Here is a 72089-nt window from a genome sequence, read left to right on the forward strand (position 1 = left end):
GAGGTAAAGATAGTGCACGCTTGCTGTAAAGAAAATATTTCACAGATAATACGTTGTACAGATTTGTGTGAATCAGCAAAAAGAATCCGAAGTTGAAAACATGCTTTCTGCTTAGTGTGAAGTTAAAAGAGCAGATTCCATTCAGAGGTGTTTGTATTTAAGTGCTTAAATAGTAAATCCATAGAATTAGTGATTTATACACCATTATTTGTTCACGCATACCAAAGAATGGTTTTGACAGCATAATTGCGTACGCTTCTTCTGTTCCTGTTCTTCTGATTTGCTTTGCTTAAAGCAAATTAAACAGTTGTTGTAAGTGGTCTTATGTAAGTGGTCAATTTATTAGTTGTGACCTCCGGAGGTCCCTTCCAACCTGTACTGTAATATTGGCTTTCTTCTAAAAATAAGTAGATAAAATGCCATCTATCCTTGTAGTTGTAGGAAGAAGGAATGGGTTGAGACTGCAGCACTTTGAATCTGTGATGCTTTCTGAAATGAGTTATGATTAAACTTAGCCTTTTCTGTCTTTCAGGAATCTTCAGTTATGACTGCAATCGGTGATGACCTAATTACTGACGGTAATAAGGGTTCTATCATTGTCACTTGAGTTTAGCCATCCTTGTGCCTTTTAACAATACAAGCCAACCTCTACTGGATGAAGAACATCTTGAAAATTCAGCTGAGGTCAAACCTCTGTGGGGTTGATCTGCAATCAGCTGGGGTTTTAAAGCTGATACAGCATACACTGACCGCATCAAGTAAAACGGGACACTGTCAATGCTTCGCAGCAGGTTTCTTGTACCTGTGCCTTCATTCCCATTTGAAAATGGTCTAAGACAGAATTTTGTTCTTTGTATTGGTTCCGCTAAACAGATTTTATATTAGAAGCTCAGTAATATGCAAAAGCTTTGTTCTCCACCCTGAGGTAAAAGCTTATGTTGCAGATTCCAAAAGGAGGATTCAGCTTGCACTTACAAATACGGTACAAAACATATTTGTGTCCTGGAAGGTTTGCAAAGTTCCTCACGTGGAGGCATTTTGTGTTAGTGTTTAGAAACTATCCTATGTAACGTGTATTGCCGTAGAAGTGAATTAAATGACTCTTGGGAGGGTTTCATGGCTGATTATCCTTAAACGTTATCTTTACTATCTTAAACATTGTCTTTGTCTTTATCTTGAAAGACAATTCTAGTCCCAGCCTTCTAATATACAAATTCCCAAAAGTTGGAGTTGTGAGGCTCAAAATTTTAGAGGACTAAATACCTCACTAAAATTAGTAGATCTAATAGCTTATTACACTTAGCTTAAAATACATTTTATTAGCCATTTCACGTGAAGTTTTTTTGCGTGCATGCCTCAGATTTGATACTTGGACTTACCAGGCTTTTATTTTCAGATCCACAGCTCTACTTGGATGTTGATGAAATGAACAGACAATTCACGGAGACAAGCGAAGAACTCTACGATTCACTCATGAATTGTCACTGGCAACCTCTGGATACGGTCACTTCTGAAATCCCCTCTGCTATTTAAGTGTCTTCTAGAGCATGACCGTTAGGACCAAAGTGCTAAAACTACATTTCTTCTACATTATTCTAGCTCATAAGTTTTAAAGCACAATGATAGGTTGGGTTTTTTTTGCTATGCTTTTGACAGTTTCTGTAATCTTTTTGTTCATCACTCTCTTGGAGCACCATGAAGTCATGTAAATATTCGAGAAATGTAAAGAGGTAAATGGGGTCTAAAGATAGACTTGCCTGTGTAAATAAAAAATTTGTTTCTGCAAACCTGCCAGCAAGGGATTTTACTTGTACCTGTGTGCAGCACGTTCTCTTCCGGCTTATGGAATTTAACAAGGTAGTAAGGGTATTTCATCTGTCTTTATTTTTATATGGGCATTAGGACACAAGCAAAATCTAGCTTCCCCTTGTTTTCCTGGTTCCTTAGGTAAGCGACAAGCCAAGCCTTTCATGTGCTTGCTTAGACTGGAAGTATGTATGGGAGACACTCACAGGCCTTGCTATGGAAACACCTGTGCCCACTTTTTCCTGCAGGCTGCTGGCTCTAACTGTACTACTGATACATGCTAGGTCAGCTAAAATCGGCTTATAAATAGGGTATGTTAAGCATATGGAAGTGTAGACTTCAACTGCCATAGCTACAAACATCCCGTGGAATGAGGATGATGTCTGCTGGCACTCTCTGCATCAGCATTCAGTTTTCCCTTGCCCTTCTTACTGTTAGACTTCTCAGCTGACGCTTTACAGCGAAGAAATTGCTACAACATAATCCGTGTTCTTAAACCTAAAAAAAAAAAATCTTGGAGAAAACAACTTGCTGGTTTTCCCTCCTTGCTGGCAAGGAGAAAAATAGTCCACCAGGAACAACAAAAAAATCCTAGTAACAGCTCCTTAAGTTATACCCTCTGCTACCCTCTCTGATTGCTCTGGTCTTCCTTCATTCATGGTAATGAAGTTTTAAAGCTCTGGTAGAAGGATGACAGCACTCAAGTCAAAGGAGATGAGAGCAATGAGGAAAGCTTTGCTTTAAGCTAGAGCAGTCTTGCGAGTTGCTGCCTTTATGCTGTTCTTTATCTTGAAGGGTACAGAGTCTTTTCCAGTCATAGGGACTCCATAACCCTATGAATATGGAGAAATAGTTGCTAATTAACAGTGTGTATAATAAGTAAGTGAGGCTGGAAACAAAAGAATATTCCTCCAAGAAAAAAAAGGAAGCAGAAATTACTGTACTTAATAGCTGGGGAAGCTGTTAAAGCTAGTTGACACAGTTCTGGTACTGCCGTGTGTGTTTTGGGGGCAACATAAACCATAATTGCTGTGATGGCAGGTAAGAATCCAGTTCTTTTTTATGGCTTAGTGTAGTCAGTGAAAGCAGTGGTCCTAAGCTGCATGCTGTTCTTAAATGTAATGCAAATTCTCTTTTGTGACTCCTCAGTACTTCCAGGTTACTTGTAGCTGATCACCAGCAACTGCTTCTGTTAGCTATTAGCTGTTGGGTTTTTGCTAGGAATACTTTCAGTCCTGAATTGAAATGATGACATCCTGAAACAGAAGAGGCTCTTGGAGTATTGTAGGAAGCACATTCTTCCTGGTTCTAGTGCAGGTGTACACGTAGGAGGAGACAGAAGGCAAAGAACCTCACATAGGTGGAGGGGGTGAGGTGGCATCACAGTTAGAGCTGTTGCAGTTAACTCTTCCCAAAGCATGAAAGCAACGTGGCTGGGAACAGGGATTTGTTGGGTTGCTTCTTTGTGTGAGCCAGGGAGTCTTTTGAGGGGCAGATTAATAAGAATATGACACAAGGTAGAGGTGCAATAGATGAAGCAAAGAATCTGGGTGGGAAAAGGGTTGCTTGTACGTGTCTATGGAATTGTTTCAGGGGACTGAGCTGGGGCAAATTCAAGATAATAGATGCAGCCTCCTTGAATTTGGATGGCAGTGCTGAAGCTTCAAAACCTTACAAGGTTTGATGCCACTGCAATTGTAGTGCATAGCTGTGGTACTTGAGCTCAGAAGTGCAAACTGCACAGGATTTTTTTATCTATTTTCTTCAACGTGAGCAGCAAAACATCTTCCAGGAATGTGCCTGGGTGCTACGCTGCTTTGACACGGCTTGCTTTGCATCACCAAACACAGTAGTTAGGTTGCATCGAGTACTTTGTGGAAACATTCATTGTGTTGTCACCCAGAAATGGGATGCTACAGATATGTGTTGGCCCGGCAGTATCAGTGCTGGTTTTTGGCCTTTGAGAGGTTGGTCCATAACATGTGACCTGTGTAACGAGAGGCCCACATAGATTGGTGACTTCATTAAGTCTGATGCTGTGGTGGTGTGTGACCCAAGGCCCTGAACGTCAGAAAATCAGGCTGTGGCCACCTATTTTATGCAGACTTTGCCTATTAACAAGGTCTCTACACTGTACGTTAGAGACGTGCGCCTCCTTTTCCGGACTAGATAGCGAAAATACCAGTTTTGTAGTTCAGTGAATGAGATTGGTTGGGCTGTTTGTTCTCCAGAGCTGAAAAATGTTGGGAGTGTATTCTCTTGGAGTCCACAGAAATGAAAATGATGAGAGGAAGAGAACGTTGGTTGCAGCCCGCGTGCTGCTGTTATAAAGTAGTTCTCTGATGTCTTTTTCCCTCTGCTGAGACTTATCAGCCTATCGTCCTTTCCTGTTAGGAGCGCATACCTGGCTTGGGATGGTGTGCGCAGGGCAGATTCTTTACCGTAAGAGCACAGTGAATGCCAGACTTCTTCCTGTACTGCCGTGTTAACCGTGAGTCACAAATTCAGGAAGCAGTGATTGCATCGGAACTGCTAGAATGCTTTGCGGAGTCTTTTTACTGGGTAAACTTCACAGCTGCAGTTACAACTTCCAGCCTGTGTTAGCTGAACACATCGTACTGGTGCCCGCCATCAGTTTGACAAAGATGGGATTGCAGTAGGAACTTGCTTTTTTCCTTCTTTTTAATTAAACAAGTCTTTGAAGCAACTTTTCCAACACCGCCATACTTCACTTCTTCCAGTTATTTTCTGTTTTACTTAGCTGAAATGTTTTTTTTTCTTCCAAGCTTGAGGAAGTTTTCTACAAGAATGTCCCGTAATGATTTCATAAACTCTTTTCGTTGTACCTAGCTGCAACAGAGAATGCTTTTATTCAAAAACCTGCTGGTTTTCTTTTCCAAGAAGTAGTGGGGTTTTTCCTATCTCTTCACTGATGGGAAAGGCTGTAGGACAGTAGCTTGAGGGGCTGCTAATGCTGTCATCAGTGAGCCGGGAAGAGGCAGGAGTCCGAAACGGGTAAAAAGTACTTAAAAGGATACCAAAAGAGTAAACGGTACTTAAGCCGTGGATGTTTCTTTTTGCAGGGATGCTCTGGACCAACCGCTTCTTTCTAGCGCTACCTCAAAGTAACTTGCAGATAGAACTCACAGGGAAGGTTGATCAAATGGTGATGATCGCTGTCATTCTGCTGGACACGCAGATACTTGCCTTTCGTTTTGGCTCATTTTTAATACCAATTAACTTCAGTGCCTCGCGTTAATAGACACCGTTTGACTGCATCGGCAAATGTTTCTGAGTCGTGAGTGTCGTTAAAGGCCTGTCACCTGTTGTGGTTTAACCCGGCTGGCAGCTAAACACCACACAGCCGTTCGCTCACCCTCCCCCCTCCCTCTCTGGGATGGGGGAGAGAAACGGGAAAGTGAAGCCGGTGAGTTGAGATAAAGACAGTTTATTAAGACAGGAATATAATAATAACAATAATAGTAATAATAGTGATAATGGTAATAGTATTAATAATAATAATGTGTAAGAAAACAAGTGATGCACAACGCAATTGCTCACCACCCGCTGACCGATGCCCAGCCTATCCCCGAGCAGCCGGCCCCCCACCCCAGCCAGCCACCCCTATGTATTGTTTAGCATGACGCCAGATGGTATGGAATACCCCTTTGGCCAGTTTGGGTCAGCTGTCCTGGGTCTGTCCCCTCCCAGCTCCTGCTGCACCCCCAGCCTGCTCGCTGGCAGGACAGAGCGAGAAGCCGAAAAGTCCTTGGCCTGGTGTAAACACTGCTCTGCAACAATTAAAACATCAGCATGTTATCAGCGCTCTTCTCATCCTAATCCAAAACATAGCACCCTACCAGCTACTATGAGGGAAAATTAACTCTGTCCTAACTGGAACCAGGACAAACTGCTTCAGCACTTTTGATCTTTTACAAACTCAGCTAAATTATTTAAGTTCTACTTTGGGCACCGTGTTCCTTCATCAGCCAGGATTTTGTGGATAGAGTTGAGTCTTCTTATCACGCGAGGCCAATAAAACAACTGAGTAATTTAAACCTTTGTGGCTGCTCCCACCCCCAACACTTTCCCATTCCCATGACGACTTCTCATCCCCCAAATGACTTCTCACCCCCAGGTCTCACTCGGGGACCCACCACCCGCAGCCGCTCCCCATCAGGAGCAGACATCCCCAAACCAATTGGCGACGCGGGCAGCGGCAGAGGGCTGCGTTCAGCCCCCACCCCCCCACCCCCCCCCGCTGACCGATGCAGGAAATAAGTGCAGGCAGAGGCTTTGCAGGGTGGAACAGTTTGTAATTTATTCCCGGGGTAATTAATTGTGGCTGCCACCCCCAGCCCGTCCCCAGGTGAGGCCCGGCCGCCTGCTCAGGCGGGGGGCCCGGCCTGCCGGCCCGTGCGGTCTCCGGCCCCCGGCTCCTCCTGCCTGACCCTATGCAGCCAGGACGTGTCCCCGACGTCGTCGTCCTGCTGGGACCTTGGCAGTCTGCGCCCCACCTGCCCCGCGTGCCAGGAGAAGCTCCTGACGAGCTCTCCTGCCATGGAGGGGCTGCGCTCCCTGCGCCGGGGCGAGACGCTGCGGGAGCGGTAGCTGGAGGGGCTCGTCTGGCGCTGCTGCTGCTGCTGCCGCTGCCCCAGCCGTGCGTTGCGCTGGAACCTCCTGCGTGGTCGTCGGGCCAGGCGCACGATGCCAATGATGTGCCCGCGGCACAGCGGGCAGGTGTCTCTTTCGGCAGCCCAGACGTGGACACACTCCAGGCAGAAGATGTGCCTGCAGGGGTCGATGCGAGCCGCGCTGGACATGCGCTCCAAACAGATGGGGCACGTCTCCTCCTCGGGGGCCTCCTCTGGCTGCCGCCGTGGCCGCCAGCTCATGATGCCTGTGGCCGCCGCAACGTGGAGCTGGTTTTCGTCTGGGGGAGGCTGCCCTGGTGCCAGGCACTTAGCAGCAGCCTGGGGTCTTCAGCACCCCCCGGGTCGCCGGCAGGACCTCGATGCCTTGCGTGTCGCTGTCTGGATCTCGACGCTTGGCGTGACACCAGCAGGACTACTGCAGATAGGAGCAGGAAGAAAACATTGCAGCAGCAAAGAGACATCAGCTTTCTAGGTTCAACCAATTGTCTAGAGTACTGTAGCGGTAACTGTTCTGTGTATGGATTGCAGACATTGCCGTTAGAATGGCAAATCTGCTTGTGGTAGGTTATACATGGCAAGACCGCGCTTAGGACAGATGAGGCAGATAGATGTCTATAGATTTGAGAACATTACCGAAGGACCTCGATGGCTCGGGTGCAACAGCAATGGCTTCGCGTGTGCCTCTCGGCACACCTCCGCCTCTCTCTTTCCTTCCAGCCTTAGGACCTCGAGCTTTCGATACCGCCAGCTGGACTGGCCGCAGGCGCGCCGCTCAGGGCATTTATAGCCAGCCACCTCTTGTGAGGCAATAGGGTGACATCACCAGGGTCTCGGGGTGCCCATCAAGCACTGACTTGATGGGAGTCTCACGTATTTGAACGTATTTGAAGTGACACTTTATTCTTGATACCTTAGGGCCCACTCCTTGGCCCACTCTTGGGTTCGGTCTCTTCCGAGATGGCTTTTCTTAATTAGCCTAATACCGCTCTCCTTGCTTGGCTTCTGTCAGCATGGAGCAGCCATCTCACATCAGCATTTTCTCGCAACAGTCAGGTGATCTCTGTCAGTGCTGCCAACAGGGGCACCCCGAGACCCTGGTGATGTCACCCTATTGCCTCACAAGAGGTGGCTGGCTATAAATGCCCTGAGCGGCGCGCCTGCGGCCAGTCCAGCTGGCGGTATCGAAAGCTCGAGGTCCTAAGGCTGGAAGGAAAGAGAGAGGCGGAGGTGTGCCGAGAGGCACACGCGAAGCCATTGCTGTTGCACCCGAGCCATCGAGGTCCTTCGGTAATGTTCTCAAATCTATAGACATCTATCTGCCTCATCTGTCCTAAGCGCGGTCTTGCCATGTATAACCTACCACAAGCAGATTTGCCATTCTAACGGCAATGTCTGCAATCCATACACAGAACAGTTACCGCTACAGTACTCTAGACAATTGGTTGAACCTAGAAAGCTGATGTCTCTTTGCTGCTGCAATGTTTTCTTCCTGCTCCTATCTGCAGTAGTCCTGCTGGTGTCACGCCAAGCGTCGAGATCCAGACAGCGACACGCAAGGCATCGAGGTCCTGCCGGCGACCCGGGGGGTGCTGAAGACCCCAGGCTGCTGCTAAGTGCCTGGCACCAGGGCAGCCTCCCCCAGACGAAAACCAGCTCCACGTTGCGGCGGCCACAGGCATCATGAGCTGGCGGCCACGGCGGCAGCCAGAGGAGGCCCCCGAGGAGGAGACGTGCCCCATCTGTTTGGAGCGCATGTCCAGCGCGGCTCGCATCGACCCCTGCAGGCACATCTTCTGCCTGGAGTGTGTCCACGTCTGGGCTGCCGAAAGAGACACCTGCCCGCTGTGCCGCGGGCACATCATTGGCATCGTGCGCCTGGCCCGACGACCACGCAGGAGGTTCCAGCGCAACGCACGGCTGGGGCAGCGGCAGCAGCAGCAGCAGCGCCAGACGAGCCCCTCCAGCTACCGCTCCCGCAGCGTCTCGCCCCGGCGCAGGGAGCGCAGCCCCTCCATGGCAGGAGAGCTCGTCAGGAGCTTCTCCTGGCACGCGGGGCAGGTGGGGCGCAGACTGCCAAGGTCCCAGCAGGACGACGACGTCGGGGACACGTCCTGGCTGCATAGGGTCAGGCAGGAGGAGCCGGGGGCCGGAGACCGCACGGGCCGGCAGGCCGGGCCCCCCGCCTGAGCAGGCGGCCGGGCCTCACCTGGGGACGGGCTGGGGGTGGCAGCCACAATTAATTACCCCGGGAATAAATTACAAACTGTTCCACCCTGCAAAGCCTCTGCCTGCACTTATTTCCTGCATCGGTCAGCGGGGGGGGGTGGGGGGGTGGGGGCTGAACGCAGCCCTCTGCCGCTGCCCGCGTCGCCAATTGGTTTGGGGATGTCTGCTCCTGATGGGGAGCGGCTGCGGGTGGTGGGTCCCCGAGTGAGACCTGGGGGTGAGAAGTCATTTGGGGGATGAGAAGTCGTCATGGGAATGGGAAAGTGTTGGGGGTGGGAGCAGCCACAAAGGTTTAAATTACTCAGTTGTTTTATTGGCCTCGCGTGATAAGAAGACTCAACTCTATCCACAAAATCCTGGCTGATGAAGGAACACGGTGCCCAAAGTAGAACTTAAATAATTTAGCTGAGTTTGTAAAAGATCAAAAGTGCTGAAGCAGTTTGTCCTGGTTCCAGTTAGGACAGAGTTAATTTTCCCTCATAGTAGCTGGTAGGGTGCTATGTTTTGGATTAGGATGAGAAGAGCGCTGATAACATGCTGATGTTTTAATTGTTGCAGAGCAGTGTTTACACCAGGCCAAGGACTTTTCGGCTTCTCGCTCTGTCCTGCCAGCGAGCAGGCTGGGGGTGCAGCAGGAGCTGGGAGGGGACAGACCCAGGACAGCTGACCCAAACTGGCCAAAGGGGTATTCCATACCATCTGGCGTCATGCTAAACAATACATAGGGGTGGCTGGCTGGGGTGGGGGGCCGGCTGCTCGGGGATAGGCTGGGCATCGGTCAGCGGGTGGTGAGCAATTGCGTTGTGCATCACTTGTTTTCTTACACATTATTATTATTAATACTATTACCATTATCACTATTATTACTATTATTGTTATTATTATATTCCTGTCTTAATAAACTGTCTTTATCTCAACTCACCGGCTTCACTTTCCCGTTTCTCTCCCCCATCCCAGAGAGGGAGGGGGGAGGGTGAGCGAACGGCTGTGTGGTGTTTAGCTGCCAGCCGGGTTAAACCACAACAGGTGACAGGCCTTTAACGACACTCACGACTCAGAAACATTTGCCGATGCAGTCAAACGGTGTCTATTAACGCGAGGCACTGAAGTTAATTGGTATTAAAAATGAGCCAAAACGAAAGGCAAGTATCTGCGTGTCCAGCAGAATGACAGCGATCATCACCATTTGATCAACCTTCCCTGTGAGTTCTATCTGCAAGTTACTTTGAGGTAGCGCTAGAAAGAAGCGGTTGGTCCAGAGCATCCCTGCAAAAAGAAACATCCACGGCTTAAGTACCGTTTACTCTTTTGGTATCCTTTTAAGTACTTTTTACCCGTTTCGGACTCCTGCCTCTTCCCGGCTCACTGATGACAGCATTAGCAGCCCCTCAAGCTACTGTCCTACAGCCTTTCCCATCAGTGAAGAGATAGGAAAAACCCCACTACTTCTTGGAAAAGAAAACCAGCAGGTTTTTGAATAAAAGCATTCTCTGTTGCAGCTAGGTACAACGAAAAGAGTTTATGAAATCATTACGGGACATTCTTGTAGAAAACTTCCTCAAGCTTGGAAGAAAAAAAAACATTTCAGCTAAGTAAAACAGAAAATAACTGGAAGAAGTGAAGTATGGCGGTGTTGGAAAAGTTGCTTCAAAGACTTGTTTAATTAAAAAGAAGGAAAAAAGCAAGTTCCTACTGCAATCCCATCTTTGTCAAACTGATGGCGGGCACCAGTACGATGTGTTCAGCTAACACAGGCTGGAAGTTGTAACTGCAGCTGTGAAGTTTACCCAGTAAAAAGACTCCGCAAAGCATTCTAGCAGTTCCGATGCAATCACTGCTTCCTGAATTTGTGACTCACGGTTAACACGGCAGTACAGGAAGAAGTCTGGCATTCACTGTGCTCTTACGGTAAAGAATCTGCCCTGCGCACACCATCCCAAGCCAGGTATGCGCTCCTAACAGGAAAGGACGATAGGCTGATAAGTCTCAGCAGAGGGAAAAAGACATCAGAGAACTACTTTATAACAGCAGCACGCGGGCTGCAACCAACGTTCTCTTCCTCTCATCATTTTCATTTCTGTGGACTCCAAGAGAATACACTCCCAACATTTTTCAGCTCTGGAGAACAAACAGCCCAACCAATCTCATTCACTGAACTACAAAACTGGTATTTTCGCTATCTAGTCCGGAAAAGGAGGCGCACGTCTCTAACGTACAGTGTAGAGACCTTGTTAATAGGCAAAGTCTGCATAAAATAGGTGGCCACAGCCTGATTTTCTGACGTTCAGGGCCTTGGGTCACACACCACCACAGCATCAGACTTAATGAAGTCACCAATCTATGTGGGCCTCTCGTTACACAGGTCACATGTTATGGACCAACCTCTCAAAGGCCAAAAACCAGCACTGATACTGCCGGGCCAACACATATCTGTAGCATCCCATTTCTGGGTGACAACACAATGAATGTTTCCACAAAGTACTCGATGCAACCTAACTACTGTGTTTGGTGATGCAAAGCAAGCCGTGTCAAAGCAGCGTAGCACCCAGGCACATTCCTGGAAGATGTTTTGCTGCTCACGTTGAAGAAAATAGATAAAAAAATCCTGTGCAGTTTGCACTTCTGAGCTCAAGTACCACAGCTATGCACTACAATTGCAGTGGCATCAAACCTTGTAAGGTTTTGAAGCTTCAGCACTGCCATCCAAATTCAAGGAGGCTGCATCTATTATCTTGAATTTGCCCCAGCTCAGTCCCCTGAAACAATTCCATAGACACGTACAAGCAACCCTTTTCCCACCCAGATTCTTTGCTTCATCTATTGCACCTCTACCTTGTGTCATATTCTTATTAATCTGCCCCTCAAAAGACTCCCTGGCTCACACAAAGAAGCAACCCAACAAATCCCTGTTCCCAGCCACGTTGCTTTCATGCTTTGGGAAGAGTTAACTGCAACAGCTCTAACTGTGATGCCACCTCACCCCCTCCACCTATGTGAGGTTCTTTGCCTTCTGCCTCCTCCTACGTGTACACCTGCACTAGAACCAGGAAGAATGTGCTTCCTACAATACTCCAAGAGCCTCTTCTGTTTCAGGATGTCATCATTTCAATTCAGGACTGAAAGTATTCCTAGCAAAAACCCAACAGCTAATAGCTAACAGAAGCAGTTGCTGGTGATCAGCTACAAGTAACCTGGAAGTACTGAGGAGTCACAAAAGAGAATTTGCATTACATTTAAGAACAGCATGCAGCTTAGGACCACTGCTTTCACTGACTACACTAAGCCATAAAAAAGAATTGGATTCTTACCTGCCATCACAGCAATTATGGTTTATGTTGCCCCCAAAACACACACGGCAGTACCAGAACTGTGTCAACTAGCTTTAACAGCTTCCCCAGCTATTAAGTACAGTAATTTCTGCTTCCTTTTTTTTCTTGGAGGAATATTCTTTTGTTTCCAGCCTCACTTACTTATTATACACACTGTTAATTAGCAACTATTTCTCCATACTCATAGGGTTATGGAGTCCCTATGACTGGAAAAGACTCTGTACCCTTCAAGATAAGAACAGCATAAAGGCAGCAACTCGCAAGACTGCTCTAGCTTAAAGCAAAGCTTTCCTCATTGCTCTCATCTCCTTTGACTTGAGTGCTGTCATCCTTCTACCAGAGCTTTAAAAACTTCATTACCACGAATGAAGGAAGACCAGAGCAATCAGAGAGGGTAGCAGAGGGTATAACTTAAGGAGCTGTTACTAGGATTTTTTTGTTGTTCCTGGTGGACTATTTTTCTCCTTGCCAGCAAGGAGGGAAAACCAGCAAGTTGTTTTCTCCAAGATTTTTTTTTTTTAGGTTTAAGAACACGGATTATGTTGTAGCAATTTCTTCGCTGTAAAGCGTCAGCTGAGAAGTCTAACAGTAAGAAGGGCAAGGGAAAACTGAATGCTGATGCAGAGAGTGCCAGCAGACATCATCCTCATTCCACGGGATGTTTGTAGCTATGGCAGTTGAAGTCTACACTTCCATATGCTTAACATACCCTATTTATAAGCCAATTTTAGCTGACCTAGCATGTATCAGTAGTACAGTTAGAGCCAGCAGCCTGCAGGAAAAAGTGGGCACAGGTGTTTCCATAGCAAGGCCTGTGAGTGTCTCCCATACATACTTCCAGTCTAAGCAAGCACATGAAAGGCTTGGCTTGTCGCTTACCTAAGGAACCAGGAAAACAAGGGGAAGCTAGATTTTGCTTGTGTCCTAATGCCCATATAAAAATAAAGACAGATGAAATACCCTTACTACCTTGTTAAATTCCATAAGCCGGAAGAGAACGTGCTGCACACAGGTACAAGTAAAATCCCTTGCTGGCAGGTTTGCAGAAACAAATCTTTTATTTACACAGGCAAGTCTTATCTTTAAGATAAGACCCCATTTACCTCTTTACATTTCTCGAATATTTACATGACTTCATGATGCTCCAAGAAGAGAGTGATGAACAAAAAGATTACAGAAACTGTCAAAAGCATAGCAAAAAAACCCCAACCTATCATTGTGCTTTAAAACTTATGAGCTAGAATAATGTAGAAGAAATGTAGTTTTAGCACTTTGGTCCTAACGGTCATGCTCTAGAAGACGCTTAAATAGCAGAGGGGATTTCAGAAGTGACCGTATCCAGAGGTTGCCAGTGACAATTCATGAGTGAATCGTAGAGTTCTTCGCTTGTCTCCGTGAATTGTCTGTTCATTTCATCAACATCCAAGTAGAGCTGTGGATCTGAAAATAAAAGCCTGGTAAGTCCAAGTATCAAATCTGAGGCATGCGCACAAAAAAACTTCATGTGAAATGGCTAACAAAATGTATTTTAAGCTAAGTGTAATAAGCTATTAGATCTACTAATTTTAGTGAGGTATTTAGTCCTCTAAAATTTTGAGCCTCACAGCTCCAACTTTTGGGAATTTGTATATTAGAAGGCTGGGACTAGAATTGTCTTTCAAGATAAAGACAAAGACAATGTTTAAGATAGTAAAGATAACGTTTAAGGATAATCAGCCATGAAACCCTCCCAAGAGTCATTTAATTCACTTCTACGGCAATACACGTTACATAGGATAGTTTCTAAACACTAACACAAAATGCCTCCACGTGAGGAACTTTGCAAACCTTCCAGGACACAAATATGTTTTGTACCGTATTTGTAAGTGCAAGCTGAATCCTCCTTTTGGAATCTGCAACATAAGCTTTTACCTCAGGGTGGAGAACAAAGCTTTTGCATATTACTGAGTTTCTAATACAAAATCTGTTTAGCGGAACCAATACAAAGAACAAAATTCTGTCTTAGACCATTTTCAAATGGGAATGAAGGCACAGGTACAAGAAACCTGCTGCGAAGCATTGACAGTGTCCCGTTTTACTTGATGCGGTCAGTGTATGCTGTATCAGCTTTAAAACCCCAGCTGAATGCAGATCAACCCCACAGAGGTTTGACCTCAGCTGAATTTTCAAGATGTTCTTCATCCAGTAGAGGTTGGCTTGTATTGTTAAAAGGCACAAGTATGGCTAAACTCAAGTGACAATGACAGAACCCTTATTACCGTCAGTAATTAGGTCATCACCGATTGCAGTCATAACTGAAGATTCCTGAAAGACAGAAAAGGCTAAGTTTAATCATAACTCATTTCAGAAAGCATCACAGATTCAAAGTGCTGCAGTCTCAACCCATTCCTTCTTCCTACAACTACAAGGATAGATGGCATTTTATCTATTTATTTTAAGAAGAAAGCCAATATTACAGTACAGGTTGGAAGGGACTTCCGGAGGTCACAACTAATACATTGACCACGATAAGACCACTTACAACAACTGTTTAATTTGCTTTAAGCAAAGCAAATCAGAAGAACAGGAACAGAAGAAGCGTACGCAATTATGCTGTCAAAACCATTCTTTGGTATGCGTGAACAAATAATGGTGTATAAATCACTAATTCTATGGATTTACTATTTAAGCACTTAAATACAAACACCTCTGAATGGAATCTGCTCTTTTAACTTCACACTAAGCAGAAAGCATGTTTTCAACTTCGGATTCTTTTTGCTGATTCACACAAATCTTTGTGTGTACAACATATTATCTGTGAAATATTTTCTTTACAGCAAGCGTGCACTATCTTTACCTCAAAAACAGCTGGAGCCATTAAAGAATCTCCTAAAGAGCAGTCTCCAACAGCTTGCATGCTGTCATAGGGAGCATAGGAGCTGTAGTTGTAGTCAGCATAAGCATCGTAACTCCTCTGCGAATAGTAGTTCTGGTAATCTTGGTAATAATCATTATAGTTGTATGACTGGTACCGCTGCAATTCTGCTTTCAGTCTGAAACATGAGGAGTTGCATACAGTCAGAGAACAAGAAACTGTAAACCCAGTTCTGAACTTAAACAATTTGTTAGCTTACATACTTCAAAACTTAAAAGGAAGCTTTCCTAAACAGTCACCTAAGTGACAGCTTAAGTCACAGCTCAAAACCTCATTTCTATAGAAGCAAGCATCCTCACCTTTGCCAATACCAGAAGGAATTGTTCTCATGGATTAACTCCAGAGCCTTGACATGGTTACCTGTACACATCAAGTATTTTTAGCGTTGGCATAAGCAAGCTGCTGCTAAGTCTCTGTGCTTTGCTAAAGATTGATTTAAGACCAGAGACATTTATCAAGCACAGCTGCTTTAAAGATGCAGTCTTAACCCTTCTATCTTTTATTTGTTTAATTACTAGATCTTATTTCCAGAAAGAAGTGAATGGAGTCAGATTATCCATTTCAAAGAAGCATCTGACACTGCCTGTCAGTTTGCCATGTCTACCTCCACCTGCTCTGTTTTTTTGTTTGTTTAAAGTCCATTAAACATTCAACAGCTGCCAACTATACCACTCAGGTGAAGTCAGTCTTGCTTAACAACACAATCGCGATTCTCCAGCATGACGCCTTATTATTAGTGGGAGAATTACAAAATACGCTGGTTCTTAAGAAGAAAGGGCCAGCTGATTAGCTTTCACTACTTTCCCTTTCAAGATTTTCTCAGGGGCAGCTTCAGACTAATGACAAGAACCAAGACAAGTGCTATCTGTACTAAAACTGAGGTACACTGCATAAAGAACATTCAGATAACCCAGCTGCATATTCAAAAAAATCCGCTGTTTAGACTTGTCTTCACTGATTCTGTACAGGCAGACCTCCTGTGTCTGCAGTGCCCAGTTTCTCTCACTTGAATTGGGGATGCAGAGAAGTGAGTTCTATGCTTTTGGGGAAGAATACAAGCTGAAGGCATTCTGAAATAGCTTCCAAACTCAGCAAACATGAGGGACAAACTAATCCAATGGCTGGGTATTTCAATGCTAAGAGAGCACGGTACTCAGCCATTCAGAAACGTATTACTGATGTGTATTTTAATACCTACATTTGTTTCAATACTGCAAAGCTACACAAGTTCTAATAAAGAGGTAATCCATTGTCTTGTTACTGTAGTAAACAAACAGAAGATACATCATCTTAGGTCTTCTGCTTCCAACTGCACTCTTCCTACATACAGTTGTGTAGGGAAGGAAAATCTGAAAATACTGTTGACGTTCTTCTGGATAGCCGAAGCAAGAAAACATGTTTGTGGCTTATTCTTGTTTTCAAAATAAAACAATATTAATTTAATCAAAAAATTTTGGCAAAGAAGTTTGGACAGTGCTCTCTTGGAGAAGAGCATTTCCATTCTAAAGCAGAAGGAGGCAACATTTGCAGAATTATGCTAGGTAAACAGAAACAGAAGTGTCATTTTTTACTATTTAACAGAACACACAAGCTAACCTCATGAACATACTGAAATTGTTTATATGAAGTCCTGTTTTGTCAGTATCCTGGATCAAAGTTCATCAAATTTGGTGTCAATTCTTTAACCGTTCAAAGACCTGAATTGCCTTAAATAAGTGATAGAACTGAGCCGGTAGAGTAAGAAACCCTCTCAGGAAGTGCTAAGCTTTAAACTCCCCATTGCCCTAAGCTCATGAAAAGCAAAGAATAGCATTCTAAACCTGTTCTAGTAATAACGCCTTTGGCTTTCTCCCTGCGTTCCCATTTTTCCCCCCACTTCTTTCCTGTCAACCCACTGTAAAACTAGTTATGTGCTTCTCTCAAACTAGAGGGAAAGCTCTAAGAACAAGAACTCCCTAGCATATAAAACCACTTGTTGTCCCTTCTACCTTATGCAGGCCCAAACCTGAAAATATTTACCAATGCATTCAGCTTTGCTGCTGTTGAGAAACAAGGCTGGTTACAATGGCAGCTAAGCCCAAGTTGCGCTGTCTGGCTAGACTTAACAGTTGGATTCCCCCAGCCGTCCTGAAGCAGGTTGATGAATCCAGGGAGTCAAAACATAGGACTTCTGCATTTCTGGTTTTGTAGACTGCATCGTGTGTACAGCCACTAGAGCAAGGGCCACAGACTTTCCAAAGGCAGAGCTACAAGAATCTGATTATTTAGAATAATTGTATCAATGCACAACTCCTTGGTTACCTTTTAGAAATTCCTATGCTCAGCCGGATTCCTTTTCCCCCCAGGCCTGGTGCGTTCTGGCAGTCTTGCAGTGCCCTCATCTGATCACCTTGCTCACCAAATCTGACATAGGCATACCCTCTACTATTTTCAAAAGGGAGAAAACCAATTCTAGTATGCATAACAGTTACAAAGCTAATGAATTCAATTTCTGTCTTCTACAAAAAACAGAAGATAGCAGCTACTATAGCTTCTATTACTTAAGCAACCTCTCTGGCATGTGCACGTGCACAGAAAAGGCTTTCACCAAATTAAAAAACTTGGGCCAGAAGCAAAAAGCTTATTCCTTGGTAGCATTAAGATGCAACTCACTGAGAGCCAGCAAAACAATACATTTTAAGTGCTCTCTGCGTAAGTAATCAGATTCCATATTTCTGCATATACAGCAGTTAATCAGTTAGCACTAACCCACTCCTTTTGGAGCCACAAACTTTATTGGTCACAAACACCAAGAGCTGGCTGTAATTATCTGAACCAGTATTAACCGGTACCTCTGAACTCTTCAAACAAAAATATCTTTCAGGTGCTCTTAGAAGAACAACATCAATTGCCTGCAACAATTTGATGGCTTTGCTAAACGGAGCACTGAAAAGCACAGTGGTACAGTTTCTTTTGTAGCCTGTTCAGAAATTATAGCCCCGTGCCTACAGCTTCAAATCAGGCCAAGCTTACCAGCCCAACTCTTACAGCTTAAGTTCACTGCACTCGAATGCCTTCAAGACGTGCTTTTAGGAGCCATGGAGAAGAACCCTCTGGTAAGACCACCATTATAAAGTACTGAGTGTTGTTTTACACTTAAAATAGAACTATCTGTTACAGTCATTCATCAGCTTTCCCTAGGCTGCTGCTCTCTCACTACTGAATGTGATCCTGCTCTCAGTTTCCCACTAACTTTTTCCCCCAGCGGTTATGGCCTCTTTTCATCTATGACACTTTTAAGGGACTACACCGTGTTGAAAAATGCTGGTTAACATTTCCTTTTACACAAGGTGCCTCATCGAATTTTCCTGACTAAACCAAACCCCAGAACCTTAACTAGAAGAGGAAGCACACAAACACACACGCCTCCCTGGCCACCATATCTCCCCAAAACATATCTATTCAGTAACAGACCAACTGTAAGAATACTGCGATTAAAATCAGTATAGCTCTATACACTGCTTTTGTTCGGGATTACTAGCTAATGTCCTTCCCCTTACCCCTTCTGGAATTAATACTGAATTCTGTACTCTAAAATGTGGTTCTTAAGTCATACAAATGACATTTAACAATCAGAATTTTTCCACACAGTGATCCTCAATAAAAACTTCAATCCTCTACTGCAGTCTTTCAACAAATTAAAGGAATACAAAACTGGCTAATAACTGTTCAGTGATTTTTGGACCTTTGTAGCACTAGAGTAACAGCAGTACACTCTGCAGCATAGTTGCAAGTACGTGGGAATAAGATACTCTCTCTCATCTCTTTTTTTCTCTGAAAAGTGTGAGGCCTCTATTTCACCCTACTAAAGATTTTACCACCAACTGTACTGCTAGCATTGAGACACTACAACTTCTGTGCTTGTATGAGATGCAGGACAGGTTCCTTAAGGTGTCGCAATTTTTTGTCTAAACCTAGTGTTGAGATCAAAAAAGGGATTGCTACTAATTGCGTACGTATCAATAACCAGGACAGAAGACATGCTGCATATAGGAATTAAACTTTTTCTAAAGCTCTAGTACATGAACATATCAAATCCCGCAGATTTTTTCTAGTATGGTTTCAGAGGTCTTACTTGATGGACATAAGCGCACAAGTGAAGACAAAAGATACTCTGTTTACCTGAAGTACTGGTTTGCAAGTACTGCTTCTCTTCTGTCCTTCCCAAAATAAACTGTGAGGCAGCTGCAGACTCTGCACCTGAACACTCTGAGTGAACACCGAATGTAAATGATGGCAAGGCAGCATTTTGTGGACGCAGCCGCAGCAGCAAAACCTGCAGAAATAAGTGAATGTCAAGTCCGTAACCCACGGTGTATCTGCAGTACGTGAAGGTTTGAACTACATTCTAGTCCTGATCTTTCCAGTCAAAACTGTTTAACAAACAACCCACCAAACAGTAAAACAAACAAGAAAACCCCATGCTTCCTCTCTACATAAAACTTTTCACAACTGTGTTTTCTGCCCACCACCTGGCTTTAAAAAGTATACGAACTTCTTTGAAAGATCATGTTTTTAGTCTGAACTCCAAATGAACAACGTGTAGGGCATGTAAAGAACAAGCACGTCATTAATGAAAGCTTTTCTCTAAAAAGGATAAACTTATTCTTGGGGAAAAGTGTGGAAACAGATGTTATCTAGGCAATATTCCTACAGGAAAAACGAATAATTTTGCCACACCTCAAAGGAAAAAATAATTGTGCTTAACAGGTAAGAAAATAAAAAAAATCAGAGCAAACCAAAAAATAAATCACAGAATATGCATCCTCGTTTTAATCATTAAGTATTACCTCTGAGCTCTGCTTTGGTGCTTGGCTTTGCACTTTCACAGGCTACACACTTCGTGGCCTCTGCTTTGTTTTGAACCAAGCAGGTCTCCCAATCCCAGCTTCCTTCGGGCTTCTTGAATTTGTCTAAATCCAGAAATTCTCCAGAAGGAGCAGAAAATGCAGATGCACTGCTACTGGTCACAGGTGTTGGACCCTCTGTGAGACAAACAAGACAGTTAACCATCCTGTTTGAACATGAACTATAAAATGAACATTAACTTTTAAATTTGATTTGTCAAATCCCACAGAAATGTTCAAAATTACTCCGCAACTCCCCCCCCCCCCGCCCCTGAAAAAAATAAAAGCCACCAAAAACCCACAAAGAAACAAAGAAACAAACAAAAAAACCAGAGTGGAACTCAAAGCTTCCAAACAACACACAACTCTGTTCAGCACACAAGCTTCTGCTGCTGTTGACCACAGTGTAACCTCCATAAAGAGGCCTGACAGGTGCCTTTTAAAAAAAAGGTGCCTTTTAAGAGAGAAGCAGAAGATAACGCTTCAAATTCAAAACCGGAAAGACAAGAATGGCTCTTCCCTTCCACAGCACACGCAGAAAACTTTTATCCTAGTATTACTTGCATCGCTCTTCCTCTTGACAAGTGCAACGTAACCGTGCAATTCACTGCACCATGGTCACAGTAAACCCCTCATTTCCAAAATTCCTCCTTGCAATGGCAAGAGCCTCAGACAAAGATGCCGACTGACCGCTCAGAGGTTGGAAGTCCAAGAGAATCAACTCTGTCTGAAATCCATTATCTTACCTCATGAAATTTCAGTCTTACCGCACAGGATGATTACAAAAGCCCGGTCTAGTCCATCTTAATTTGTTTCTTCCACGATATATTTGCACAGGTGTTTTTCGATGTAATGGCATGTTAAATGACATTTAGAGTCAAAGTTAGAATTAGAATCGTATTTTAAAAACAATACAACCACGCTCAAAATCAATTACGGTCACACACAATGGGAAACAACCCAGTACTGCCCTGAAGAAGTTACCCAGCGGGTCACTCGCTTTCTTGAAGCCTACCACTGACCTTCATAGGCATCTCTCTGCTTTAGCTTAAGACTAGTTAAGACTACACTGTCTTGAAATCTGGCTTCACATCTCCCCTCAATTACATACAAACGGTGAGTAGAGGCATTTTGGACACATTCTGTAATTTTTTTTACTTATTTTTTGAAAGAGAAAAACGCAGTCATTTTTAACTCTTTCTATGGAGTTCTCATTTTCGCCAGTGAAAAATCACTATGTTGTTTTTAAATTAAGTCACCCACTTCAGCCATCTTCCCTCACCAGCTGCAAAGCCGGGGGTATCTGCATTGATCCAGCTCCGTACTAATACATTTCACAATCAGTTCAATTTATGCGACAGGCTGGAACCTGGGCTGAGACCTCTGAAGTGCCTGTAAACCAATCCTGCAGACAGCCGCTAACCCATCAACCGTACCTGGGAATCGTGTTGCTTAAAATATTCCATATATGCAACGTACTTTTATTCTGTACAAGATTCACAGAGGCTAGGATGGAAACAACAGGAAAAAAAGGACCATACCTGGTTTCTCAGACTGACAGGCTACACATTTGTTATCTTCCGTCTTATTTGGTACAAGGCATATTCCACAGTCCCAAGAGCCTTTCGCCTTCTTAAATTTGTCTTCAAAGCCCAGAGTGGCTGTTGTGTCAGTGCTGCTCGAGGAGGATGTCACTGTCACCGAGCTGTCTGTGACCACTGGTCATGTCAGAGCAGGCATTACTCCCGTTCCAGGTTTTGGTGTCTCACATGCTATACATTTTGTAGCTTCCGGTTTGTTTTGGACAAGACATGTATCACAATCCCACGTTCCAGGTACTGTTTTGAATTTGTCTCCAAAGCCCAGCATCCCTGCTGGGGGCGCTGCTGGCTTTGAGGTGTCGCATTGACTTGAACTTACTGTCTGTTTCATACTCTCAACTGTTGACGCTTTAGTAGCTTGACAAGTTACACATTTGTCCTTTATGTCTTTGTTTTGCAGAAAAGGGTCACATGTATCAGATTGCCAGTACGATGCTTGTTTAGAAGTCTCTTTACCTGCAGAAAAAGTTGTTATTGCAGGCCTAGTATAAACCACTGTGCTTGTTGTAGGTTGTGCAGACGTAGAAGAGCGTGTTTTCAACAATCCAAAGTCTAGGAAGCAAGAAAAAAAAGTCTTCCTGTTAGCGCGGCACCTCACTACATGTAACTAAGTGACTTTACTAGAGGGCAAAAATTTCAGCTCAGGTGCCAATGGTTACAACTAGACATTCAGACCGAGCGCAACAGGAAGTCCCCAGAAATCTTATCTAAACGGATGAAATTTCATCTGCTGCACTGGGTCACAACAGAACATTTCGTTAAAGCTTCATTTAACTCTTTGTTTCCAAGCAAGCTTTAAATCAACATTTTCACTGGTCGATACAAGTACAAACAGACAGTAGCTGACTGAAATCTGACAGTCCAACGTGGAATGGAAATAATACAATTTGATTAAGACGCGATGCCCAATCGAATCAAATTTCTAAAGCTCCTCCTTCCGTAGCAGATGACTCAAATCTACTCCAGTAACTGTACAGAAGTTTGTACTCGGAGCAGCAATCCATGCGGTATTTTCCCACAGATGCTGAATATTAATTAAATAATAAAAACTCAAGACAATTGAACAACTGTCTAATTTTCTATAATCTTTTTCAAAATGCATCGGACACAGGACAACTCCTTATTTAAAAGGTGGCAATTTTAACAGGAAAGACAAGCTACTAATACAGAAAGACTAAAGGAAATGCATCTTAAACAGCAGCTCAAGTTGCTTGTAAATCTACCTTGAACATAGTTGTTTTGTGGTTTGTTTGTTGGGTTTTTTTTAGTCAAAAATGAAGTCTTTGAACAATGTGGATTTAGATTCTGCTTCTTTTAAACCGATAAAGAAAGTGAATGTCACTTCACTCAGAGGTCTTTCCTTAAACAAAATGCACAATGTATTTTCTCTCACTTAGCTCTTTCCAACAGAGAAATGTGCTGCCTTCTTAACAAGTATGTAAGTTAGAAGAAGACTTTTGGGAAAAGATCAAATTCAATAAAGCCCTTTTTCTTAAAAGATATCTTTTCCACAGACACACTTTATGAAACTGTTGAAAACAATTGCAATTGCTTAAAAACAAAATTCAGAAAAGGGTTTTTAACGTAAAACACTCCACTTCTGTTTGCAGTTTAAATTTTAATCCACAGGAGCCATTGTAAGCTAAGGCCCAAAGATTCGCAGCTTTCGCCATGTATTTGGAACTGAAGCTCTTTCCTATTCTTTCTTCACCTGGGCTGAAGGTGGGACAGGAGTGTTGAGCTTTACAAACATTTCCTTTTCAATTCCACAAATTGTATTTACTTAAAATGAAACACCGATTATCTGGCTAATTCTCTTAGTACCTCATTTACAATTACATCCTAACACGTAAAGGAGATGCAACCCATCTGCTTTTCATCTTGCAGTTTTACTTCCAGCAACAAACACCACTTAGAATAGAAGGGGGCAGATGCACCCTAACAAACGCAGCGCTTAATGTAATGCTCTCCTACATTCATATTTATAGCAGATACTCTATTAACCATAAGTCGTGTGTTGGTTTTTTTTTTAATAAAAAATGCTAGCGTATTTTTTGCAGCATCTTTTTAAAAGGAGTTCATTATCTCTCCAGGATTTTTTAGAACGTCTAAGACGCTTCCTTCCTTTAAGACGTGGGCAGTGGTGAAGGGACCACCAGCAAAATCTTTGACCTCCTCTTTCTGTGTGTTGATGTTGGTTGAGGTGGTGGTGTCTTTTGAAACAAAAGAAAACAAAAACAGCTTTCACAATGTGACCTAGTTAGAGCAGATTATACTCACTTTTGTTAGAAACAAGAATTTCCAGCTTTCATGCTTCTCACATAAGAATCTTCACAAATTCTACTTACTTTGCAATGCTTTATGATTACAAGCAAAACAAAAAGCAACAAAACAAAAAAAAATTATAAAAGCAGATCTGTCACTGGAAAAATACTGCAGAAGTCCAACACTGCCTGGAATTGCTAGCATGCGCAGACAGGACAGATTGAAGATTTAATAAAGAAAAAAAGGAAAATCAGCACTTCAGATCTGAAGTGCTAAAGTTTCAGTTACCTAGGGTAAGAAAGGGCATCACTGGAGTACCACTGGGTCCAGAAAGTTCTGCCGATTTTACAACGGGAACACTAAATGTAAACCCAATCTGCTATGAACAAGAGAGGTTTTTCAGATTCTCAAGCCACAGGAACTTCAATCGAATGCACACACAAAACCAAATCTGAAAGCTGCTCTTCACATTTGTAGCACGCATGCTGAATGACAAATTATAAGCCAGAAGCCTACATACTTTTCTCCATCAAGGCAGATTCTGCTTTAGTGTTCTGCAACAGCCTACTAAATGCCTAAGAAAAAAAGTCAAGCTCCTTTATTATTTTACTTACAGAAGACGTAGGTAGCACTTCTGCCTCAGTAGATTTCACAACTGGAGATGAAAACGCGAACTCAGGACTGCTAACAGTACTTGCTGGTTGTATCTGTATTTTCAAAAGAATTAAAGGTTTATATTTAAGAGCAACAACTACCTGAATTCACTACCCAACAGAAGTCCCGCAGTGACGTCGAAAAACCTGATGTTTGAGTTATTTTGCAGATAAAAGTAATAATAAAACACAGGGAAGTTTCCAAGTGGGTATAGGACAATATCTTCAAAACCAAATTCCAGAAACTGAGAGGAAAAGCTGGAGATGCTACTTAGGTCTAAATGCACGGAAAAGCAAGCCAGGAAGCTGAAGAACGGCAAACTCAGCCCAATGATACTCCAAGAACTTCAGCAAACACCTCAACATGTTAAAGCAGCTGTCTACTTCAAACCGTACAAAAAATATTTCAAGTACTCTGGAACAGATTAATGTTTATTTTATTGCAATAATATGCCAATTATTGCACCCTAGGCTCATTCTATGTGAGGCTTATATGACCACGTTACCTCAAATTAAATAACTTAAATAAAGTTGTGGTTTAACCATTGCAGGCAACTAAGCACCACACAGCCACTCGCTCACTCCCTCCAAGTGGAACAGGGAAAAGAACTGGAAATAAAGAAGTAAAGTTGTTAAATTTGAGGTAGCATTAATGACTCATCGCATGTAATGGCTACCTGGAAAGACAAATGCCATAACCCTGTACATACTCCCCACTCCTTCCCCTTCTTTCCCCCAGCATTTATTGCTGAGCACGATGCTAAATGGTGTGGAATATCCCTTCGGTCCTCTGGGCTCCGCTGTCCTGGCTGAGTGCCCTCCCAGCCTCTTGTGCATCCCCGACCTCCTCGCTGGCAGGGCAGCGTGAGACACAGAAAAGGACTTCTCACTGTGTAAGCACTGCTCAGCAACAGCTAAAACACCAGTGCCTTACCAACACTGTTTTGCTCACAAATCTGCAACACAGCATCATCTACTACGAAGAAAATTAACTCTACCCCTGCCCAAACCACTATAAATAACTTGGCATAAAGTCCACACCCCCCTTCCCCCCCCAAACTTCCACAGCATTTGAAGCAGTTATATAATCACGTTAAATGGGAGTTGGCAGGCTCTAAGACTGAGAGAAGCAGAATCAAAACATTTATGCCTTTTTCCCCAAACTGGCATATAACCCCAATTCATTCAGCTGCGTAGAAACTAATATTTGTTAGTTTCATGAGCACCACAGAAAAAGTCAACTCGCAATAAAGCAGTATACTCATTGTAAACATTATTTATAGCATAAAGATTTACCTTGCCCGCCGCCGTCGCTGCTGCATCTGCCATGCCTGCCGCCTCCGTTGAATTTGCCACGCTTGTCGTTGCCACTGTTGACTTTGCCTTGTCCTTTGTCATCAGCAGATATGGCATGCCCGCCGCCATTATTGGACATGTCAAGCCTGAGGGCACTGTTGAACATGTTATGCCCGACGTCGCCGTTGTATATATGATGTCCTCCACCTCCTCCTTTGATAGATCTGTCAAGTCCTCCACCTCCGATGGATCTATCATGCCCTCCACCTCTGATGGATCTGTCATGCCCTCCACCTCTGATGGATTTGCCATGCCCGTCGCAGCTGCTGGAGTTGCCGTGCTCATTGCTGCTGTTGAAACAGCGCTCGGTGACGCTGAGACAGCGCTACTACCAACGAAACTAGAATTGAACTGAGGCAGCGATGCAGCACTGATGGGTAGGGGTATGTTCGGTAGCACTGGTTCCTCCACTTCCTAAAGTTGCAAATTTTAATTTTTCTTATACAAGACATACTACTTTCTCACCCCATCGCACCCAATTTATTAACAAAATTAAATAGAACAAAAATCCATACAAATTAAGAGAAAGCAAGTTTCCAGAAGAAATCCCGATCTCCCCACCTCTGTCTACCACGTCATTTTAATTTATGGCAGGCCTGCTTCCACATTATACTCTATTCAACAACTGTACAGCAAGAACACTGAAAGTTAACTCAAAACCTGTGCAGAACAGAGACGCACAGATCACATTTTTTTTCTTTCTTTTCTATACTTTAGTCATCAAAGCTCTGGAGAAGCATCATCCTTTCTAACTACCCTCGCATGGCTTCAATTAAGAGTACACTCTCAAGACAAGTGAGAAAGTGTTCCTCTTGCAAAATTAGGCGGGATAGCTGCCAAAGTTTCTAAAGTCACTACAGCAGTGAACGTGGAAAAAGGTAATGTTTAAAGAAGCAGGTAGGTTCAACAACCAAACCAAACACAAAAAGCACCAAAGAAAGTCAGACTAGCAGCACTGAAGATTGTGTTCTGGTAAATACAGTCTATACCATGTATCAGGATGCAAATATAAAAATCAGAAAACAGCCTCTTAACAACTTCAATTTTCATCCCTGCCACTTACTTTATTTGATTACTAAGATTGGATGAGTTATGTTTTAAATGGCATAGAAAATCTGACCGAAATTTGTACAGTACTATCATGATCTACTTAGAAATGACTAGGCAGGGATGTAAGTTGGTACTACTGATATTCAGTGCATCCTGTAGCTTACATCTGTTTCACAGTTTTGATTTGAAAAGTTTATGGAACTTTTGATATTTGGACCATTATTTTATTTGCGTTACAGGAATAAACAACAGTGTTTACGATTTCTTTATATTGCATCATCCTGAAGTCCCATTTAATGATTTGAAACTTAAATTAACTTAAATACTTAATATTAACTTAATATTAATTAAATACTTAATGTTAACGTAAATACTTAAATTAACTTACAGGCAGCTTATATAACATCCAATAAAAGAAAAAATAATCTGAATATTCATGGTCATAGTTTTATGGAATAGATTTTTCCTATTAAAATGAGAAAAAAACTCTCTCACAATGAGTTGGGTGAGTATCAAAAACTGAGTCATCGTTAGCAGACATGCAGAATGCTCTCTTCTACTACTCTTTTTCACACTCTTGGCCTGTATCTTTCTGTACGACTTAAATATGAAACCAAAAATTAAGCTTTTTTTTTTCTTTTTATACTTGGCACTCGTTTCAAGTATCATTCCTGTAGAAAAACTATACAAACCTTCACCAAAACATTACTTCTCTTCTTAGGACTCATTCATTCAATTGCTAACGAGAAATGTTATAGTTTGAAGAATCTCCAAGGTAAGAGAATTAAAAATTTCAAAATTACATAAGCAAAGTTCAGGTATTCAAACACAGGAAATCAATTGGAGCCTGCTCTGAAACCCACAAGAAAACAAAAACAATGCAAAAATAAAGCGGTATTGTTATAATTTACTATGATGCAATAAAACTGACACACTTAGCTAGTTACTTCAGTAAGCTCAGTGACAGCAATTAATTTAAGAGTCACTTACCTGTTCTTGTACAGCTCTTGATAAATAGTGTATTCCTCTTTCCCTTCTCATTTTGCCACCTCCGCTACTCACTCCTGAAGACAGACCATTGGACGCAGCAGTACTGAATTTGTAGCTGGTCACATTGCTAGCACACGACAGTACAGAAGTTGGGGGAAACAAGAGAAAAAAAAATTACCAGCCAAATTTTTTTTTCAAGATATTAGAGCTGTTATTAGTCCTAGAATTGAAACCTGCTGATCAGAAAAAAACTAAAGCTGTCTCACAAGTTGCTAAACGCTGGTAAATACTTGATGTTCTAAATAGGAAAAACTTTATTAACAGCAGCAATGAAAAGGACATACATAAGTGCACCGTTCACACGGGAACAATGACTAAGCCAGAAGACCTGAAATAGAAGAGCTGATTTAGATTGTTATTTTCCAGTGCTTCCTTTAAATAGGACTGGTTCTCTGATTCTGCGATGCACGTGTATCTTTTGCAGGGATATAAAAGAACAGCTCACAAAAATACAGAAAGAGTGCACATATGCACACATACACATGGGAAACACTGCCAACAGCTCTGATAGAATAGGGACGCCTTAGACTTGTGTGGCAAGGTAATATGGCCTAAGCTTCAGAAGCAGCTCTGGCTTTCATGTGGCCATCAGCAGGAACAGCAGAGGTGTTTGGGTATGCCAACATTCCAGAAGTCTTTTCAGACATGAATACAGATCCCTTTTGTAAGGCATACAAAGGCGTTTTTCTGGTACTTAAAAAAGCCTAGCTCAAAACCAGAAAGATATCCTAATCCAAGAGCAAATGGGGAAAAAATAACCCAAACCAGAAGTGGAATAGGGAATAACTCTAACAAAAGTACTATGGCAAGAAAATGAAGTATGCCTGGAAAAACTGTGACCTCAAAGCTTATCTTGCAGCCAATCAGTCAGTCAGTACAAAAGTGCATTAGATCGCACTGGAAGACACCAGGTCAAACTCCCACAATACTGAGGAGGAGAACTGGTCTAAACTTGTCAAATACTTGACAACAGCCTGCTTAGCACTGTAACTGCATAGAGGAAGACAGATCCCTAAGGCAGATGCTCAGACTTTTCTCTAATCCAAACTGTCAATCCATTAGAATTCTGAAAAAAGTCTTACATCAAAATAGATCTTCATTCAGACAACTATCGCTTGCCCATAACAGCCCATATTCCTCTTTCTGTTAACACCTGTGAGCTTCAAGGGGGCAAAGACAGTTGTCAGCCTTCAAGCAAGTCTAATCTACAATTGGACTCAGGATATAAAATATATATATATACACACACACGCATAGATATATAGCATTGGTGGGCCAGAGATTTACTGAGTATTCCAACTCAACTGTCCAAAGGGACTCTTGCCAGCAGATCAGTGTGGTGCTCCTGCTCCAGAACATGGCACCCAACAGAGACCAGCATCACAAAAAACACTACCACCACTACCTACTCTACAAACAAAAGGTAGGGCACTGCAATAAACTTTGTGAACGAAATCAAAAGCAGTGTGAGTTTTCTGTATCTCCTTCCTAAATGGAGAAGTAGAAAGGAGTTCTAACAAAGACAATTTAGAACAGTTTGAAAAAAACATAATTAAAACCCAGCACCTGATTGCACCTGTACCAGAACCTTAAAGCCAGTCGCTTCCACCCCTAAAAAGGTGGTTGTTGTGAAGTCCAACTTTTAGATGCCAAAACAAAGTGTTGAGTTCTTTCTGCAAGCCAAAGAATGCCCATGGTCACCTAAGAATTGCTTGGCAGATGAGCATAGAGTCAACAAAATTCCCTGCTACTGTTCTTTGAAAAGAGCGACCCCCTAAAAACAGAGTGCAAAGTCTCTTAACTCAAGCATTATTACCCAAAACACCATTTGCCCAGAAGGAAAAGCCATCAATATTATCTGGAGGATAACTCATTTGACCTAAACCAAGAAAGCAGTGTAACACAAAGCAGTCTCCTCAAGAAGAAATTCAATTAATTCTGCTGGATTTTTTTTATTTTAGAGATGAGTTAGCATTTGGCCTCAAATGATTCTAAAGAACACATGGTCTTCATGTGAACTCAAAGCAGACAATTAACTTCATCATGAAAGGAGTATTAAAAAAAAGAATAATAAATCATAAATCTTCCTCCATGTTTTTGCTTAAAAAATAAAGAAAAAAACACATCAATAAACATCCTCCTGAACTGTAACTCACTTCCCCTACTTCACCTTCTAAAGAATGCTTCAGAAAGAATCATCCCATTAGGACAGAGCTTTCAAACTGCAAGCAATTAAATAGCTAAAACTAATAGCTTTTCCCCTAGGGAACATTAAGAGGGACAAATTATTTTGTTATAAGTAAACTGAGTTATAAACCATGAAATATCTGTCAAAGCAAAATTTGTAACGCTACAGATTTAGTTAAACTACAAAATGAGCCATATTTCCTGTAGAAGGAAAAAATAAGGCCTCCAATAGCAAAGATCCTTTCTGTGGATACAGCATTATAACGTGCCTCGTTTCCCATCTTCGTATCCTTCTCAGAAGATAAACTTGGGATAAAAAGTGGTGTATCAGTACTTTTATTCTTGCTCATCTTCCTTCCTTTCACAAAAACAACAATTTTCTCAAAGTTATATTGATCTTCAAACACAATCCAGACTTTGCAGCTGCCTCAAAATACAAAATTTTCATTGGATTTCCCATTCCTTTTACTGAGAACTGTCACCACCTTTCAGGTGCAGACCGTACTGAAAAAGGAGATTTCTTTCTTTCTTCAAGTAAGTTTTAAATTAATAGATGTCATACCTTTCAGATGGTTCTGCTCGCTGTTCTGCAGGCAAAGTCTTCTCTCTCATCCCCTGCAAGTTAAGTTTAGTTCAAGACTTAGCTGAATATGTACAGAATACACAAAGTACCAACAACCACTTCATGTGTTTTTTTGTGGTTTTTATTTTATTTATTTATTTTTAATTTTATAGCCCTGAATACACCTCACCTACTTAACGTTGTTCCCTAATTCAGCATTGTGGGTACAGTTCAGTTAAATTTTGGGGCTAAAGTAAGCATCACTGCTTCACTCAGCATTGAGGACAAACTGATAGAACACTAAATCAAATTTGTCAAATCCTCTAACAAAGAAAGTAATTATTTTAAACAAAATGACAAAAATTGTGTGTGTGGGGGGGAGAGTTTTCATCAAAACTTGTGTTTGCCAACCCCGTAAAAGGGACATACTTTTCTGTTTTCTGTCATTTATCAACAAACAAGAAAAAAAAAACCTCTACCCCCCTAAAAACTAAGCAGTTGCTGCTACATTCATTTTAGAACTTTACCAAATGGAGATTGTGCTGGCTAAACAATACAGAGATTGAAAGAGTTAAAAGCAATAAGCAACCAGTATTACTGTCCACTTTGATTTCCAGCCTAAGAAGCCCATACACTTAACAAGTGGTCATTTGTACACTCAGACTGATACTGGAAACACAGATGTTTTCGCAGAAAGAGATGCCCATTTAATTTTATGGAAAATTTATCAGACTCCATCTACTCCAAAGCAATCAAAACCGATAACTCAGCACATTGTCAGAACTCTCACTTGGAGCACATAGCTCACCTGGAATAGTTTACACAGAGCACGAGCATGTTTCATCAGTGACAGCTTTGTGTACATGAGAATATAAAAGGAAAACATTTCTGTCTTTTAATATTCTTTCACTGACAACAGGATGACTCAATAGCACATCATGACATCGTGAAAACAACCACAAGACACTGAGTGTTCCAAAAACAGAATTAAATCCATAAAAGCTCAATCTATTTCACAATGGTTCCCACTGCCTTAAAGCTCGCCTCAAACATACTATCAGTACTTTTTGCAAAGATAGGATAACAATTGGTTTGAGAAACATTCCAAGACTGGAAAAAAAAAACAGGCACATAAGGACTCAAAAATGTACTCACTTGGAACTTTGTGTCTCCTCTCTGGCAAATTTTGCTGGACTGAGTAGTTGAAGTCGGTGATGGTTCAGAATACCGCGTATAACGCATCGGCTGACGGTTTACTGTTGGTGTCACAAGTCTCTTAACAGGTGGAGGCTGGAATGCATTCTGGGATTCCAGCTTTGAAAGGGAAACAGCAATCAATTTATCCTTATGTCCACCCAAATTAATTCCAATATTTATTGATGAAAACAAATTACAGAACTATAAACCTCCCCCCATCGGTCTTGGCACTCAGTGAATACAATTTGAAAATTCTGAAGACCGTTCAACTTGTAGAGGGAAATCACCAGAAAACCAGTAACGAAATCCATAAAGCTATATATAAGTAGCCAAAGTCTGACTGAATTCCGTTTCAAAATTTGGCAGTTAGCTTCATAGACAAAATAATTCATGCTACCATAATTAAAATAATCCATGTTCCTAGAATATGCTCCTATCTTTTCCTCTGCCCACACTGTGATTTTTTTTTTTTAGTAGCTTAATTCATTAATTTAACATTCGAAGTGTTAAGCAACTAATTATACAGGCTTCTGGGCTTCACATCCCCTACATTTTCCCCCTTCAAAGTTACACAAACAATAGAACACACTCAAAAAAAAAACAACTTGTCAATCTTACAATAATCTCATTCATTAAAATATGATCCAATGCTTTACATGTGCATTAGATGCACTTCAAGTAGTGGGTTTGACTTCCCTTTTCAAAGCATTTTCACAGACCAGAGTTAATTTTTAACACAGACCACTGCGTGTTCTGCAAAACTGACTTAACTGAACTGTCAGACAGAAAACAAACCCTAAAGGCTACAAGATTTACCGATGGCTCCGCCTGCGGTCTTAAGGATCAGAAAATACAGTCTTAGGAAGCATGCTATTGTTCAAATCAATACCAACAGGAAATCGTTTACACCGCAGCTTTAATTTCACAGTATCTCCCAGCTCTTAGTAATAGGATTCACACTCTCTCTAAAGTATACAAAAATACATCTTTCTAAAAAATATTACATTCAGTTTGAAACCTTGAATAAGACATGTTTTATGTAAGTTCACAAATCTACTTCGAGTGAACGACGGTTCATTGCTGGTTTTAAAGGTAAAAAAGAAAAATATTAATTCCCCCAGTTAGGCATTCAATACACCAAGAGCTATTCTGCCTGGTACAGTTCCTTGAAATAAGAAAAATACCACATCACTGCTACCCACTGCAGAAGTTTAGCCCGAGTGCACAAGTGTTCCGTCAACCGCATGTTCACTTTAGCAGGAAAACACACGATCGTCTCCTCAGCAAATAATTGCTTCTCATCACGGGCTACCCTTCTCCCGCCACCATTATGAATTCTAGTATTATGAATAGACAATCTATCTCCTTTCACCCACTGACAGCTGCGTGCAACATTCATTTAGTGGCTGACAATTTCAGGCTCTCTGTTGCAAATCTGGCAGATCTTTCTTAATGCCTTATCACAGGTGTATTGCTATAATATAACTGAGAATTCACACCAGATTTGGTTTTAGTTATTTGGATAATATTTATGATATACTTCACTTCTCCATGCCCTTGTAATTTGGCAGATGGTGAAAAGATGGTCCAGGAAATCTGAGATGTTTGTAAACTCTGAAGTGATTGTAAACTTAATTATACATCCATCCAGTCAAGGAATTAGCACAGAAACTTCTTGAGACACTGTCCCTTTTCTCATTAGAACAGAAGATGAAAAGTTTGCACATCTTGTTATTTCCTTCAGTCACCTGATCTTCAAGTGGTCATTTAAGGGTTTTGCAATTTAATAAGCCCAAGAATACCCCTAACTAAAGTCATCAAAAAAAGATGACTAGTTTTCATTTTTTAAAGAAAATGAAAGGAAATCATGCTTTACCACAGCATTATCACCAGTTCTGTGCTACCTCCAAATAGGAATTTAGGAGCGTTAAGATTTATAGCGTCAGAAAAGAAAAAGAAAAAAAAAAACCTCTACCCCCCTAAAAACTAAGCAGTTGCTGCTACATTCATTTTAGAACTTTACCAAATGGAGATTGTGCTGGCTAAACAATACAGAGATTGAAAGAGTTAAAAGCAATAAGCAACCAGTATTACTGTCCACTTTGATTTCCAGCCTAAGAAGCCCATACACTTAACAAGTGGTCATTTGTACACTCAGACTGATACTGGAAACACAGATGTTTTCGCAGAAAGAGATGCCCATTTAATTTTATGGAAAATTTATCAGACTCCAACGATGGTTCATCGCTGGTTTTAAAGGTAAAAATGAAAAATATTAATTCCCCCAGTTAGGCATTTAATACACCAAGAGCTATTGTGCCTGGTACAGTTTTGCAATTTAATGATACCCCTAACTAAAGTCATCAAAAAAAGATGACTAGTTTTCATTTTTTAAAGAAAATGAAAGGAAATCATGCTTTACCACAGCATTCTCACCAGTTCTGTGCTACCTCCAAATAGGAATTTAGGAGCGTAAGATTTATAGCGTCGGAAATTAACAATTTTCCTCCTCTTTACTTTGAATGGTGATAAAAAGCAGAAAAATTAGTTTTCTGTGCCCGAATGAACACGGAAGTCTGTACAAAGTCTATATGACCACTCAAGCAGTATTTTTCTATTTGTGATCATTTCTTCAAGAGAAAACTTGCCTCAAGAGGAATTTTAATATGCAGCTTCACCCCAAGTTGGGGGACAAGATAAAACGACTTGGTGTGTTCTAGAGCTGTTGCTCTCAACTTACAAAGATAACATAATTCTTAACCTGAGTAATCTTCACAGCCCATCATCTATTGTGGATACATGCCAATATTAACTTGATTTGATGTCTATGTTGTCACTGAGGTTTGAGAAAATTTTTCTAATAGTGATAAAGCATTGAAAAAGTTATCTACCTCAGCTTAAGACATTATTGGTTCTTACCTTTCTTCGTTTGGACTGGAAGTCAGTAATATCCGGTTTATCTATGTCCGGAGGCTGAGGGAAAAAGCAAAGCATAAATATTAGAGGGCAATTTTTTTCTCCTGAGAGAGAGGGTTCCCTGCAACAAAAATGTGGGGGTTCATGGTCAACTTACACAACACAGCGGCAAAAGAGATGTCATTCTTTTAGCATCCTGTTGAAAAAACAGCGCAATAAATTAAACCGGCCACAACGTAAGGAAGAATAGTTTTATCTTTATCCTTTGATGGCACATTTACTAAGTTTTATAAACACATGAAGCAAAAACAGATTAAAAGAAGTGCTATTTACCAACAAAGGGCTTGACAGCTTCTCCACTGCCTCCAAGATGCACCACGCTGAGGTACTCAAGGTAGCGTGGGACCACACAGTTTCTTCTCTAGCTTTCGCTCTCTTTTGTGCCTGAAAAATTAGCATTTTAAGTGTTACAATGGTCAATTCTCAGCTAAGGAGGCATGTTTTTTACGTCCCAAGGCTACACTGATGATACAATCAATATATTCTGATGACAGAGAAACATGCAGTCACTGGGAGTTCAAGCCATAAAGAAGAGAATACGTTCGGAGTTTAATGAAGTTTACCTTGGGCCTCAGTGCATCTTGCACGTGCTTGTTGCACGAGCAATAAAAGAACTCCGTACTTGTAAAAGGTCAAGACGGATGATGCTAGGACTGCTAAGGCCTCCGAAGCAGTAATCAGGGAAACAGAACTCAAGAAAAGGCTTGTGGTACAGAAAGCATTTTCAGTAACAACACAGACCTCAGAGTTTCACGATGGTCTAAGTGTACCATCTTAAAATCAGTGTATACAATCATAACCAGGAACTAGTTTTACTTCTCTCTTGCTTCCTCCCTTCCCCCAAGATTAAAGTTGGCTGCAAATCTTTGTCTTAAAAGATAAAGATCTGATTTAAACTGTAACAGATCTAAACATTACACTGAAAAAGTAAACTGTTTATTTGCACCACCCAACTTCAAATATCAGTCAAAAACTTCCTTTGGTGTGACTTTTTTTCTTCCCAGGTTAAACCCCTCAAATAACCACACTGTGCTTATCACACGATGTGAAGACAGGAAGCAGACCACGCAGCATGTAAAAACACAAGTGAGACTCACAGAACCACAGAATGGTTAAGGTTGGAAGTGACCTCTAGAGATCGCCTGGTCTACCCCCCCGCTCAAGCAGGGCCACCCCGAGCAGGTTGCCCAGGACCATGTCAAGTCAGCTCTTGAAGACCTCCAAAGAGGGAGACTCCACAGCCTCTCCGGGCAACCTGTGCCAGGGCTCCATCACCCGCACAGTGCAAAAGCATTTCCTGATGCTCAGACAGAGCCTCACGTTTCAGTTTGTGCCTGTTGCCTCTTGACCTGGCACTGGGCACCGCTGAAAACACAATGGCTCTCTATGCTCTTTGCACCATCCATTCAGGTATTTATATACACCAATAAGATCCCCCCAAACCTCCTCTCCTCCATGCTAAACAGGCCCAGCAGTCCCTGCCTCTCCTCAGAGGAGAGGTGCTCCCAGTCCCTTGATCTTCTTGGTGGCCCTTCGCTGGACTCTCTAGTACCTTGCTGTCATTCACAGCAAGCAGCAAGAAGCAAGCTACTCTCTCCTTTAAAAGCCTAGTATTTTGGTTCCTCTTTTTACCATAATGCAGTAATATTGTAAAAAACAAAAATAGCCGACCAAAGAGGGTTCCCAGCTTTGCACCACAAGGTTTCAAGGTTTCCCGTAAGTGAGGTACTTGTACTGCCCTTTTTCCGTTGCACAAATGGACTGTCAGAACAGAGCCAGCAAACCCGCGTTTTCATTTTCTTCAAATTCCTTTTGATTTATCGATAAAAGTCACTTTCATTTAAATACATTCCTACCAAACCTGATTTGACTTTCCTTTTCGATTCAGCTCTAGCTAATCAGAGTTGTCAGCAGTTTTTATTTGCTATTTCCAAGAACTCTTGGGGGCAAATAACTCTCTCCAAGAACTATATGAATCGTTCAAAACAGAAAGCATGTTACTGCTTATCTTGGGACTGCATTTAGTCCTGCATGCCTCTGTGTACCAGAAGAACAAAGGATCAGCAAAGTTGATTTTAGATATTTTCAAAGACTGCAGGTTTATACAACATATCCATAGCATGAATGTAGGCATGCTTGGAAAAGAAGATCCACAGATAAATATTAGCCAGGTTTGACTACTGTAGCTTTTGCTACCATAAACACAAGTTTTCAAAGTTATGCTGTCATTGGTTTTTTTGCATCAAGTTATTTTAACGTAATGTAGTCAGAGGCAGACAATGGCACTTGAATGGAATTTTCTGAAAGACCTAACAACAGAGGAAACCCCAACTACCAACAACTAGCCCAAACTGTCATTCTTGTTCTTTCTGACAAGTGTTACCTGTGGTAAAAACTGTCATTAAAGAATTTAAACAGAAATCAATCTCAGATGTCTATTTTTGTAGACCAAGAGGGCAGAAGAGCAACTGTTACCACATATTCAGCTCCCTGCTCAAAGCTCCTTTGGCAGTGCTGCTTTTTTTATTTCCATCACTATTTCCCACTACACTACTTTTCTCATACCTGATAAGGTTCCGTCTTTGGCTGCCTTGATCTTACAGCTGCACCACCGGCATAGGCCGTCTTTCCGGGGTAAAATGGAGAAAACCCAAGCTGGTTTTGCTTAAAAACAGACGTGCTTCCACGTACCTACGGAAACACAGTATGAGAAGTGGATAGAAAAACAGGTACACATTCAAACTGATTAAAAGAAATACTGTGCAGTACTTACAGGACACAGTCCTCCAAAAACAAATAAACTGAATGCAGGTTTCTTAGAGCTAGCTGCAGAATGCTGCGAGAGGGAATGAGTTCTTTCAGCTTCTGTGGGCCAGAGCAGTGACGATGAAGTATTTTTTAAAACTGCAACATCTGCCAAAATGACGTATGCTAGATGTAAATGCCTCTCGTACGTACAGAACTTTAACAATAAAGATCACACTAATTCAAGTTCTTCAATACAGAAAAATAAGCATGACTTCAGCTTCTTTAAATAGATCAACTTCACGTACAGACTGAAAACCAAGTATCACCTACAAACTTGAAAACTGTTCACAGAGCTGCAAGTAGTTTTCACCAATCTTACCAAGTTAATACTGTGCTTCCAATGCAGATATTTTTTTCCTTCAGGCTAAGATAAAAGAGGACCGCATAAACATCAGTGCATTTGTACGGACAAAGCTTTTTTCTATGTTGGTAAAAGGCTGGAGGCCAGCACAGATCATAATCGCACAGGTTTTAAACCTGGAAGATTCCCCAAAGGCTGCTCTAAGAGTTAACGATCTTCTGCCCATGTATGTTTTACGAAGACACACCAGAAAGTTCTAGTGCACTCAGGTTATATTGCTAAAGCCCAGCAACTCTACTCTACTACTCAGCTGTACAAAAGTTCTCTGCAAAACCTGCTGAGCACACGTCAGTCCCTGTCTATATGGGGGACTAGAAAAAGCTGCAAACCTGCTGTTCGCCCTTTCAGCGAGAAGACCTACGTACCAACCTACATCGACACGATGCTTATTTTTTATTTTAAAATGGTGTGCTTTCCTCAATGAATTTGGCAAAAGACATGAAAGTATTGACAGCTGAAGCCTTCTACCAAGAAAGGTCAAAAAACAGCCTATAGCTTATGACAGAGTAGTTTCTTTATCTTCTCTTGCTGAAACACAGGAAAACATCTCGTGTTCCTATTTGTCACCTGCACTTATTCACATTTAACCAGCTGTCTGTTAGATATTCTGAGTCACTCTTCCTTCTAGACAATCAGCCTAGTTGTCAAGCTACGGCAAGTCAGCCTGATTTCCTACCGTCCCAGTTCAAAATTTACATATAACCTAGCTGAATGTGTATATTTCAGCATTGACTCTTTCTAACATCAGGGTATCATAAACGTATTCCAAAGCACGCTTCTATTAAAAAGGTGATAGGATTATATACTTCTAAAACACTAAAAATTCAATTTAATTCTCGCATCCAAAGTTGACATTCACCTATTTTATTTACTAAGGTGATGTGGAATATTAAAGAACGCAAGGTACTTCACATTAAAAAAAAAGTCAATTAAACAGAGAACACAAAAATCACCTTCATCAGATGCTCTAGAGGAGGAATCACTGGTTGTTGAGATGTTATCATCGTCTTGTTGAGAGGTAGAATCTTCTATTTCTTTTATCAAGGACAGCCTAGGACTGCCAATGCCAAATACAGAAGATGTCGAGGGCTGACAAGGTGGGACAGGAGAATCCAGCGTGGTATAATTCAGACGGCTCCGATGAAGAGAGGGCCTTGTTAACACAACTGGGAAGTTCAGTGCTGATCTACTTGTGGATGGTTCTAGACAAGAACAGGGAGATAATTAGCTTTGCTATAGACAAGCTCACAGAAGCCAAAACCTGTTTCCTATCGACAGCCATGCTATTGCCAAGTTCTAAGCGCAAAAAGAGAGAAGCCAAATTTAACTTCTTCCTCACCCAGATACGGTTGCATCTAACTGTCTGGCTACAACAACAACACTGCTTGCGATACACAGTATTAATGTTGCATCCAGAAGTAGTTAACTATGAGGTTTTACAACACCACATTCTGACCCCGTGCTCAAATGCTCTAACGCTGACTTGGCCGTTCACTAAATCAAACATATATACTCCTTCTCCCATGTACAGCTTGCAATAAGCTTTACAAAATTTGAGATTACACGGTAAATTACAGATAACACTGCAGCTTCCATAATATTGGAACAAAGGTTACATTAATCTGAATACACAACATGAAAATGAACGTTTGCAGTACTTTTTTCCCAAGTTCTTCCATATCAGCTCACGTTAGAGGCAAAACATCATCTCCTACCCATTAACTATTGGGATTTTGACCCAAGGGACAAGGATGTTGACCCAAGTAACCAGATGAGCATTTTTCCCTCTTGAAGCAAAGGGTCTGCAAACAATGCCAGTGGCCTGGAATAGGTGGCCTTGAAGTCTATCTTGCTAAATGAATGGAACTATTCATGGGTATTTTGCCTGATGAAAGCCTACTGTCTCTCCCAGGAATCTGGGCAATTCAAATGACTTTGAGCCACTATCCTCTTGATACTTGAACTGAAGCTTAAACTAGTTAGTTCAATCTTCATAACCACTGCAGTACCACTAATTAGCTCTCCAAACCATGAGCAGATTTTTAGGACAGCACCGTTTGAGATACAGAAAGTTCTTCAGGCGGAAGGCCACCCAATATAGGCTCCAGCACACTGATACCTCAGAACTGAAGAAACACATTGGTTTCAAAATGTAGTAATAATTAAAAAAAAAAATCTTATTCTTAAGCATAGTAAGCAACACCCACGGACAGCAACATAAGCTGCAAAAGGTTCCAGGGTGTCCACCTGCTCCTGATCTCCTGGAGTTAGCAAGCTTGCAGTGCAGCTGTTCTTACTGAAAGCTCCTTTCACGCAGTTACATAGGAAAGCCAACATGTGTTCCTCAGTCACGAAGACCTTCTCTATTCTTTTCTCCAAACTCATTCCCAAGCTACAGCTACACAGAAAGCCATCAATCTCCTTGTTTACAATTAGATGAGATTGGAGGCAAAGATATTTCCTCCTTATTTTTTGATTCTGCCAACAACAGAAGCAACTGACTTTCCACATTATCTATGGTTACCTACGCACGCTCAGACAAAACTTCTTTACTTATTAAAAGCTGACTTCCCCAAAACAGCTAATTTAAGAGAAACTCAAATAAGAATAGATGCAAATTTATACAACAGGACTACAGGAACAGTGAGAGGCACTGGATATAAGACAAATTAATCTTTCATGAGGTAAAGGAGTTGCAAACCTCGTTGCCAACGGTCCAAATACCTTTTCAAAGACACCCCCTCCCCCCGCGTAGACCTTAAAGTTATTGAATATTTTAAGGATAATAATCTCATAAACCACATCCGTGCACAAGTTCCCCAGTTCACCATCAAGTTAACGAGGAACTTTACTAAATTGATCAAAGCCCAAAACAAAAACAAAACAAAACAAAACAAACAAAGTCGGGACACGAGACGGAATTTTCCTCTGCCATTCTAGCATCTAGTCTTTTGTTTCGAAGACTGCAAAACAAATTAATTTTTTTAATTGCCTTAGGCAATTAGACAGATTTTCATTCCATATCTTTTAAAAGATGGAAAATGCAACCCAGCACACTTGCAAATGACTTATTTTCAGCATTTAGCACCTGGCTAATAGAGTACCTAAAGTTAACTGATGCCTTCCAAGAGCATAAGATGTATGCTTCGTAACTGTGTATACAGTTTAAAGCTAAGACGGTTTCACAAACAGTTGTTTTGACTTTTTTTGGTTTTTTTTCATTCTGTCAAAACCCTCATTCCAATTTCCTTTTGAAATTCAGATTCAAAACTAGAAATCAGTGAATAAATACAGATGGCCAGAATTCCAAATGATTTTTCACATACCTCGTCTACTAATTCCTGCTGGTTCAGGCGTGAATCTCTCATCGATTATGGTATCTTCATCTGAATAATCGTGGTGATAGTTTACCGGAGTCTCCTCCTGGTTTGCAGATTCATTTCTGTCTACACACTCCTCCTCACGCTTATTGAAATACTTCTGCAGCCAGGCCGGTACAATATTTTTCACCGTTTCTGTCATTCTGCTAATTATTCCCTGCTTGAAAGAAAAAACACTTGTTTAATTACAGAAACGCAGTCAACAGCATATGCTGCGATACCACCTTCCACGGACCTTGAAGACAGATATTATACAGCAAATATTCAGAAGACGACGACGAGGTTGATCCCTGGCATAGGATCGCTACACTTCTGGTAAACCTAAAATTCACCTAAGATTGATTTACAACTACCTATCACTTTCTGCACTTCCAAGTGACCTTGGCAAGGTTCAAAGTTTTGAAACCTCTGCCAAAATTCACCAGCAGGTCGTCAATCTGCAAGGCTATCAGGAAACTCTACGCCTGAACAGCTCCTGACCTACAGACTTGTTCCAGGACTCTTCCTCTTCGCACCCTCCCGTGAAAACCAACTAAACCAGAAGTTCAGCAATTATCTACTGCGACAGTCAGGACCATACTACCCATTAAAATCAGTGAATCTAAATATTTTCAATTTTAGTAATGCTGAATTGCAGTGACTATACGCACAAAAAACAGTTCTGCTCTCAACAGTCAGGCTAACCCAGAAGATGTCCTGGAAGAAACACAGCTATAGCTATAGCACCAGCACCTCCTCTTGCAAGAGCCTTCTAAAGCTGTTGCTGTATTTTGTAGAAGACTGACTCTGCGGCATACATCGGGTACGATCGGAGAATTCCCACCTGACCAAAAGCCCCAGGAACTACGGTTAAATAAAAGATAAATTAATATAAATGAATATAATTAATAATAAAAATTAATAATAAAAATTAATATCCAGAAAGCTGACAATCATGAGCTAGGCATCCTGCTAATCATCCCTCCTGCAGGCAGGGGGAAAAAAAAAAGTAAATTAGATCCAGGACTAGTTCCCAGGAACTTTGAAGCTGCTAACTATACTGTCTACAGTGCCCAGGCACCTTCAGAGCTTAATGGTAAGAGACAGAGGGTTTGGTGGGCTGTAATTAGGATCACAAGCACACAAAACACATCTATTTAAGTATTTCTAAGAATCGACTTATCGACTAAAGTTGTAGGGGGAAGGATGAGAAAAACAGCGGGGTAGGGATCAGAACCAGAGGTATAACCTCACAAAATCGCATCGGTCGCTTTCGTGCCTCCCCAACTGCATCACTGAGAGACAATTAACATTAAGCCACAGAACCTTCTGCAGAGTGGACATGATATTGAAGATAAACTGAAATTAATTGACAAATGCTCTAAGCAAGCTATCTGCTCAAAGCTCGTCCTTTTACGTTATGAACATTTGCACGATTCGTCTGGTTACAAAGCTAACTGCTATAATAAATGCACACATGTAACACCTATCAGTTTGTCTATTTATCAAATCATTAAAATTCTTCCCCGATAAGTTACTGTTAATTTGATCTGCGCTGGATGTGCAGCAGCCATTCTCTGTGCAGAATCCCCCAGATATCCCCACGCACGTGTTTGCTCTGGCACACTCTTTAAATAAACCTACTGGAAAACACGCAGAGATAACAGACAATGGAAAAGTTAGAAAACCATCTCCACTGATTATTTTTAATCCACGTGTAAGGTTTATCAGTTAGCTACACAGTGTCGGCACACGCAAGCTATGGCACTTTCAACATTAATGCACTGTTCAAGCCAGAGGTTTCAACGGTTGCTCTGTAAGCGTGGGGAATGTTTGCATTGCCCTTCCAGGCCAGCTTTAGATGGACAAGATTGATTGTCAATATGTGGTATAAGGGACTTGGCATTTCTGCAAGTGATAAAAACCTAATTGAGCAGCTATCCATGCGTAGCGCTCCCTTGGTTTTGCATATGATAATCAATCCCCTCAGCTACGTTGCTCATTTAATAGCGGAGAGGTTTTGGCTGAACAAACATGTGCAGAGGGCATCTCCAGAGCATCTCTCTGGGCGTCCTGACATTTCTTAGCAAAGAGCTGCTGGGAGGGATCTCGGCGCGTCCCCCCTCCAGCACGGGGATTTTCACACCCCGAATTGACGGACCGCTTTCACCGTCAACCTGCTGTACCCTACAGCACAAACGAGAAGCAAAGCCTGGCAGGTAACGTTCAGAGAATTGATGATGGGCTGAGGAGGGGTGCAGGGAGCGGGGAAAGCCCTGGGGGTGGCACTGGGGGTCCTGAGGGCAGCGGGCTGGGGGTGAAGGGGAGGGGGAGGAGGGGGGTAATGGGCTGGGTAGAGGGGTAAGGGGGTAAGTAAGGGGCTGAGGGGATAACTGAGGGGGTTAGGAAGGGGCTGAGGGGGTAACTAAGGGGGTAACTAAGCCGTTGAGGGGGTAACTAAGGGGGTAAGGAGGTGGGTAGGGGGTAACTAAGGGGATAAAGGGGCGGGTAAGGTAAGGGGGTAAGTAAGGGGGTAACTGGTGGGCTGAGGGGGAAGGGCCCGCTGTGGGGGGGCCGCTCCTCACCCGCTTGCTCCTGGCACAGGGGGGCTTCGCGGCGCCCAAACGGTGGCGCCGCCTCTTCACCTTGCCGCCGGCCGCTCCTCCTCCTCCTCCTCCTCCTCCTCCTCCTGCTCCTCCTCCTCCTGATCGGGCTCCTGGGCTGCCGCCCGGCGCCCCGCCGCCACCGGCCCTGCCACCGCCGGCCATGCCGCTGCCGGTCGCGCCGCTACCGGTCGCGCCGCCCGAGGCCATACCGCCCCCCCCCCGCGTTCGGTGCCGTCACGGGGCCCCCCCGCCCCCCGCCGCCACGCGCCGCGGGGCCTGCCCTGCCCCTCGTGGGAATAAAAATGTTGTTTTTGCAGAGTTACGTTGTTTAAAGGTAAGGAATGGGGTATCGAGGTGTGCTTGCAGCGATAAGAACGCTTAGCAGGCGACCTTGTAAAATGCAGACAACCAGACTCCGTAGAACAATTCGGGGAAAATCACGGTGTTGAGTCAAGTCAGGTAAGTGAAGAACCATTACCGCTTCAACCAGTAAAAAAGTCGAAAGAAATTCGAAATTTAACAGGCCGGCAACTGAAGGCCATGCATTGTCTGGGAAGCATCAGACAGATTGTGAGCCTGGATCACCCCCTCAGTGGGGAAACAGGGGAGGGTCCCGTCATCAAAAAGTATATAAACTGGGTTTTGGAACCAGCAGGGGCGCTCCTGCTCGTGGGACGCCCGCCACTGCGATCGCGAATAAATTCCTGCTTCGCTGAGCTCCTCGCCTGAGCCCAAGTTATTGGCTACGGAGTGTTTCTCACAATTTGGGGGCTCGTCCGGGAGCCAGTCGCCTACTGGGGAGCCCCACCGCCGCAGCAGCAGGAAGGCATGCCCCGCTGATTTCAGCGGTCCTGTGCATCGACGGCGGCGGTTCTGCGGAGAGCTGACAGAGGGCCCGAGACTGATGAAAGAGGCAGGATCCGTGAAGGAGTGGGGAAGGGAAGAAGGCAGGCACTCCGGCTTTGAGAATTGATCCGGTAACTCTGTGCACAGACCAAGGTAAGAAATAGGAAGTATTGCCTTGGGGGTCGGGTGAGACTCTGTGTGCCGTGTGATTGAGACGTACTTTTGTACGGAGCGAGTGTGGAGTCCTGATCCGCGGTTCCGCAGCTCCGCGAGGGGCGCGGCCGGAGACGGACGAAGCGTGAGATAAGGGAGAGAAAGGAAGAGTCTCGGGAAATGTGGTGTATGGTAAGCCCTTGCACGGGGAAGTGCTTGGCAATACACCAGGGAAATTTGGTGTGCGGTAGTCCTCGCACGGACGGGACGCCCGCCACTGCGATCGCGAATAAATTCCTGCTTCGCCGAGCTCCTCGCCTGAGCCCAAGTTATTGGCTACGGAGTGTTTCTCACACCCTCCCCCTCCCTCCCTCGCGCGCCCCCTCCCCTCACGGGAACGCGCGCCCCCCCCTCCCGCTGCCGCTCCCGTTCCTCGCCCCGCCCCGGTCCCGTCCCGGTCCCGCCGCCCTCCCGCTCCCGCCCTCAGGACCCGGCCGCCATAATGAACCCCGGCCCGGCCACCGTAAGCACGGGGCTAGGAGTCACCTCCAGAGCCTCCCCGCGCCGTGGCGCCGACCGCTGGTGTGCCGCAGCACCGCGCCGGGCGTGGGACGGCGCCCCGAGCCCACAGTGCTCGTCAGAAAAGCCCCGCACCGACAACCGATACCCCCGCACCGACAACCAACAGCCCCCACGCCGACAACCAACGCACAAGCAGTGTTTTAGGCCGGATTCGTGGCCCCGTTGGTCCGGGAGGCAGTCGTCACGCTAAATTCTACCCCACGGCAGGGGAACGATGGGCATCGTGACAGATCGCCGCCCCAGAAAATAAACACATAAATAAAGAATAAAAACGATAACGGGACATGAATCGTGCCCTTAATAACAGACATTGGGCAGTGAAATCACCGACTTCTGCAACAATACGTGCTCAGGGAACTGACTAAAACCCCTCCTGCATCGGCCATGTAATAGCTAGGCAAACATCACATAATACTTCCCTCCCTCATGTACACCAAACCTATTAAGGCAACCATAGTAGCGTGATAACGTGATTTTTCTCCTCCAGATCAGCGTCAAAGGCAGCTACGCTAGGTTTGCTCATAAGTTCAAACGCTGCTTTATTTATTTATTTAAATGCCATTTTTCTTATTTAGAAGGATTTCCATAGGGTGACAGGCCTTTAATGACACTCACGACTCAGAAACATTTGCCGATGCAGTCAAACGGTGTCTATTAACGCGAGGCACTGAAGTTAATTGGTATTAAAAATGAGCCAAAACGAAAGGCAAGTATCTGCGTGTCCAGCAGAATGACAGCGATCATCACCATTTGATCAACCTTCCCTGTGAGGTCTATCTGCAAGTTACTTTGAGGTAGCGCTAGAAAGAAGCGGTTGGTTCAGAGCATCCCTGCAAAAAGAAACATCCACGGCTTAAGTACCGTTTACTCTTTTGGTATCCTTTTAAGTACTTTTTACCCGTTTCGGACTCCTGCCTCTTCCCGGCTCACTGATGACAGCATTAGTAGCCCCTCAAGCTACTGTCCTACAGCCTTTCCCATCAGTGAAGAGATAGGAAAAACCCCACTACTTCTTGGAAAAGAAAACCAGCAGGTTTTTGAATAAAAGCACTCTCTGTTGCAGCTAGGTACAACGAAAAGAGTTTATGAAATCATTACGGGACATTCTTGTAGAAAACTTCCTCAAGCTTGGAAGAAAAAAAACATTTCAGCTAAGTAAAACAGAAAATAACTGGAAGAAGTGAAGTATGGCGGTGTTGGAAAAGTTGCTTCAAAGACTTGTTTAATTAAAAAGAAGGAAAAAAGCAAGTCCCTACTGCAATCCCATCTTTGTCAAACTGATGGCGGGCACCAGTACGATGTGTTCAGCTAACACAGGCTGGAAGTTGTAACTGCAGCTGTGAAGTTTACCCAGTAAAAAGACTCTGCAAAGCATTGTAGCAATTCCGATGCAATCACTGCTTCCTGAATTTGTGACTCACGGTTAACACGGCAGTACAGGAAGAAGTCTGGCATTCACTGCGCTCTTACGGTAAAGAATCTGCCCTGCGCACACCATCCCAAGCCAGGTATGCGCTCCTAACAGGAAAGGACGATAGGCTGATAAGTCTCAGCAGAGGGAAAAAGACATCAGAGAACTACTTTATAACAGCAGCACGCGGGCTGCAACCAACGTTCTCTTCCTCTCATCATTTTCATTTCTGTGGACTCCAAGAGAATACACTCCCAACATTTTTCAGCTCTGGAGAACAAACAGCCCAACCAATCTCATTCACTGAACTACAAAACTGGTATTTTCGCTATCTAGTCCAGAAAAGGAGGCGCACGTCTCTAACGTACAGTGTAGAGACCTTGTTAATAGGCAAAGTCTGCATAAAATAGGTGGCCACAGCCTGATTTTCTGACGTTCAGGGCCTTGGGTCACACACCACCACAGCATCAGACTTAATGAAGTCACCAATCTATGTGGGCCCCTCATTACACAGGTCACATGTTATGGACCAACCTCTCAAAGGCCAAAAAACAGCACTGATACTGCCGGGCCAACACACATCTGTAGCATCCCATTTCTGGGTGACAACACAATGAATGTTTCCACAAAGTACTCGATGCAACCTAACTACTGTGTTTGGTGATGCAAAGCAAGCCGTGTCAAAGCAGCGTAGCACCCAGGCACATTCCTGGAAGATGTTTTGCTGCTCACGTTGAAGAAAATAGATAAAAAAATCCTGTGCAGTTTGCACTTCTGAGCTCAAGTACCACAGCTATGCACTACAATTGAAGTGGCATCAAAGCTTGTAAGGTTTTGAAGCTTCAGCACTGCCATCCAAATTCAAGAAGGCTGCATCTATTATCTTGAATTTGCCCCAGCTCAGTCCCCTGAAACAATTCCATAGACACGTACAAGCAACCCTTTTCCCACCCAGATTCTTTGCTTCATCTATTGCACCTCTACCTTGTGTCATATTCTTATTAATCTGCCCCTCAAAAGACTCCCTGGCTCACACAAAGAAGCAACCCAACAAATCCCTGTTCCCAGCCACGTTGCTTTCATGCTTTGGGAAGAGTTAACTGCAACAGCTCTAACTGTGATGCCACCTCACCCCCTCCACCTATGTGAGGTTCTTTGCCTTCTGTCTCCTCCTACGTGTACACCTGCACTAGAACCAGGAAGAATGTGCTTCCTACAATACTCCAAGAGCCTCTTCTGTTTCAGGATGTCATCATTTCAATTCAGGACTGAAAGTATTCCTAGCAAAAACCCAACAGCTAATAGCTAACAGAAGCAGTTGCTGGTGATCAGCTACAAGTAACCTGGAAGTACTGAGGAGTCACAAAAGAGAATTTGCATTACATTTAAGAACAGCATGCAGCTTAGGACCACTGCTTTCACTGACTACACTAAGCCATAAAAAAGAATTGGATTCTTACCTGCCATCACAGCAATTATGGTTTATGTTGCCCCCAAAACACACACGGCAGTACCAGAACTGTGTCAACTAGCTTTAACAGCTTCCCCAGCTATTAAGTACAGTAATTTCTGCTTCCTTTTTTTTCTTGGAGGAATATTCTTTTGTTTCCAGCCTCACTTACTTATTATACACACTGTTAATTAGCAACTATTTCTCCATACTCATAGGGTTATGGAGTCCCTATGACTGGAAAAGACTCTGTACCCTTCAAGATAAGAACAGCATAAAGGCAGCAACTCGCAAGACTGCTCTAGCTTAAAGCAAAGCTTTCCTCATGGCTCTCATCTCCTTTGACTTGAGTACTGTCATCCTTCTACCAGAGCTTTAAAAACTTCATTACCACGAATGAAGGAAGACCAGAGCAATCAGAGAGGGTAGCAGAGGGTATAACTTAAGGAGCTGTTACTAGGATTTTTTTGTTGTTCCTGGTGGACTATTTTTCTCCTTGCCAGCAAGGAGGGAAAACCAGCAAGTTGTTTTCTCCAAGATTTTTTTTTTTTAGGTTTAAGAACACGGATTATGTTGTAGCAATTTCTTCGCTGTAAAGCGTCAGCTGAGAAGTCTAACAGTAAGAAGGGCAAGGGAAAACTGAATGCTGATGCAGAGAGTGCCAGCAGACATCATCCTCATTCCACGGGATGTTTGTAGCTATGGCAGTTGAAGTCTACACTTCCATATGCTTAACATACCCTATTTATAAGCCAATTTTAGCTGACCTAGCATGTATCAGTAGTACAGTTAGAGCCAGCAGCCTGCAGGAAAAAGTGGGCACAGGTGTTTCCATAGCAAGGCCTGTGAGTGTCTCCCATACATACTTCCAGTCTAAGCAAGCACATGAAAGGCTTGGCTTGTCGCTTACCTAAGGAACCAGGAAAACAAGGGAAAGCTAGATTTCGCTTGTGTCCTAATGCCCATATAAAAATAAAGACAGATGAAATACCCTTACTACCTTGTTAAATTCCATAAGCTGGAAGAGAACGTGCTGCACACAGGTACAAGTAAAATCCCTTGCTGGCAGGTTTGCAGATACAAATTTTTTATTTACACAGGCAAGTCTTATCTTTAAGATAAGACCCCATTTACCTCTTTACATTTCTCGAATATTTACATGACTTCATGATGCTCCAAGAAGGGAGTGATGAACAAAAAGATTACAGAAACTGTCAAAAGCATAGCAAAAAAAACCCAACCTATCATTGTGCTTTAAAACTTATGAGCTAGAATAATGTAGAAGAAATGTAGTTTTAGCACTTTGGTCCTAACGGTCATGCTCTAGAAGACGCTTAAATAGCAGAGGGGATTTCAGAAGTGACCGTATCCAGAGGTTGCCAGTGACAATTCATGAGTGAATCGTAGAGTTCTTCGCTTGTCTCCGTGAATTGTCTGTTCATTTCATCAACATCCAAGTAGAGCTGTGGATCTGAAAATAAAAGCCTGGTAAGTCCAAGTATCAAATCTGAGGCATGCGCACAAAAAAACTTCATGTGAAATGGCTAACAAAATGTATTTTAAGCTAAGTGTAATAAGCTATTAGATCTACTAATTTTAGTGAGGTATTTAGTCCTCTAAAATTTTGAGCCTCACAACTCCAACTTTTGGGAATTTTTATATTAGAAGGCTGGGACTAGAATTGTCTTTCAAGATAAAGACAAAGACAAGGTTTAAGATAGTAAAGATAACGGTTAAGGATAATCAGCCATGAAACCCTCCCAAGAGTCATTTAATTCACTTCTACGGCAATACACGTTACATAGGATAGTTTCTAAACACTAACACAAAATGCCTCCACGTGAGGAACTTTGCAAACCTTCCAGGACACAAATATGTTTTGTACCGTATTTGTAAGTGCAAGCTGAATCCTCCTTTTGGAATCTGCAACATAAGCTTTTACCTCAGGGTGGAGAACAAAGCTTTTGCATATTACTGAGCTTCTAATATAAAATCTGTTTAGCGGAACCAATACAAAGAACAAAATTCTGTATTAGACCATTTTCAAATGGGAATGAAGGCACAGGTACAAGAAACCTGCTGCGAAGCATTGACAGTGTCCCGTTTTACTTGATGCGGTCAGTGTATGCTGTATCAGCTTTAAAACCCCAGCTGATTGCAGATCAACCCCACAGAGGTTTGACCTCAGCTGAATTTTCAAGATGTTCTTCATCCAGTAGAGGTTGGCTTGTATTGTTAAAAGGCACAAGGATGGCTAAACTCAAGTGACAATGATAGAACCCTTATTACCGTCAGTAATTAGGTCATCACCGATATTAGTCATAACTGAAGATTCCTGAAAGACAGAAAAGGCTAAGTTTAGTCATAACTCATTTCAGAAAGCATCACAGATTCAAAGTGCTGCAGTCTCAACCCATTCCTTCTTCCTACAACTACAAGGATAGATGGCATTTTATCTACTTATTTTTAGAAGAAAGCCAATATTACAGTACAGGTTGGAAGGGACCTCCGGAGGTCACAACTAATACATTGACCACGATAAGACCACTTACAACAACTGTTTAATTTGCTTTAAGCAAAGCAAATCAGAAGAACAGGAACAGAAGAAGCGTACGCAATTATGCTGTCAAAACCATTCTTTGGTATGCGTGAACAAATAATGGTGTATAAATCACTAATTCTATGGATTTACTATTTAAGCACTTAAATACAAACACCTCTGAATGGAATCTGCTCTTTTAACTTCACACTAAGCAGAAAGCATGTTTTCAACTTCGGATTCTTTTTGCTGATTCACACAAATCTGTACAACATATTATCTGTGAAATATTTTCTTTACAGCAAGCGTGCACTATCTTTACCTCAAAAACAGCTGGAGCCATTAAAGAATCTCCTAAAGAGCAGTCTCCAACAGCTTGCATGCTGTCATAGGGAGCATAGGAGCTGTAGTTGTAGTCAGCGTAAGCATCGTAACTCCTCTGCGAGTAGTAGTTCTGGTAATCTTGGTAATAATCATTATAGTTGTATGACTGGTACCGCTGCAATTCTGCTTTCAGTCTGAAACATGAGGAGTTGCATACAGTCAGAGAACAAGAAACTGTAAACCCAGTTCTGAACTTAAACAATTTGTTAGCTTACATACTTCAAAGCTTAAAAGGAAGCTTTCCTAAACAGTCACCTAAGTGACAGCTTAAGTCACAGCTCAAAACCTCATTTCTATAGAAGCAAGCATCCTCACCTTTGCCAATACCAGAAGGAATTGTTCTCATGGATTAACTCCAGAGCCTTGACATGGTTACCTGTACACATCAAGTATTTTTAGCGTTGGCATAAGCAAGCTGCTGCTAAGTCTCTGTGCTTTGCTAAAGATTGATTTAAGACCAGAGACATTTATCAAGCACAGCTGCTTTAAAGATGCAGTCTTAACCCTTCTATCTTTTATTTGTTTAATTACTAGATCTTATTTCCAGAAAGAAGTGAATGGAGTCAGATTATCCATTTCAAAGAAGCATCTGACACTGCCTGTCAGTTTGCCATGTCTACCTCCACCTGCTCTGTTTTTTTGTTTGTTTAAAGTCCATTAAACATTCAACAGCTGCCAACTATACCACTCAGGTGAAGTCAGTCTTGCTTAACAACACAATCGCGATTCTCCAGCATGACGCCTTATTATTAGTGGGAGAATTACAAAATACGCTGGTTCTTAAGAAGAAAGGGCCAGCTGATTAGCTTTCACTACTTTCCCTTTCAAGATTTTCTCAGGGGCAGCTTCAGACTAATGACAAGAACCAAGACAAGTGCTATCTGTACTAAAACTGAGGTACACTGCATAAAGAACATTCAGATAACCCAGCTGCATATTCAAAAAAATCCGCTGTTTAGACTTGTCTTCACTGATTCTGTACAGGCAGACCTCCTGTGTTTGCAGTGTCCAGTTTCTCTGACTTGAATTGGGGATGCAGAGAAGTGAGTTCTATGCTTTTGGGGAAGAATACAAGCTGAAGGCATTCTGAAATAGCTTCCAAACTAAGCAAACATGAGGGACAAACTAATCCAATGGCTGGGTATTTCAATGCTAAGAGAGCACGGTACTCAGCCATTCAGAAACGTATTACTGATGTGTATTTTAATACCTACATTTGTTTCAATACTGCAAAGCTACACAAGTTCTAATAAAGAGGTAATCCATTGTCTTGTTACTGTAGTAAACAAACAGAAGATACATCACCTTAGGTCTTCTGCTTCCAACTGCACTCTTCCTACATACAGTTGTGTAGGGAAGGAAAATCTGAAAATACTGTTGACGTTCTTCTGGATAGCCGAAGCAAGAAAACATGTTTGTGGCTTATTCTTGTTTTCAAAATAAAACAATATTAATTTAATCAAAAAATTTTGGCAAAGAAGTTTGGACAGTGCTCTCTTGGAGAAGAGCATTTCCATTCTAAAGCAGAAGGAGGCAACATTTGCAGAATTATGCTAGGTAAACAGAAACAGAAGTGTCATTTTTTACTATTTAACAGAACGCACAAGCTAACCTCATGAACATACTGAAATTGTTTATATGAAGTCCTGTTTTGTCAGTATCCTGGATCAAAGTTCATCAAATTTGGTATCAATTCTTTAACCGTTCAGAGACCTGAATTGCCTTAAATAAGTGATAGAACTGAGCCGGTAGAGTAAGAAACCCTCTCAGGAAGTGCTAAGCTTTAAACTCCCCATTGCCCTAAGCTCATGAAAAGCAAAGAATAGCATTCTAAACCTGTTCTAGTAATAACGCCTTTGGCTTTCTCCCTGCGTTCCCATTTTTCCCCCCCACTTCTTTCCTGTCAACCCACTGTAAAACTAGTTATGTGCTTCTCTCAAACTAGAGGGAAAGCTCTAAGAACAAGAACTCCCTAGCATATAAAACCACTTGTTGTCCCTTCTACCTTATGCAGGCCCAAACCTGAAAATATTTACCAATGCATTCAGCTTTGCTACTGTTGAGAAACAAGGCTGGTTACAATGGCAGCTAAGCCCAAGTTGCGCTGTCTGGCTAGACTTAACAGTTGGATTCCCCCAGCCATCCTGAAGCAGGTTGATGAATCCAGGGAGTCAAAACATAGGACTTCTGCATTTCTGGTTTTGTAGACTGCATCGTGTGTACAGCCACTACAGCAAGGGCCACAGACTTTCCAAAGGCAGAGCTACAAGAATCTGATTATTTAGAATAACTGTATCAATGCACAACTCCTTGGTTACCTTTTAGAAATTCCTATGCTCAGCCGGATTCCTTTTCCCCCCAGACCTGGTGCGTTCTGGCAGTCTTGCAGTGCCCTCATCTGATCACCTTGCTCACCAAATCTGACATAGGCATACCCTCTACTATTTTCAAAAGGGAGAAAACCAATTCTGGTATGCATAACAGTTACAAAGCTAACGAATTCAGTTTCTGTCTTCTACAAAAAACAGAAGATAGCAGCTACTATAGCTTCTATTACTTAAGCAACCTCTCTGGCATGTGCACGTGCACAGAAAAGGCTTTCACCAAATTAAAAAACTTGGGCCAGAAGCAAAAAGCTTATTCCTTGGTAGCATTAAGATGCAACTCACTGAGAGCCAGCAAAACAATACATTTTAAGTGCTCTCTGCGTAAGTAATCAGATTCCATATTTCTGCATATACAGCAGTTAATCAGTTAGCACTAACCCACTCCTTTTGGAGCCACAAACTTTATTGGTCACAAACACCAAGAGCTGGCTGTAATTATCTGAACCAGTATTAACCGGTACCTCTGAACTCTTCAAACAAAAATATCTTTCAGGTGCTCTTAGAAGAACAACATCAATTGCCTGCAACAATTTGATGGCTTTGCTAAACGGAGCACTGAAAAGCACAGTGGTACAGTTTCTTTTGTAGCCTGTTCAGAAATTATAGCCCCGTGCCTACAGCTTCAAATCAGGCCAAGCTTACCAGCCCAACTCTTACAGCTTAAGTTCACTGCACTCGAATGCCTTCAAGACGTGCTTTTAGGAGCCATGGAGAAGAACCCTCTGGTAAGACCACCATTATAAAGTACTGAGTGTTGTTTTACACTTAAAATAGAACTATCTGTTACAGTCATTCATCAGCTTTCCCTAGGCTGCTGCTCTCTCACTACTGAATGTGATCCTGCTCTCAGTTTCCCACTAACTTTTTCCCCCAGCGTTTATGGCCTCTTTTCATCTATGACACTTTTAAGGGACTACACCGTGTTGAAAAATGCTGGTTAACATTTCCTTTTACACAAGGTGCCTCATCGAATTTTCCTGACAAAACCAAACCCCAGAACCTTAACTAGAAGAGGAAGCACACAAACACACACGCCTCCCTGGCCACCATATCTCCCCAAAACATATCTGTTCAGTAACAGACCAACTGTAAGAATACTGCGATTAAAATCAGTATAGCTCTATACACTGCTTTTGTTCGGGATTACTAGCTAATGTCCTTCCCCTTACCCCTTCTGGAATTAATACTGAATTCTGTACTCCAAAACGCGGTTCTTAAGTCATACAAATGACATTTAACAATCAGAATTTTTCCACACAGTGATCCTCAATAAAAACTTCAATCCTCTACTGCAGTCTTTCAACAAATTAAAGGAATACAAAACTGGCTAATAACTGTTCAGTGATTTTTGGACCTTTGTAGCACTAGAGTAACAGCAGTACACTCTGCAGCATAGTTGCAAGTACGTGGGAATAAGATACTCTCTCTCATCTCTTTTTTTCTCTGAAAAGTGTGAGGCCTCTATTTCACCCTACTAAAGATTTTACCACCAACTGTACTGCTAGCATTGAGACACTGCAACTTCTGTGCTTGTATGAGATGCAGGACAGGTTCCTTAAGGTGTCGCAATTTTTTGTCTAAACCTAGTGTTGAGATCAAAAAAGGGATTGCTACTAATTGCGTACGTATCAATAACCAGGACAGAAGACATGCTGCATATAGGAATTAAACTTTTTCTAAAGCTCTAGTACATGAACATATCAAATCCCGCAGATTTTTTCTAGTATGGTTTCAGAGGTCTTACTTGATGGACATAAGCGCACAAGTGAAGACAAAAGATATTCTGTTTACCTGAAGTACATGAAGGTTTGAACTACATTCTAGTCCTGATCTTTCCAGTCAAAACTGTTTAAAAAACAACCCACCAAACAGTAAAACAAACAAGAAAACCCCATGCTTCCTCTCTACATAAAACTTTTCACAATTGTGTTTTCTGCCCACCACCTGGCTTTAAAAAGTATACGAACTTCTTTGAAAGATCATGTTTTTAGTCTGAACTCCAAATGAACAACGTGTAGGGCATGTAAAGAACAAGCACGTCATTAATGAAAGCTTTTCTCTAAAAAGGATAAACTTATTCTTGGGGAAAAGTGTGGAAACAGATGTTATCTAGGCAATATTCCTACAGGAAAAACGAATAATTTTGCCACACCTCAAAGGAAAAAATAATTGTGCTTAACAGGTAAGAAAATAAAAAAAATCAGAGCAAACCAAAAAATAAATCACAGAATATGCATCCTCGTTTTAATCATTAAGGATTACCTTTGAGCTCTGCTTTGGTGCTTGGCTTTGCACTTTCACAGGCTACACACTTCGTGGCCTCTGCTTTGTTTTGAACCAAGCAGGTCTCCCAATCCCAGCTTCCTTCAGGCTTCTTGAATTTGTCTAAATCCAGAAATTCTCCAGAAGGAGCAGAAAATGCAGATGCACTGCTACTGGTCACAGGTGTTGGACCCTCTGTGAGACAAACAAGACAGTTAACCATCCTGTTTGAACATGAACTATAAAATGAACATTAACTTTTAAATTTGATTTGTCAAATCCCACAGAAATGTTCAAAACTACTCCGCAACTCCCCCCCCCCCCGCCCCTGAAAAAAATAAAAGCCACCAAAATCCCACAAAGAAACAAACAAACAAAAAAAAAAACCAGAGTGGAACTCAAAGCTTCCAAACAACACACAACTCTGTTCAGCACACAAGCTTCTGCTGCTGTTGACCACAGTGTAACCTCCATAAAGAGGCCTGACAGGTGCCTTTTAAAAAAAAGGTGCCTTTTAAGAGAGAAGCAGAAGATAACGCTTCAAATTCAAAACCGGAAAGACAAGAATGGCTCTTCCCTTCCACAGCACACGCAGAAAACTTTTATCCTAGTATTACTTGCATCGCTTTTCCTCTTGACAAGTGCAACGTAACCGTGCAATTCACTGCACCATGGTCACAGTAAACCCCTCATTTCCAAAATTCCTCCTTGCAATGGCAAGAGCCTCAGACAAAGATGCCGACTGACCGCTCAGAGGTTGGAAGTCCAAGAGAATCAACTCTGTCTGAAATCCATTATCTTACCTCATGAAATTTCAGTCTTACCGCACAGGATGAATACAAAAGCCCGGTCTAGTCCATCTTAATTTGTTTCTTCCACGATATATTTGCACAGGTGTTTTTCGATGTAATGGCATGTTAAATGACATTTAGAGTCAAAGTTAGAATTAGAATCGTATTTTAAAAACAATACAACCACGCTCAAAATCAATTACGGTCACACACAATGGGAAACAACCCAGTACTGCCCTGAAGAAGTTACCCAGCGGGTCACTCGCTTTCTTGAAGCCTACCACTGACCTTCATAGGCATCTCTCTGCTTTAGCTTAAGACTAGTTAAGACTACACTGTCTTGAAATCTGGCTTCACATCTCCCCTCAATTACATACAAACGGTGAGTAGAGGCATTTTGGACACATTCTGTAATTTTTTTTACTTATTTTTTGAAAGAGAAAAACGCAGTCATTTTTAACTCTTTCTATGGAGTTCTCATTTTCGCCAGTGAAAAATCACTATGTTGTTTTTAAATTAAGTCACCCACTTCAGCCATCTTCCCTCACCAGCTGCAAAGCCGGGGGTATCTGCATTGATCCAGCTCCGTACTAATACATTTCACAATCAGTTCAATTTATGCGACAGGCTGGAACCTGGGCTGAGACCTCTGAAGTGCCTGTAAACCAATCCTGCAGACAGCCGCTAATCCATCAACCGTACCTGGGAATCGTGTTGCTTAAAATATTCCATATATGCAACGTACTTTTATTCTGTACAAGATTCACAGAGGCTAGGATGGAAACAACAGGAAAAAAAGGACCATACCTGGTTTCTCAGACTGACAGGCTACACATTTGTTATCTTCCGTCTTATTTGGTACAAGGCATATTCCACAGTCCCAAGAGCCTTTGTCCTTCTTAAATTTGTCTTCAAAGCCCAGAGTGGCTGTTGTGTCAGTGCTGCTCGAGGAGGATGTCACTGTCACCGAGCTGTCTGTGACCACTGGTCATGTCAGAGCAGGCATTACTCCCGTTCCAGGTTTTGGTGTCTCACATGCTATACATTTTGTAGCTTCCGGTTTGTTTTGGACAAGACATGTATCACAATCCCACGTTCCAGGTACTGTTTTGAATTTGTCTCCAAAGCCCAGCATCCCTGCTGGGGGCGCTGCTGGCTTTGAGGTGTCGCATTGACTTGAACTTACTGTCTGTTTCATACTCTCAACTGTTGAGGCTTTAGTAGCTTGACAAGTTACACATTTGTCCTTCATGTCTTTGTTTTGCAGAAAAGGGTCACATGTATCAGATTGCCAGTACGATGCTTGTTTAGAAGTCTCTTTACCTGCAGAAAAAGTTGTTATTGCAGGCCTAGTATAAACCACTGTGCTTGTTGTAGGTTGCGCAGACGTAGAAGAGCGTGTTTTCAACAATCCAAAGTCTAGGAAGCAAGAAAAAAAAGTCTTCCTGTTAGCGCAGCACCTCACTACATGTAACTAAGTGACTTTACTAGAGGGCAAAAATTTCAACCCAGGTGCCAATGGTTACAACTAGACATTCAGACCGAGCGCAACAGGAAGTCCCCAGAAATCTTATCTAAACGGATGAAATTTCATCTGCTGCACTGGGTCACAACAGAACATTTCGTTAAAGCTTCATTTAACTCTTTGTTTCCAAGCAAGCTTTAAATCAACATTTTCACTGGTCGATACAAGTACAAACAGACAGTAGCTGACTGAAATCTGACAGTCCAACGTGGAATGGAAATAATACAATTTGATTAAGACGCGATGCCCAATCGAATCAAATTTCTAAAGCTCCTCCTTCCGTAGCAGATGACTCAAATCTACTCCAGTAACTGTACAGAAGTTTGTACTCGGAGCAGCAATCCATACGGTATTTTCCCACAGATGCTGAATATTAATTAAATAATAAAAACTCAAGACAATTGAACAACTGTCTAATTTTCTATAATTAGGACAACTCCTTATTTAAAAGGTGGCAATTTTAACAGAAAAGACAAGCTACTAATACAGAAAGACTAAAGGAAATGCATCTTAAACAGCAGCTCAAGTTGCTTGTAAATCTACCTTGAACATAGTTGTTTTGTGGTTTGTTTGTTGGTTTTTTTTAATCAAAAATGAAGTCTTTGAACAATGTGGATTTAGATTCTGCTTCTTTTAAACCGATAAAGAAAGTGAATGTCACTTCACTCAGAGGTCTTTCCTTAAACAAAATGCACAATGTATTTTCTCTCACTTAGCTCTTTCCAACAGAGAAATGTGCTGCCTTCTTAACAAGTATGTAAGTTAGAAGAAGACTTTTGGGAAAAGATCAAATTCAATAAAGCCCTTTTTCTTAAAAGATATCTTTTCCACAGACACACTTTATGAAACTGTTGAAAACAATTGCAATTGCTTAAAAACAAAATTCAGAAAAGGGTTTTTAACGTAAAACACTCCACTTCTGTTTGCAGTTTAAATTTTAATCCACAGGAGCCATTGTAAGCTAAGGCCCAAAGATTCGCAGCTTTCGCCATGTATTTGGAACTGAAGCTCTTTCCTATTCTTTCTTCACCTGGGCTGAAGGTGGGACAGGAGTGTTGAGCTTTACAAACATTTCCTTTTCAATTCCACAAATTGTATTTACTTAAAATGAAACACCGATTATCTGGCTAATTCTCTTAGTACCTCATTTACAATTACATCCTAACACGTAAAGGAGATGCAACCCATCTGCTTTTCATCTTGCAGTTTTACTTCCAGCAACAAACACCACTTAGAATAGAAGGGGGCAGATGCACCCTAACAAACGCAGCGCTTAATGTAATGCTCTCCTACATTCATATTTATAGCAGATACTCTATTAACCATAAGTCGTGTGTTGTTTTTTTTTTAATAAAAAATGCTAGCGTATTTTTTGCAGCATCTTTTTAAAAGGAGTTCATTATCTCTCCAGGATTTTTTAGAACGTCTAAGACGCTTCCTTCCTTTAAGACGTGGGCAGTGGTGAAGGGACCACCAGCAAAATCTTTGACCTCCTCTTTCTGTGTGTTGATGTTGGTTGAGGTGGTGGTGTCTTTTGAAACAAAAGAAAACAAAAACAGCTTTCACAATGTGACCTAGTTAGAGCAGATTATACTCACTTTTGTTAGAAACAAGAATTTCCAGCTTTCATGCTTCTCACATAAGAATCTTCACAAATTCTACTTACTTTGCAATGCTTTATGATTACAAGCAAAACAAAAAGCAACAAAACAAAAAAAAAATATAAAAGCAGATCTGTCACTGGAAAAATACTGCAGAAGTCCAACACTGCCTGGAATTGCTAGCATGCGCAGACAGGACAGATTGAAGATTTAATAAAGAAAAAAAGGAAAATCAGCACTTCAGATCTGAAGTGCTAAAGTTTCAGTTACCTAGGGTAAGAAAGGGCGTCACTGGAGTACCACTGGGTCCAGAAAGTTCTGCCGATTTTACAACGGGAACACTAAATGTAAACCCAATCTGCTATGAACAAGAGAGGTTTTTCAGATTCTCAAGCCACAGGAACTCCAATCGAATGCACACACAAAACCAAATCTGAAAGCTGCTCTTCACATTTGTAGCACGCATGCTGAATGACAAATTATAAGCCAGAAGCCTACATACTTTTCTCCATCAAGGCAGATTCTGCTTTAGTGTTCTGCAACAGCCTACTAAATGCCTAAGAAAAAAAGTCAAGCTCCTTTATTATTTTACTTACAGAAGACGTAGGTAGCACTTCTGCCTCAGTAGATTTCACAACTGGAGATGAAAACGCAAACTCAGGACTGCTAACAGTACTTGTTGGTTGTATCTGTATTTTCAAAAGAATTAAAGGTTTATATTTAAGAGCAACAACTACCTGAATTCACTACCCAACAGAAGTCCCGCAGTGACGTCGAAAAACCTGATGTTTGAGTTATTTTGCAGATAAAAGTAATAATAAAACACAGGGAAGTTTCCAAGTGGGTATAGGACAATATCTTCAAAACCAAATTCCAGAAACTGAGAGGAAAAGCTGGAGATGCTACTTAGGTCTAAATGCACGGAAAAGCAAGCCAGGAAGCTGAAGAACGGCAAACTCAGCCCAATGATACTCCAAGAACTTCAGCAAACACCTCAACATGTTAAAGCAGCTGTCTACTTCAAACCGTACAAAAAATATTTCAAGTACTCTGGAACAGATTAATGTTTATTTTATTGCAATAATATGCCAATTATTGCACCCTAGGCTCATTCTATGTGAGGCTTATATGACCACGTTACCTCTAATTTAATAACTTAAATAAAGTTGTGGTTTAACCATTGCAGGCAACTAAGCACCACACAGCCACTCGCTCACTCCCTCCAAATGGAACAGGGAAAAGAACTGGAAATAAAGAAGTAAAGTTGTTAAATTTGAGGTAGCATTAATGACTCATCGCATGTAATGGCTACCTGGAAAGACAAATGCCATAACCCTGTACATACTCCCCACTCCTTCCCCTTCTTTCCCCCAGCATTTATTGCTGAGCACGATGCTAAATGGTGTGGAATATCCCTTCGGTCCTCTGGGCTCCGCTGTCCTGGCTGAGTGCCCTCCCAGCCTCTTGTGCATCCCCGACCTCCTCGCTGGCAGGGCAGCGTGAGACACAGAAAAGGACTTCTCACTGTGTAAGCACTGCTCAGCAACAGCTAAAACACCAGTGCCTTACCAACACTGTTTTGCTCACAAATCTGCAACACAGCATCATCTACTACGAAGAAAATTAACTCTACCCCTGCCCAAACCACTATAAATAACGTGGCATAAAGTCCACACCCCCCTTCCCCCGCAGACTTCCACAGCATTTGAAGCAGTTATACAATCACGTTAAATGGGAGTTGGCAGGCTCTAAGACTGAGAGAAGCAGAATCAAAACATTTATGCCTTTTTCCCCAAACTGGCATACAACCCCAATTCATTCAGCTGCGTAGAAACTAATATTTGTTAGTTTCATGAGCACCACAGAAAAAGTCAACTCGCAATAAAGCAGTATACTCATTGTAAACATTATTTATAGCATAAAGATTTACCTTGCCCGCCGCCGTCGCTGCTGCATCTGCCATGCCTGCCGCCTCCGTTGAATTTGCCACGCTTGTCGTTGCCGCTGTTGACCTTGATATGTCCTTTGTCATCAGTAGATATGGCATGCCCGCCGCCATTATTGGATATGTCAAGCCTGAGGGCACTGTTGAACACGTTATGCCCGACGTCGCCGTTGTATATATCATGTCCTCCACCTCCTCCTCTGATAGATCTGTCAAGTCCTCCACCTCTGATGGATCTGTCATGCCCTCCACCTCTGATGGATCTGTCATGCCCTCCACCTCTGATGGATTTGCCATGCCCGTCGCAGCTGCTGGAGTTGCCGTGCTCATTGCTGCTGTTGAAACAGCGCTCGGTGACGCTGAGACAGCGCTACTACCAACGAAACTAGAATTGAACTGAGGCAGCGATGCAGCACTGATGGGTAGGGGTATGTTCGGTAGCACTGGTTCCTCCACTTCCTAAAGTTGCAAATTTTAATTTTTCTTATACAAGACATACTACTTTCTCACCCCATCCCACCCAATTTATTAACAAAATTAAATAGAACAAAAATCCATACAAATTAAGAGAAAGCAAGTTTCCAGAAGAAATCCCGATCTCCCCACCTCTGTCTACCACGTCATTTTAATTTATGGCAGGCCTGCTTCCACATTATTCAACAACTGTACAGCAAGAACACTGAAAGTTAACTCAAAACCTGTGCAGAACAGAGACGCACAGATCACATTTTTTTTCTTTCTTTTCTATACTTTAGTCATCAAAGCTCTGGAGAAGCATCATCCTTTCTAACTACCCTCGCATGGCCTCAATTAAGAGTACACTCTCAAGACAAGTGAGAAAGTGTTCCTCTTGCAAAATTAGGCAGGATAGCTGCCAAAGTTTCTAAAGTCATTACAGCAGTGAACGTGGAAAAAGGTAATGTTTAAAGAAGCAGGTAGGTTCAACAACCAAACTAAACACAAAAAGCACCAAAGAAAGTCAGACTAGCAGCACTGAAGATTGTGTTCTGGTAAATACAGTCTATACCATGTATCAGGATGCAAATATAAAAATCAGAAAACAGCCTCTTAACAACTTCAATTTTCATCCCTGCCACTTACTTTATTCGATTACTAAGATTGGATGAGTTATGTTTTAAATGGCATAGGAAATCTGACCAAAATTTGTACAGTACTATCATGATCTACTTAGAAATGACTAGGAAGGGATGTAAGTTGGTACTACTGATATTCAGTGCATCCTGTAGCTTACATCTGTTTCACAGTTTTGATTTGAAAAGTTTATGGAACTTTTGATATTTGGACCATTATTTTATTTGCGTTACAGGAATAAACAACAGTGTTTACGATTTCTTTATATTGCATCATCCAGAAGTCCCATTTAATGATTTGAAACTTAAATTAACTTAAATACTTAATATTAACTTAATATTAATTAAATACTTAATGTTAACGTAAATACTTAAATTAACTTACAGGCAGCTTATATAACATCCAATAAAAGAAAAAATAATCTGAATATTCATGGTCATAGTTTTATGGAATAGATTTTTCCTATTAAAATGAGAAAAAAACTCTCTCACAATGAGTTTGGTGAGTATCAAAAACTGAGTCATCGTTAGCAGACATGCAGAATGCTCTCTTCTACTACTCTTTTTCACACTCTTGGCCTGTATCTTTCTGTACGACTTAAATATGAAACCAAAAATTAAGCTTTTTTTTTCTTTTTATACTTGGCACTCGTTTCAAGTATCATTCCTGTAGAAAAACTATACACACCTTCACCAAAACTTCTCTTCTTAGGACTCATTCATTCAATTGCTAACGAGAAATGTTATAGTTTGAAGAATCTCCAAGGTAAGAGAATTAAAAATTTCAAAATTACATAAGCAAAGTTCAGGTATTCAAACACAGGAAATCAATTGGAGCCTGCTCTGAAACCCACAAGAAAACAAAAACAATGCAAAAATAAAGCGGTATTGTTATAATTTACTATGATGCAATAAAACTGACACACTTAGCTAGTTACTTCAGTAAGCTCAGTGACAGCAATTAATTTAAGAGTCACTTACCTGTTCTTGTACAGCTCTTGATAAATAGTGTATTCCTCTTTCCCTTCTCATTTTGCCGCCTCCGCTACTCACTCCTGAAGACAGACCACTGGACGCAGCAGTACTGAATTTGTAGCTGGTCACATTGCTAGCACACGACAGTACAGAAGTTGGGGGAAACAAGAGAAAAAAAAATTACCAGCCAAATTTTTTTTTCAAGATATTAGAGCTGTTATTAGTCCTAGAATTGAAACCTGCTGATCAGAAAAAAACTAAAGCTGTCTCACAAGTTGCTAAACGCTGGTAAATACTTGATGTTCTAAATAGGAAAAACTTTATTAACAGCAGCAATGAAAAGGACATACATAAGTGCACCGTTCACACGGGAACAATGACTAAGCCAGAAGACCTGAAATAGAAGAGCTGATTTAGATTGTTATTTTCCAGTGCTTCCTTTAAATAGGACTGGTTCTCTGATTCTGCGATGCACGTGTATCTTTTGCAGGGATATAAAAGAACAGCTCACAAAAATACAGAAAGAGTGCACATATGCACACATACACATGGGAAACACTGCCAACAGCTCTGATAGAATAGGGACGCCTTAGACTTGTGTGGCAAGGTAATATGGCCTAAGCTTCAGAAGCAGCTCTGGCTTTCGTGTGGCCATCAGCAGGAACAGCAGAGGTGTTTGGGTATGCCAACATTCCAGAAGTCTTTTCAGACATGAATACAGATCCCTTTTGTAAGGCATACAAAGGCGTTTTTCTGGTACTTAAAAAAGCCTAGCTCAAAACCAGAAAGATATCCTAATCCAAGAGCAAATGGGGAAAAAATAACCCAAACCAGAAGTGGAATAGGGAATAACTCTAACAAAAGTACTATGGCAAGAAAATGAAGTATGCCTGGAAAAACTGTGACCTCAAAGCTTATCTTGCAGCCAATCAGTCAGTCAGTACAAAAGTGCATTAGATCGCACTGGAAGACACCAGGTCAAACTCCCACAATACTGAGGAGGAGAACTGGTCTAAACTTGTCAAATACTTGACAACAGCCTGCTTAGCACTGTAACTGCATAGAGGATGACAGATCCCTAAGGCAGATGCTCAGACTTTTCTCTAATCCAAACTGTCAATCCATTAGAATTCTGAAAAAAGTCTTACATCAAAATAGATCTTCATTCAGACAACTATCGCTTGCCCATAATAGCCCATATTCCTCTTTCTGTTAACACCTGTGAGCTTCAAGGGGGCAAAGACAGTTGTCAGCCTTCAAGCAAGTCTAATCTACAATTGGACTCAGGATATAAAATATATATATATATACACACACACGCATAGATATATAGCATTGGTGGGCCAGAGATTTACTGAGTATTCCAACTCAACTGTCCAAAGGGACTCTTGCCAGCAGATCAGTGTGGTGCTCCTGCTCCAGAACATGGCACCCAACAGAGACCAGCATCACAAAAAACACTACCACCACTACCTACTCTACAAACAAAAGGTAGGGCACTGCAATAAACTTTGTGAACGAAATCAAAAGCAGTGTGAGTTTTCTGTATCTCCTTCCTAAATGGAGAAGTAGAAAGGAGTTCTAACAAAGACAATTTAGAACAGTTTGAAAAAAACATAATTAAAACCCAGCACCTGATTGCACCTGTACCAGAACCTTAAAGCCAGTCGCTTCCACCCCTAAAAAGGTGGTTGTTGTGAAGTCCAACTTTTAGATGCCAAAACAAAGTGTTGAGTTCTTTCTGCAAGCCAAAGAATGCCCATGGTCACCTAAGAATTGCTTGGCAGATGAGCATAGAGTCAACAAAATTCCCTGCTACTGTTCTTTGAAAAGAGCGACTCCCTAAAAACCGAGTGCAAAGTCCCTTAACTCAAGCATTATTACCCAAAACACCATTTGCCCAGAAGGAAAAGCCATCAATATTATCTGGAGGATAACTCATTTGACCTAAACCAAGAAAGCAGTATAACACAAAGCAGTCTCCTCAAGAAGAAATTCAATTAATTCTGCTGGATTTTTTTTATTTTAGAGATGAGTTAGCATTTGGCCTCAAATGATTCTAAAGAACACATGGTCTTCATGTGAACTCAAAGCAGACAATTAACTTCATCATGAAAGGAGTATTAAAAAAAAGAATAATAAATCATAAATCTTCCTCCATGTTTTTGCTTAAAAAATAAAGAAAAAAACACATCAATAAACATCCTCCTGAACTGTAACTCACTTCGCCTACTTCACCTTCTAAAGAATGCTTCAGAAAGAATCATCCCATTAGGACAGAGCTTTCAAACTGCAAGCAATTAAATAGCTAAAACTAATAGCTTTTCCCCTAGGGAACATTAAGAGGGACAAATTATTTTGTTATAAGTAAACTGAGTTATAAACCATCAAATATCTGTCAAAGCAAAATTTGTAACGCTACAGATTTAGTTAAACTACAAAATGAGCCATATTTCCTGTAGAAGGAAAAAATAAGGCCTCCAATAGCAAAGATCCTTTCTGTGGATACAGCATTATAACGTGCTTCGTTTCCCATCTTCGTATCCTTCTCAGAAGATAAACTTGGGATAAAAAGCGGTGTATCAGTACTTTTATTCTTGCTCATCTTCCTTCCTTTCATAAAAACAACAATTTTCTCAAAGTTATATTGATCTTCAAACACAATCCAGACTTTGCAGCTGCCTCAAAATACAAAATTTTCATTGGATTTCCCATTCCTTTTACTGAGAACTGTCACCACCTTTCAGGTGCAGACCGTACTGAAAAAGGAGATGTCTTTCTTCCTTCAAGTAAGTTTTAAATTAATAGATGTCATACCTTTCAGATGGTTCTGCTCGCTGTTCTGCAGGCAAAGTCTTCTCTCTCATCCCCTGCAAGTTAAGTTTAGTTCAAGACTTAGCTGAATATGTACAGAATACACAAAGTACCAACAACCACTTCATGTGTTTTTTTGTGGTTTTTATTTTATTTATTTATTTTTAATTTTATAGCCCTGAATACACCTCACCTACTTAACGTTGTTCCCTAATTCAGCATTGTGGGTACAGTTCAGTTAAATTTTGGGGCTAAAGTAAGCATCACTGCTTCACTCAGCATTGAGGACAAACTGATAGAACACTAAATCAAATTTGTCAAATCCTCTAACAAAGAAAGTAATTATTTTAAACAAAATGACAAAAATTGTGTGTGTGGGGGGGAGAGTTTTCATCAAAACTTGTGTTTGCCAACCCCGTAAAAGGGACATACTTTTCTGTTTTCTATCATTTATGAACAAACAAGGAAAAAAAAAAACTCTACCCCCCTAAAAACTAAGCAGTTGCTGCTACATTCATTTTAGAACTTTACCAAATGGAGATTGTGCTGGCTAAACAATACAGAGATTGAAAGAGTTAAAAGCAATAAGCAACCAGTATTACTGTCCACTTTGATTTCCAGCCTAAGAAGCCCATACACTTAACACGTGGTCATTTGTACACTCAGACTGATACTGGAAACACAGATGTTTTCGCAGAAAGAGATGCCCATTTAATTTTATGGAAAATTTATCAGACTCCATCTACTCCAAAGCAATCAAAACCGATAACTCAGCACATTGTCAGAACTCTCACTTGGAGCACATAGCTCACCTGGAATAGTTTACACAGAACACGAGCATGTTTCATCAGTGACAGCTTTGTGTACATGAGAATATAAAAGGAAAACATTTCTGTCTTTTAATATTCTTTCACTGAGAACAGGATGACTCAATAGCACATCATGACATCGTGAAAACAACCACAAGACACTGAGTGTTCCAAAAACAGAATTAAATCCATAAAAGCTCAATCTATTTCACAATGGTTCCCACTGCCTTAAAGCTCGCCTCAAACATACTATCAGTACTTTTTGCAAAGATAGGATAACAATTGGTTTGAGAAACATTCCAAGACTGGAAAAAAAAAACAGGCACATAAGGACTCAAAAATGTACTCACTTGGTACTTTGTGTCTACTCTCTGGCAAATTTTGCTGGACTGAGTAGTTGAAGTCGGTGATGGTTCAGAATACCGCGTATAACGCATCGGTTGACGGTTTACCATTGGTGTCACAAGTCTCTTAACAGGTGGAGGCTGGAATGCATTCTGGGATTCCAGCTTTGAAAGGGAAACAGCAATCAATTTATCCTTACGTCCACCCAAATTAATTCCAATATTTATTGATGAAAACAAATTACAGAACTATAAACCTCCCCCCATCGGTCTTGGCACTCAGTGAATACGATTTGAAAATTCTGAAGACCGTTCAACTTGTAGAGGGAAATCACCAGAAAACCAGTAACGAAATCCATAAAGCTATATATAAGTAGCCAAAGTCTGACTGAATTCCGTTTCAAAATTTGGCAGTTAGCTTCATAGACAAAATAATTCATGCTACCATAATTAAAATAACCCATGTTCCTAGAATATGCTCCTATCTTTTCCTCTGCCCACACTGTGATTTTTTTTTTTCAGTAGCTTAATTCATTAATTTAACATTCGAAGTGTTAAGCAACTAATTATACAGGCTTCTGGGCTTCACATTCCCTACATTTTCCCTCTTCAAAGTTACACAAACAATAGAACACACTCAAAAAAACCAACTTGTCAGTCTTACAATAATCTCATTCATTAAAATATGATCCAATGCTTTACATGTGCATTAGATGCACTTCAAGTAGTGGGTTTGACTTGCCTTTTCAAAGCATTTTCACAGACCAGAGTTAATTTTTAACACAGACCACTGTGTGTTCTGCAAAACTGACTTAACTGAACTGTCAGACAGAAAACAAACCCTAAAGGCTACAAGATTTACCGATGGCTCCGCCTGCAGTCTTAAGGATCAGAAAATACAGTCTTAGGAAGCATGCTATTGTTCAAATCAATACCAACAGGAAATTTTTGTTTACGCTGCAGCTTTAATTTCACAGTATCTCCCAGCTCTTAGTAATAGGATTCACACTCTCTCTAAAGTATATAAAAATACATCTTTCTAAAAAATATTACATTCAGTTTGAAACCTTGAATAAGACATGTTTTATGTAAGTTCACAAATCTACTTCGAGTGAACGACGGTTCATTGCTGGTTTTAAAGGTAAAAAAGAAAAATATTAATTCCCCCAGTTAGGCATTTAATACACCAAGAGCTATTCTGCCTGGTACAGTTCCTTGAAATAAGAAAAATACCACATCACTGCTACCCACTGCAGAAGTTTAGCCCGAGTGCACAAGTGTTCCGTCAACCGCATGTTCACTTTAGCAGGAAAACACACGATCGTCTCCTCAGCAAATAATTGCTTCTCATCACGGGCTACCCTTCTCCCGCCACCATTATGAATTCTAGTATTATGAATAGACAATCTATCTCCTTTCACCCACTGACAGCTGCGTGCAACATTCATTTAGTGGCTGACAATTTCAGGCTCTCTGTTGCAAATCTGGCAGATCTTTCTTAATGCCTTATCACAGGTGTATTGCTATAATATAACTGAGAATTCACACCAGATTTGGTTTTAGTTATTTGGATAATATTTATGATATACTTCACTTCTCCATGCCCTTGTAATTTGGCAGATGGTGAAAAGATGGTCCAGGAAATCTGAGATGTTTGTAAACTCTGAAGTGATTGTAAACTTAATTATACATCCATCCAATCAAGGAATTGGCACAGAAACTTCTTGAGACACTGTCCCTTTTCTCATTAGAACAGAAGATGAAAAGTTTGCACATCTTGTTATTTCCTTCAGTCACCTGATCTTCAAGTGGTCATTTAAGGGTTTTGCAATTTAATAAGCCCAAGGATACCCCTAACTAAAGTCGTCAAAAAAAGATGACTAGTTTTCATTTTTTAAAGAAAATGAAAGGAAATCATGCTTTACCACACCATTATCACCAGTTCTGTGCTACCTCCAAATAGGAATTTAGGAGCGTTAAGATTTATAGCGTCAGAAAAGAAAAAGAAAAAAAAAAACCTCTACCCCCCTAAAAACTAAGCAGTTGCTGCTACATTCATTTTAGAACTTTACCAAATGGAGATTGTGCTGGCTAAACAATACAGAGATTGAAAGAGTTAAAAGCAATAAGCAACCAGTATTACTGTCCACTTTGATTTCCAGCCTAAGAAGCCCATACACTTAACAAGTGGTCATTTGTACACTCAGACTGATACTGGAAACACAGATGTTTTCGCAGAAAGAGATGCCCATTTAATTTTATGGAAAATTTATCAGACTCCAACGATGGTTCATCGCTGGTTTTAAAGGTAAAAATGAAAAATATTAATTCCCCCAGTTAGGCATTTAATACACCAAGAGCTATTGTGCCTGGTACAGTTTTGCAATTTAATGATACCCCTAACTAAAGTCATCAAAAAAAGATGACTAGTTTTCATTTTTTAAAGAAAATGAAAGGAAATCATGCTTTACCACAGCATTCTCACCAGTTCTGTGCTACCTCCAAATAGGAATTTAGGAGCGTAAGATTTATAGCGTCGGAAATTAACAATTTTCCTCCTCTTTACTTTGAATGGTGATAAAAAGCACAAAAACTAGTTTTCTGTGCCCGAATGAACACGGAAGTCTGTACAAAGTCTATATGACCACTCAATCAGTATTTTTCTATTTGTGATCATTTCTTCAAGAGAAAACTTGCCTCAACGGGAATTTTAATATGCAGCTTCACCCCAAGTTGGGGGACAAGATAAAACGACTTGGTGTGTTCTAGAGTTGTTGCTCTCAACTTACAAAGATAACATAATTCTTAACCTGAGTAATCTTCACAGCCCATCATCTACTGTGGATACATGCCAATATTAACTTGATTTGATGTCTATGTCGTCACTGAGGTTTGAGAAAATTTTTCTAATAGTGATAAAGCATTGAAAAAGTTATCTACCTCAGCTTAAGACATTATTGGTTCTTACCTTTCTTCGTTTGGACTGGAAGTCAGTAATATCCGGTTTATCTATGTCCGGAGGCTAAGGGAAAAAACAAAGCATAACTATTAGAGGGCAATTTTTTTTTCCTGAGAGAGAGGGTTCCCTGCAACAAAAATGTGGGGGTTCATGGTCAACTTACACAACACAGCGGCAAAAGAGATGTCATTCTTTTAGCATCCTGTTGAAAAAATAGCGCAATAAATTAAACCGGCCACAGCGTAAGGAAGAATAGTTTTATCTTTATCCTTTGATGGCACATTTACTAAGTTTTATAAACACATGAAGCAAAAACAGATTAAAAGAAGTGCTATTTACCAACAAAGCGGTTGACAGCTTCTCCACTGCCTCCAAGATGCACCACGCTGAGGTACTCAAGGTAGCGTGGGACCACACAGTTTCTTCTCTAGCTTTCGCTCTCTTTTGTGCCTGAAAAATTAGCATTTTAAGTGTTACAATGGTCAATTCTCAGCTAAGGAGGCATGTATTTTATGTCCCAAGGCTACACTGATGATACAATCAATATATTCTGATGACAGAGAAACATGCAGTCACTGGGAGTTCAAGCCATAAAGAAGAGAATACATTCGGAGTTTAATGAAGTTTACCTTGGGCCTCAGTGCATCTTGCACGTGCTTGTTGCACGAGCAATAAAAGAACTCCGTACTTGTAAAAGGTCAAGACGGATGATGCCAGGACTGCTAAGGCCTCCGAAGCAGTAATCAGGGAAACAGAACTCAAGAAAAGGCTTGTGGTACAGAAAGCATTTTCAGTAACAACACAGACCTCAGAGTTTCACGATGGTCTAAGTGTACCATCTTAAAATCAGTGTATACAATCATAACCAGGAACTAGTTTTACTTCTCTCTTGCTTCCTCCCTTCCCCCAAGATTAAAGTTGGCTGCAAATCTTTGTCTTAAAAGATAAAGATCTGATTTAAACTGTAACAGATCTAAACATTACACTGAAAAAGTAAACTGTTTATTTGCACCACCCAACTTCAAATATCAGTCAAAAACTTCCTTTGGTGTGACTTTTTTTCTTCCCAGGTTAAACCCCTCATATAACCACACTGTGCTTATCACACGATGTGAAGACAGGAAGCAGACCACGCAGCATGTAAAAACACAAGTGAGACTCACAGAACCACAGAATGGTTAAGGTTGGAAGTGACCTCTAGAGATCGCCTGGTCTACCCCCCCGCTCAAGCAGGGCCACCCCGAGCAGGTTGCCCAGGACCATGTCAAGTCAGCTCTTGAAGACCTCCAAAGAGGGAGACTCCACAGCCTCTCCGGGCAACCTGTGCCAGGGCTCCATCACCCGCACAGTGCAAAAGCATTTCCTGATGCTCAG

The 72089-nt window shown here is 41.7% G+C and overlaps 2 protein-coding genes and 1 long non-coding RNA gene across 4 annotated transcripts in view; all 3 read right to left on the reverse strand.

Annotated features, from left to right (window-relative positions):
* Positions 1 to 14961: 14961 nt before the first annotated feature.
* LOC310881569 lies at positions 14962 to 19927 on the reverse strand. The gene is made up of 3 exons (XR_014572453.1): positions 19760 to 19927; positions 19092 to 19245; positions 14962 to 15048 (listed from the first exon to the last, which is right to left on the reverse strand). It is a non-coding gene; the product is annotated as an uncharacterized lncRNA (long non-coding RNA).
* A 29428-nt stretch (positions 19928 to 49355) lies between these two features.
* LOC310881659 (tRNA selenocysteine 1-associated protein 1-like) lies at positions 49356 to 53691 on the reverse strand (the record flags this gene model as incomplete). Its single annotated transcript, XM_083799169.1, has 4 exons — positions 49356 to 49760; positions 50579 to 50624; positions 51151 to 51346; positions 53531 to 53691. The coding sequence occupies 4 exons, from the start codon at positions 53689 to 53691 to the stop codon at positions 49624 to 49626; spliced, it is 540 nt and encodes a 179-aa protein (XP_083655295.1). The 3' UTR covers positions 49356 to 49623.
* A 16677-nt stretch (positions 53692 to 70368) lies between these two features.
* The window catches only part of LOC310881566 (nuclear pore complex protein Nup153-like), a 7118-nt gene continuing 5397 nt past the window's right edge, over positions 70369 to 72089 (reverse strand). The window contains exons 4-6 of one of the 2 annotated variants that reach the window (XM_083799012.1): positions 71055 to 71165; positions 70879 to 70917; positions 70369 to 70778 (exon numbers count right to left, since the gene is read on the reverse strand). In XM_083799012.1, coding sequence (XP_083655138.1) covers positions 70698 to 70778; positions 70879 to 70917; positions 71055 to 71165 — 231 coding nt within the window. In that variant the 3' untranslated portion in view covers positions 70369 to 70697. The other variant, XR_014572451.1, reaches the window with a different exon arrangement.

This window comes from Anser anser, assembly GCF_964211835.1.
Source record: "Anser anser genome assembly, chromosome: 14".
Classification (NCBI taxonomy): Eukaryota; Metazoa; Chordata; class Aves; order Anseriformes; family Anatidae; genus Anser; species Anser anser.